The sequence below is a fragment of the Sturnus vulgaris genome, unplaced genomic scaffold (assembly GCF_052056855.1).
Source record: "Sturnus vulgaris isolate bStuVul1 unplaced genomic scaffold, bStuVul1.hap1 Scaffold_157, whole genome shotgun sequence".
NCBI lineage: Eukaryota > Metazoa > Chordata > Aves > Passeriformes > Sturnidae > Sturnus > Sturnus vulgaris.
Window position 1 is genome coordinate 1987649 of NW_028276074.1, and position 71600 is coordinate 2059248.

The 71600-nt window shown below is 48.7% G+C and overlaps 2 protein-coding genes across 2 annotated transcripts; both read right to left on the bottom strand.

Moving 5' to 3' along the window:
* Positions 1–18307: 18307 nt before the first annotated feature.
* Positions 18308–19005, bottom strand: LOC148218826 (olfactory receptor 14J1-like). Its single transcript, XM_088157781.1, has one exon. It carries the CDS (start codon positions 19003–19005, stop codon positions 18388–18390), a length of 618 nt encoding a protein of 205 aa, XP_088013907.1. The 3' UTR covers positions 18308–18387.
* A 16894-nt stretch (positions 19006–35899) lies between these two features.
* Positions 35900–36518, bottom strand: LOC148218827 (olfactory receptor 14J1-like). Its single transcript, XM_088157782.1, has one exon. It carries the CDS (start codon positions 36516–36518, stop codon positions 35901–35903), a length of 618 nt encoding a protein of 205 aa, XP_088013908.1. The 3' UTR covers position 35900.
* Between the last annotated feature and the right edge of the window lie 35082 nt (positions 36519–71600).

The window sequence follows — 71600 nt, forward strand, 5'->3', positions numbered from 1 at the left end:
CTAAAATCTACGTCACTATGTGTATGGGACATGCTCTACTAATGGGTTAGGGGGCCTCTCATCCTTTTGAGGGTCTTATTTCTGATGAAGGCTCATCATCTTCATCAATGACCGAGGTGTGACCTGCAGGTAGCACAGGTGCCCTGTGTGACTGAGCAGATGTTTTCCATAATAAGACTCTGATTAAACCCCATGCTTGGAATAATCTCATTTTGGTCCATTCCAAGGTCGAGTCTTTCTATTTCTAGATGCTGCTTATCAGACCTACGTCCTTCTACTATTCCCTTCCAACATCTGGAGATTTGTTGCACTCATTTCCTTTTATTTTTCTTTGTAATAATTATTTTCTATTGACATGAGTACAATTTTGCTAATATAGTTACAATTTAGTTAGCACGAATCTCATTTATCACATACATACACATCTGTGAGACTTTCCTGTCCAATCGTTATCCATCCCAAACCTGGCACATCCCAAGTCCAGCAATTTGCATGCACAGAAAGCCAAAACTCGGCAATTCCCCGGTTCCAGCACCAGCCCTGCTCAGATCTGGTGATTTGTGGGTGCCAGCACTGCAGATCCAGCAGATTGTTGACGCTGGCAGTGCCCAGGTCTGGCGTTTGCCAGCATCGGTGCCGCCCAGAGCCGTCAGTTTCCTGCTGCTGGGGCACTCGGGGGTTGTGGCTGAGCAGGAAAGGTGAGCCTGTGCCGGGAGCTTTTCTTGGCTGGAGCAAAGGCTGGGCACGCAGAGACCTTCCTGGCACTGTGCCCTGGGCCAGCAGGGATTGTGCTGCTGGAGCCCACCCTCAATTTCTTCTGTCAGGCAGCTTTAGGACATGGAGGAGCCGGAGCAGAGCCTCAGCTTTCTGGATTCATCCAGAAGAATCCTGTGTGTGAAGCAGCCTGGGAACAGGGTTTCCATGCCAGGGTGGGCAATTCAGAGCCCTTTTCTCCCCCATGGGCTGAGGGTGTGGCACTTGCCATTGGCAAGGGCCCTGCAGGTGCCAAAGGGGCCGTTTTCAATCTGCTGAGAACAGTCGGAACTGAGAGCCTGTCCTAAACCTGCTTTTCCTGCAAATGTACTCAAGGAATTCTCTTTTTTTGCAGTCTCAGCCCCTGTGTGTGTGCAGGTGTACTGAGTGAAGGATGGAACGGGGTCTACTGGGGGGAATGTTCTCCTTCTCTAGTGGTTTTTAGTTTTGGGTTTTGTTGTTGTTGTTCTTGTTGGATTTGTTTGTTTTCTTGGATGGGTTTGATTATTGCGGTTTATAATTTTAAATTTTGTTTTATTTTTTTAATCATCTCCTCCTGGCAGCTGTGGGCAGAGCTCTGTAGCTGTGTGTGACACTTGTGTGTGGCACAGGGAAGGTGTCCAGGGGGGCCTTGCCCGAGCTGTGTGCAGAGGAATCCCCATCAGGCCAGGCTGGGGGTGCTCCGTGGCCGGTGCCTTGCGTTGACTGGAAGCTGCCATGGAGCGTCTCCAGGGATGGAAGGTTGGGGCTGCCAGGGCTGTGGTGTCACAGACAGGGGAACGCTGGGGCTGCCACAGCTGCCGTGTCCCAGAGAGGGGAATGTTGGGGTGCCCTGCTCCTGGCCCGGCCCCAACAGCTCTGCCAGCTCCTCTCAAGGACACAAAGGCTGAGGCAAAGGGTGAGAATTGCGGGAGGGGCTGAGCTGGGAGGGACCCGGTGGGATCATGGAGTCCAGGGCCCGGCCCTGCACAGACAGCCCAACAAGGGGAGGCTGTGCATTCCTGGGAGAGGTGTGCAAAGGCTCCTGGAGCTGTGCCAGCCTTGCAGCTGGGAGCATTTTCTGGGGATCCTGGTCAGTGATGGAGGATCATTCGGTAGGGGGAAGGAAGGAAGGGTGGAAGGGTGGAAGGAAGGAAGGAAGGAAGGAAGGAAGGAAGGAAGGAAGGAAGGAAGGAAGGAAGGAAGGAAGGAAGGAAGGAAGGAAGGAAGGAAGGAAGGAAGGAAGGAAGGAAGGAAGGAAGGAAGGAAGGAAGGGTGGAAGGAAGGGTGGAAGGAAGGAAGGAAGGAAGGAAGGAAGGAAGGAAGGAAGGAAGGAAGGAAGGAAGGAAGGAAGGAAGGAAGGAAGGAAGGAAGGAAGGAAGGAAGGAAGGAAGGAAGGAAGGAAGGGTTATGAATGTTGTTCTGTTTATCCAATTTATCAAACAACAAGATTAAATTTAGCTGCAAATTTTTGCTAGTAATGTTTATAAATTTATACAATCAAAGTATTTGAGATGAATACAATCAAAGTGTAGAATACATATATTTCAGGATATGTAAAATTTAAGAGTAAGTAATTTAGTAAAATTGAGGTTTGTATAAAGCATAAGCAAAACTGACCAGGGGTACAGGGAGGGGCTCCCCCTTCCTCTCGTACCAAAGCATCAAGGCTAACAATCCCACTTATATACTGTAGGCTACAGAAGTTTCTAGAAAACTCCTCCTAGTTTCTATTCCTAAAAATCTACGTTACTGTGTTGTTTGGTACATGCTCTACTAATGCTTAGGGGTCTTTCTTCCTTTTGAGGGTTTTATTTCTGATGAAGGCTCATCATCTTCATCAGTGTCTGCTGTGTAACCTTGCAGGTAGCACAAGCGCCCTAAGCTTGGGTTATATAACTAAGCATAAATTCCCACAATAAAATTAAGTTCCATGCATGGAATCATCCCAATTTGACCCATTTCAAGGTTGATACCTTTATTTCTAGATGCTGCTTATCAGACCTATGTCCTTCTACTATTCCCTTCCAACATCCTTCTTCGACTCCCAACATCTGGAAGATGTCCTTTGCCCTGTCTCACCCATCTCCCCCCTCACTCTGTAACAATTGTCTTCTATTGATCTAAACACAATTTTGATAATATAGTTACAATTTAATTAGCACAAATCACATTTATCACAATTCCCCCATTTCTCTTTTTGATCATATTGATTCATGCTCTAAAACATTATTGCTTGGTATTCTCTAGGTTCCTTCATACTAGCCTCCAATTTTTCTAATATTTCTCATGCTGCATTCAGCTTTTCACACTCCTTCTCAAATTTTATTAACATTTCTCGCGCCAGGGTATTCTCTTTGCATTCAGTCACCATTTTCTCAATCTCTCTCTCTCTAGGGTGAGTGGATTGTGCTTTCAGTACCATCAAGAAATTCAGTTTCTTTTTTGCTGTTGATTCTGGATCCATGGGCATGGCTCTAAGTTTCATTCCTGGAATTGCTGAGTGGATTACTCTAATTAGACAGGGTATCATGCAAGGCAGAAACAATAGTCCTAAACCAGAACATAATAGCGTGAGTCCCAATTTTTTCCACCACACACCCCCAAAGCGTTTATCCCACCAATCAGCTTTCAGGATAGAATTCTGTTTTTGAACTGGTACATGTGCCACTCTTTTCATTTCATCAGCAAGTTTTGTGATGGCTTCCCCGTGATCATCTATTTGCACACAGCACTCAGATTCATTAAACCTCCCACAAACTCCTCCTTCTTCTGCCAGCAGATAATCTAGGGCAATTCTCTTTTGATGTACAAATGCTCACATTTGTGAATGCTGCTTGGCCAACAACTTCAAAGCATCTGCCCTATGGTTTGAGATGACTTCCACTACTGCCTGGACCCTTATCAACCAATTTAATAGGTAAATTGGAGTTCTATATCCCCAAGACCCATCCTGAGCCCAAGCAGCAGGTTCATAATGTGCTATAATACTTTCTGCAGGCCATTCTTCATCTTTCCATTTTTGATTTCCTCCTGCCATTGGAAAGTCGAGGTCTAATTCTCCTTTCTTTCTAAGGTTTCATAAAGTGTTGTTCCTAGTATATTGCCCTTAGACCTTGGTCTGACAAAGAAGGAGGGTCGTAGAACTCCTAAGGTACAAGTTCCTTCCCACTTTCAGGGTAGTTCACTGTATGCTCGTTGTCCACAAATCCAATTTATTCCATCAGGGGCTTTCTGTCCTTTTTCTGTGTTTTCTGGTTGTTCCCAATAAGATTTTAAGTCTTTTATAGATTGGTAGGGATTAGCTCCAGGACTGCTATGCCAGCACAAATCACTTTTGTTATTCCACTCACAATCCATTTCTTTCATTGTTCCCCAATATCCAGTAGGACTCTTGGGTTGCCAGGTCTTTGTGTTATTGTCTGAATTTGCTACTAAAGTAGATAGGCAAGGAGTATATCCCACCACTTCAGTGTATTTTCTCCCTTCCCGAGTTATACAAACTGTTCCAATGACTTGATGACTCAGAACCCAACCCTCAGTCTGCTTTAATGTCTTAGAAATTTGAGTATGATTCCATTTTAAAAATTGTTCTGGACCTAAACCCTCACCTCTCCATGGCCATCTTTCAGCCATTCTAAGTCCTCCACAAACAAAACATTTAGATAATCCCAATTCTGTGGCAATTTCTTGCATCAGATCTACTAACAGATTTTTATTTGAAGTTGGCAAATCCCAGTCGCTATAGTGCTGTTTGAATTTTTTATACAGCTCATCCAGCTCCTCTAACTCTTTCCCTCTGATCTTTTTCTTATCCTTCATTGGTTTTTTTTTTTTTTGCTTTCCAATTAATTTTCTCTTTGGCTCTTTTCCTTTTTCATCCTTTTCAAAACAAAAGAAATTTTCACATCTGGGACAAAGTTGATCATAATTAGTATAAGGAGCTCGCCCACTGAATCCCAAATTCCTTCTCACCCAATACAGTTTTGGACTTTTCACACAAATTTCTAAGAAACTGCTACAATCGTAACAGGCAGCACTAACATGTGGCTGTGCCACAAATACTGATTCCATCTTATCCTTGACCCACATGGAATGATTGCACTTGTCACAGGGATCAGGAATGTTTTTTTCTTTACTGCTGGCTCTTGTACTGCTTGTTGTGTTAGAATTTGTTTCTGCATGGCTTATCCTCTTCTGCTCCATGTAGTCTTATGGCTTTGGCCAGTTGCCAGGAGTATTATTGTAAGCACAATGAAAAGAATCCTCAGGAATTTTAACTTTCTACCTGTCTCAAGTGAGGCTTAGTTCTTATATTTAACAGGGCTAAGAGAAGGCATCTAGTCCATGGTAATTTAGTTTCTATCATTAATTTAGTTAGTTGTTGTTTAATAGTTTGGTTCATCCTTTCAACTCATCCCAAGCTTTTGGGATGCCATGGGGTATGATATTCCCAGGTAATTCCTAGTGCTTGGCTTAAATTGTTAATTATTCTCGAGGTAAAATGAGTGCCCAGATCTGAATCAATAACTTGAACTAATCCAAATCTTGGAATAATATGCTCCAATAAAATTTTAGCTACTGTTTGAGCTGTGGCTCAAATGGCAGGAAATGCTTCTACCCACTGAGTCAACTGATCTACTATAACCAGCAGATATTTCCACCTGCCTATTTTAGGTAATTCAGTGAAATCAACTTGGATCTTTTTGAATGGCCGATAGGCTGTCCGAGGGCCTCCAGAGGGAGGACTCCTCAACACCTTTTTGTTCATCTTCTGACATGTGACACATCCTTGAGTAATTTGTTTCCCAATTTCAAATATTCCTATACACCCATAAAATATAAAAAGTAGTGACAAAGTGCCCTTGTGCCCCAGTGAGTTCTTCAGTGTAAGTTGTCCAGGATCTGTCGGGCTATAGGTTTTGGGACTACTTTTCCACCATCAGGTAGAATCCATTCTCCTGCATTCAGGGTTGCCCCTAGCTTCTTTATAGCTTCTACCTCTGTTAAAGAAAAGTATGGTGTTTCAGTTTGTGTTTCTATGTCTTTAAAAGTCATAATTACACTGTTGTTTTCCCTTAGGGCAGCTCTTTTTGCTTCATCATCAGCCAAATTGTTTCCTCTTGTTTTAATTTCTCTCCCTCTCTGGTGTCCTTTTACGTGTACAACTGCTATCTTTTTTGGACCTTTTAAAGCCTCAAGTATTTCACTGACTAATCTTTGGTGTATTAATCCTTTTCCTTGGGTGTTTATAAACCCCCTTTCTTTCCAGATCTTTCCAAAGGTATGCACAATCCCATAAGCATACTTCGAGTCTGTGAATATAGTTCCCTCTAAATCTTTTAGTAGCAAAAATGTACCGAGTAATGCACAAAGTCCACAGGCTTGTGCTGACCAGGATGAGCTAAGAGGACCAGATTCTTTCACTTCTAATTTTTCTCCACTAATTATGCATACCCAGATTTTCTTTTCCCATTTACCACTCGAGATGATCCATCAATAAATAATTTTTCTCCTGTTCACAGTTCCTCTTCCCTTAAATCTGGACGTATTTTTGTTTGTAATTCTATGACTTCTATTCAATCATGTATTATTTTTTCCCCTGGGTCCCTGTACAGAAACTGGGCTGGGCTTTGTACATTTGTCACTCTTAATTCTAATTCTGGAGAGGTTATGAAGATAGCCTCATACTTTAATATTCAACTATCTGTTAACCATTTTTCAGCCTTTTGAGCAAGAATTCCCCTTATGTTATGGGGAGTGTATACTTCCAGTGGTGCCCCAAAAGTTATTTTTCAGGCCTCTTCTACTAACAATGCTGTTGCTACCAGAGCTTGTAAACATGTTGGCCAGCCCTTGGAACTGGTTCAAGCAATTTGGAATAATATCCCACTGGCTTTCTGTTTCCTGCCCAATCCTGAGTCAATACTCCATAAGCTGTTTGATCAGTTGTATTAACAAATAATTGAAATGGCCTGTCTAAATCAGGAAGGCTTAAAACAGGAGCTTGCAGAAGGGCTTCTTTACCTTGCTCAAAATTTTCTTGATCCTTTTCAGTCCATTTCAAGTGATTTGTAGTTAATTTTTCATATAGGAATTTTACTTTCCCACTAAATCCCTCTATCCACTGCCTACAATAACCCAGAAGACCCCAAAACTGTCTTATTTCTCTTTTAGACTTCAGGGGTCCCATATTCAATATTCCTGAAACCCTTTCAGGGGGTCTTGTTTTTTCCTTCCCTTACTGATCCAGTGACCTAAATAACCTACCTCTGACTCCACGAATTGTAACTTTGACCTGGATATCTTTAACCCATTTTATCCCAGAAAATTTAAAAGCTTTATAGTACCCTTCCTAGATTCTTCTTCAGTTTCTCCTGCTAATAACAAATCATCTACATACTGTGACAACTTAATCCCTCTAGGTAACTCAAAGGACTTTAAGAAATCTTGTAATGCTCCCCAAAAAGGTTTGGTGACTCAGTGAAACCTTGGGGTATTACTGTCCACCTAAGCTGTTCTCTTCTGCCTGTGTCTGGGCCCTCCCACTCAAAGGCAAAATAGTCCCGGCTACTCTCATCCAGAGGGCAAGTCCAAAAAGCATCTTTTAAATCCACTGCACTATACCAAGTATAATGAGGGGCCAATTGGCTTAGTAAAGTCCATGGATTGGCCACCACTGGAAAACGAGTAATGGTGCTTTGATTGACTGCCCTGAGATCCTGAACTGGTCGGTAACTGCCATCAGGCTTCTTTACCAGCACAATGGGGCTGTTATGTGCTGACATGCCAGGAATACAGAGCCCAGCCAGAAATCCCCCCTGAGCCAGCAGCTCTGCAGTGGTGGCCACCAGGCTGGCTTGCCCAGGGAGGCTTCTGGCCATGGCCTGCAGGGAGCTGCTGCTGCCAAGGTGCCTTTGGTGCCTCAGGCTCTGCCTGGCACAGCTCCCACCACGGCTCTCTGCTCTTGTGCCCGAGCCCTTCCCTGTGCTGGGGCTGGCCTGGGGCTTTTCCTGCAGCGGGACCTGGGCTGGCCATGGCACAGGAAAGGCAATTCCTGCTGGAGCAGGAGGCTCTGCCTGGAATGGGCTCAAACAACTCCAGCAAAGCCCTGTTTGCAAAGCCCCAGGGGGAAATGAAGAGGGAGAATCACACTGCTTTCGGGGTGAATAATGCTGAAACCAGCCTGACTCCTCCATCCCAAAGTTCAACATCCTGAGAGGGAGCTGGAGCTGTGGCAGAGCTGGTAAAATCCCCAGAGAAAGGAACAACCAAGTGACACCACTGAGAACTTGTGCAGAGCTGCTGAGCTGGCACAGCCTGGGCACATCTGACTGACAGGGCAGCACTTCAGACTGGAAAAGTCCCATCCCAAATTTTAGTGGCAGCATCTCCTGACATTTCCCTTCTTGGGTGGGTGCGGAGATTCCTCCCTGCAGTGGAGACACCCCTCAGGGTCACTGCTTGAGGCTGAGCTAAAGGACCCTGAGCCCAGGGTCGTTGGTCTGGGGGAGTGACACCCATCTCTACTTAGTTCTGCTTTGATACAATTGCTACAAGTGCTACAATTCCTAGAGGACATTAAAATAGATGTTACAGCTCCTGTACTGTGGAGTAAATAATTCTGATTAAGATCTTTATGTCTAATCATGATCATAATCAATCATATTTCTATGTATATAAATACTTCTGGTTTTCCATTCTTAATGTTGAGGGACAAAGTTGTACAAAGGTTCAATTCCACCTGTATAATCCTTTACACATAAATCCTTGACAAAGTCTGGGGCTGGGATTGGATCCAGGCACTCCCAGGCTCCTCTCACAGAAGGAGTTTAGAAAGCCTGGGGGTCCTGCTTTGGGGGAGCTTGGGGGTGTAATTGGGGTGTTGGGGGTCCTTTCTGCACCCAACAGGAGCTTCTCTAATGAAGTTTGTGTGAAGCTCCCACTGTGCCCATGACAGGAGCCCCTGTGAGTGTCTGTGACATCCCGGCTCTTTGGCAGCCTGGGCACTCCTGGGGTGTCACCCTGGAACCCCTGTGAGTGTCTGTGCCCTCACTGTTCTTTAGGAGCACAGGGATGTCCCCACTGGGCTCCTGACACTGCCTGTGACAAATTGGCTCCTTGGCAGGGCAGAGACACCTCTGTTGTCACTGTGGAGCCCTGTGACTGTCACCTCATGAGCCTTAGGAAGATTAAGGAGCCCTGGGATGTCCCCATGGAGCCCCTGTGACTGAGTGTGACCAAACAGATCTTCAGGAGCCCAGAGACCCCTCAGATGTCCCCATGGAGCCCCTGTGCCTGCACGTGAGCTCACAGCTCTTGAGCAGCCTGGAAACCCCTGGAATCTGTTCATTCCTGCTCTGCTGAGGATGGATCCTCAGCAACTTGGAGGTTCTCTAATGACTTTTAGTTCTCCAGAGACTTGTTCAGCTCTTCAGTTCAGGAATTCAGTGACAAAGGCTCCTTAATATTTCAAAACACCCTAACAAAGCAAGCCCCTGGGAATAATTTCATTTTAAGTCTTTAATTCTTCTGTGGTTAATAATACAGATTTCAGAAATGTATTCAAAGAGAATATACCATGTTTTGTTTAATTCAGGGTCTATTTTTGTCACATTTAGTTTTGTTTTCCTTTTTATAGATTAATATCAGTAATCTCCAGTTGATATTGATCCTGAGAACCTCCTAATGCAGTCTGAATAGATATGAAAATCAAGACCCTTTATGGCTGACAATCAATCAGACTTTGTCCCTACCCTCACCCCATCAATTCCCTCATCCAACCCCTGGCACTCAGAGCAGCCTTGTGCAAATCTGAGCTTCCTCCCCTCCAGGCTGTGCCTGCAGCTTTCAGCTCCTTGACACCAACTCCCACCTGCTTTCCTTGGAGAAGGAGCTGCCTGAGACACAGAGGGATGTTCATTTCTTGTCAGCAAACAAAACCAAAGGCAGGCACAGCTCCATAAAAAACATAATTCCAGCCCAAGGAGTTCTGGGGAGTGGAGCCACATCCAGGGGTGTCCCCAGGGCTCAGGATTGGGGCCAGGGCAGTGAAATCTCTTTCTTGCTGATGTGGACGAGGCCATGGAGGGCACCCTGAGTCAGTGTCCAGGTGATGCCAAGCTGGGTGGGAGTGTGGCTGTGCTGCAGGGCAGGAAGCTCTGCAGAGGGATCTGGACAGGCTGGAGCCATGGGCCCAGGACAATTGGATGAGGTTCACCAAGGCCAAGGGCTGGCTCCTGCCCTGGGCTCATAACCACCCCAAATCCCTGGCCATGGCCTTTCCTGATCCCCACAGCCTCATCTGGTTTCTGTGCTTTGGGGGTCAGGAACTGGTAGGACTTGAGAGGCTGGGAAAGGTTTCTCTTCATTGCTAACATAAAAATGGAAACATCATAAAATTTAATAAACATTGAAACTTTTCCATCAACAATGAGAGACATCCCAGCAGCATCTGACAGGTCCATCATCCATAGGGGATTTCTCTACAAAGTTAATTTTAGGCACAGATGATGCTGTGATAGATATAAAAACAATCAAGGTGTTGTATCAGGATGCTCTGCTTGGAGTGGGGTTAAAAAAGCTTGAAAAAAATCTTCTACATGCAAAAGTTTCAAGGTTGATGGAACAAGGGAATTCATGCTGTGTTTTGTGCTGTGGAAATACTGAAACCAGCCTGACTCATTTAAACTCCTGTCCTTGCTGGCATGAGGAGCCCCTCAGCCTTCCCTGCTCCAGGCTGGACAAGCCCAGCTCCCTCAGCCTCTCCTCACAGCCAAAGGGCTCCAGCCCCACCTTGGAGGCCCTTCCCTCACCCTGCTCCAGCTGCCAGACATCTTTCCTGCCCTGGGCAACCCAAACCAGGCCCCAGTGACCTGGATAATCCACGTCCTTGATGTCCTGGTCACACAGCCCTGGCCCCTTGTCCCCGTGTCAGGCTCTGGGGTTGATTTGTGGAACATCCTTGGGGGAGGCTGTGGCTCCAGGTGGAGCAGGGGGATCCCGGGGGACAGGGGACCCTGCTGGGCATGAACAGCATTGGACTTGTCTGGGGAAACTGTGAGGGGGGGCTGGGGCAGAGTGACCAACCCAGTGACCTCACACAGCCCTGCTGGGATGTCACACAGCCCCTCCTGTGATGTCACAGCCTGCCCTGTGATGTCACACCTCTGTCCTGTGATGTCACAGTCAGCTCTGTGATGTCAGACCTCTGTCCTGTGATGTCACAGCCTGCTCTGTGATGTCACAGAGACAGCCTATGATGTTGTAGCTGCTCAATGACCTCACATACCTCACTCTGTGATGTCACAGCCCACTCTGTGACCTCATGTTACCAGATGATAAACTGCCTACCCCAGCTGAGCTAACACAATTCCCATTCTCCAAAACCACTGGCCTCTGGAACCTGCACAATGCCCGTTGTGTAAGAAGGGGAACTGGAAGTTCCCCAGCCTCAGTGTCCTGCCAGCTCAGCCAGGCTGAACTGGAACATTGGGGTCCACGACCACCAGGGACCACCAGAGAGACCCCCAGGACAGAAGAACCCATAGGTAAAGGGGAGGGGAAATATGTTAATGATTTTGGGGAAATGATTATCATATGTGTGTTTAGTCCAGGACAGTCAATGAATAAGTTTGCAGAGTACAGAATATAAAAGAAATTTCCAGAACTCAGCATGCACGGCTTTGGGAGGAGCTGTCCCCCTGTGTATCCAGCCACATAAAGAATGCTGCTTTTCAATGCTATATTGGTGTTTGGGAGTTTTTTTATTTTACTGAATTTTTGGTAACGCTCCCACCGCCCAGGAAAGCTCTGTCTCCTGCTGTTCACAAACAGAGAAGGGTTGGTGGGAGATGTGGTGGTCAGAGGCTGTTTGGGGAACAGTGACCATGAAATTATTGAGTTTTTAAATATTCTGTGAAAGAAGGAGGGGCATCAACAAAATTTCTACACTGCCCTTACAGAGAGCAGAATTCAGCCTATTCAGGATACAGATTTGGGGATAACTGACTGTTTTAAGGGAAACAGTCCTTAAAAACAAAGCTTTACAAGAAGGATGGAGACACTTCAAGAAAGAAATCATGAATGAGCAGGAAGAGCCTGTCCCAGTGTGCCAGAAGTGAGCTAGAGAGGAAAATGACTGGCCAGGCTGGATATGGAGCATTTTCCAGGCACTAAGGGAGAAAAGAGAGTGCATCACCTTTGGACAGAGGTGCAGGCAACTGAGGAAGTGTTTAAGGATGTTGTTAGGTCATGCAGAAAGAAAATGAGAGAAGTGAAAACTGAATTAGGACATAACCTGGCCACTTCTGTGAAAAATAATAGAAAATATTTCTATAAAGAAGTTATTAGCAAACCGGCGGACAAGGAGAATCTCAGCTCTTTATTGGATGCTGTGGGGAATAGAGAAACTGAAGATGAGAAAACGGCTGAGCTACTTAACTCATTCATTGCCTGAGTTTTTAACAATAGGACAAATTGTCCTCAGGACAAGAGCTGGTAGATGGGGACAGGGAGCAGAACAGACCCCTGTAATCCTGGAGGAAGCAGCTGGGGACATGCTGAGCCACTCAGATGCTCACAGGTGTCTCTGGGAACAGATGGGATCCATTCTAGGGGGATGAGGGAGCTGCTGGATGAGCTCCCCAAGCTGCTCTCCATCATTTCTCATCAGTGCTGGCTCAGCAGGGAGGTGCCAGAGGACTGGAGGTGCCAATGTGAGCCCATGCCCAAGAAGGGCTGGAAGGAGGATGTGGGGAAGTGCAGGCCTGTCAGCCTGACCTGGGTGCCTGGTGAGGTGATGGAATAGATCACCTTGAGTGCCATCACAGGGCACCTACAGGATGGCTGAGGGATCAGAGGCAGCCAGCGTGGATTTCAATATGTGCATTGATGATCTGGATGAGGGCATTGAGTGCAGCATCAGCAAATGTGCAGATGGCACCAAGCTGGGTGTGAGTGTGGATGTGCTGGAGGGTAGGAGGGCTCTGCAGAGGGACCTGGACAGGCTGGATCCAGGGCCCAAATTCAACAAGGTGAGGCTTAACAAGACCAAGTGCCAGATCCTTTGCTTTGGCCAGAACAACCCCTGCAGTGCTACAGGCTGGGGACAGAGTGGCTGGTCTGTGGGGACACTGATGGACAGCAGGCTGGACATGAGCCAGCAGTGTGCCTAGGTGGCCAAGAAGGCCAATGGCAGCTGGCCTGGATCAGGAATGGTGTGGCCAGCAGGAGCAGGGCAGTGATTCTTCCCCTGTGCTCAGCACTGGTTGGGCAGCACCTCGAGTGCTGTGTCCAGTTCTGGACCCCCAATTTAGGAAGGACATGGAGGAGCTGGAGCGTGTCCAGAGAAGGGCGACGAGCCTGGTGAGGGGTGTGGAACACAAGTCCTGTGAGGAGTGGCTGAGGGAGCTGAGGATGTTTATCCTGGAGAAGAGGAGGCACAGGGGAGACCTCATCACTCTACAACTCCCTGAATGGTGGTTGTAGTCAGGTTGGGGTTGGTCTCCTTCTCAAGGCAGCAACTGGCAGAATGAGAGGACACAGTCTTAAACTGCATCAGGGGAAATGTAGGTTGGATATTAGGAAAAAGCTTTTTACAGAAAGGGTGATAAAGTAGTGGAATGATCTACCTGGGGAGTTGGTGGAGACACCATCCCTGGATGTGTTTAAAAAAGCCTGGATATGGCACTCAGTGCCATGGTCTAGTTGAGGTGTTAAGGCATGAGATGGACTAGATGATCTTGAAGGTCTCTTCAGACCTAGGGATTCTGTGATTCTGTGAATCCTCTTTCAGCTGAATTCTCCGTCCTTGTCCTTTCCCTGGATCTCTGTTGCAAATGGAAGCTGCTGGTGCCATTCTCACCTTCAATCCCTCTTTTGAATGCAGACAGATGTTCCCAGGTGTGTTAAGCTGGTGTTGCTCAGCATTTATGCAAAGCTCTTGTATCCTAATGGAACCAAAGAGACCCTTGTGACACTGTGGAACCTCATGGTACCAAAAATCCATTGTGACATTGGGGCAGGAAGGTACCAAGGAGACCATTGAGATCCTGTGGATCCAAGGAGATTGTGATGACACTGTGGAAACTGATTGAACCATGGGCATTGTGACACAGCAGGGCCTCATGGAACCAAGGAGTGAATTGTGACTCTACCAAACCTCATGGAACCAAGGGGCCTTTGTGACACTGAAGAACTTCACAGAACCAAGAGTCTGTTGTGACACAGGGTGCTCATGAAATCATGGCGAGCATTTTGAAACATCAAGACCTGCTAGAACCAAAGGGTCTTGTGGAGCCAAGGGGACCACAGTGACACCGTGGGGCTCCATGGAACCAAGGGGCCATGGTGACACTGTGGAGTCTCAGTGACAAAAGTTTTATTGTGACACTGCAGGACTGTATGGAATCATGGAGATCATTGTGACACTACACGGTGTCATGGAAACAAGGGGCCATTGTGACACTGTGGGGCCTCGTGGGACAAAGGGGCAGTTGTGGTACCATAGACATTTGGGCAACTGTGTCACCATGGAACTGAGGAGACCATTGTGACACTACAGGACCCCACGGAGCTCAGGATTCATGTAACAGTGCAGGACACATGGAACCGAGGGGACCTTGTGACACTGTGGGGCCTCATGGAATTATAGAGACCTTTGTGACACTGCAGGGCTTCATGGAATGAAGGGGCTGTTGTGACACTGTGTGCCCTCATGGAACCAAGGACAGAATTGGGACAGTAAGGAACATAATGGAGTTGCTGCAAATGATACAAATTTAAATTTTTTAATGTAACTTCAGTCAGGATTTTGTTCGCATTTGCCCAGGAGGAGAGGAATTGAAGATTCTCTTCAAAAGACTCGGTTCACCAAGGTTGGGTGAGGCCTGATGAGTTTAACATCTACAGATTGGGAGTAGCCAGAAGATACAGAGGAGGTAAATGAACATTAATGAACATCACCCCCAGTGTGGTTGGAGACACCTGGTCTGGGAAAAGATTGGTAAGAGAATCAAATGAGGGCCTAATTCACTCCAAGGGCAAAGGGATCAATAAGCAACAGGAGACTGAATACTAAGAATTGTGTAATTTAAGATCAATGAATATGAATTTCTTTGGGTTTTGTCTGTATAAATATGTGAAAACCCTTGTAAAGAACCATGTATGACGGAGTGATTTTCACTGCCCAAGCCAGGCATGTGTGGATGGAATGATTTCTATTGCACATGCTGGGCACAAAAACATCCTGGCCAGAAGAAAGTAATGCCTAAATTCCGTAACACTGAGAAGATGTTGTTGGGGAGTTCCTGTTTTTCATGCAGTTTCAGTGTCAGTCCCACTGAGGTCCATCACCAACACAGGCTCCTCCTGGACTCTTGGAGGAGAAAATTGGAAGCCCTGATTGCACAAAGCTCTCAGAGACTCCAAGGCAAAAGCAAAACCCAAAGTCCTCTGAAAAACCTGCAGTCCCTGGGAGCATGAAGGAGCCTCCAGGGCCATTCCTGACCAAGGCTCCCCAGGGACTGGTCCCAGCAGATCCCTGAGGCCACTGGGATGTGGGGGGATGCTGAGGGCAGGACAAGGGGTGACAGTGGCCAGCCTTGCTGGGGCTGTGCCAGGAGGCCCCAGTGGCTCAGGACAAGGTGTCTCCTCATAGCCCTTGGTGGCACAGACCCTGCTGTGCCCCAGGGCACCAAGACTTGGCTTCTCCTGGGCACTGCCAGCCCTGCCAGGGCCCTTGGCCATGTCCAGCACAGCTTGTCCTGCACTGTCCCACAGCTGCTGCTGTGTCCCTGCAGGCTGCACACTCCCATCTGGCTGCCCCTGCCTCTGCCCTGCCATTGCCAGCCCTGCCCTGATCTCTGCCCACCCTCACCCTCTGTGCCTTGGGACACACACACATGCCCTGAGCTCATCCTCCTTCTCCTGGCTGCTTCCCCTGCCACAGCACTGCCCTGGGAGGGTTCATTCCTCACTGGAGCTGCTGTGTTTGTACTGGTGCATTTTATAGTTCTGCTGCTGCCTCTCTGCCAATTCTGCCTTCAAAGATCTCTCCAAGGAAAAGATTCATTGAATGATGGAATAACAGAGGTGGGAAGAGCCCCCTGAGCCCCCTTGGTCTGGGTGTGGCTGGGATGGAGTTCCCTTTGCCCAGAGCAGCCCCTGTCCTGCTGTGCTTGGCTCTCGTGGCTGGAGTGGGTTTGGTCCCAGCCCGAGGCTTTGGCTGCTCCTGAGCAGGGCTGGCCCCACATGAAGCATCTCTGCAATCCCCCAGCCAATGTCCTGGGGGTAAGTGTTCCTGGGGACATGGGATGGGATGGGATGGGATGGGATGGGATGGGATGGGATGGGATGGGATGGGATGGGATGGGATGGGACAGCTGGGCTGGATTGACCCAAGGGATCTTCCATTCCATGGGATGTCCTGATCAGCAGGGAAATGAGGGGGACAAGAGGGTGTCTGGATTTTCTGTATTAATACATTTGTCTTCCAAAGCAACCACTATATGTGCTGAATTCTTGTGTTGAATTCTTGTATCCCCTTGATCTTCCTTGCTTCTGCATTTGACCTTTGTTTTTTAGTCCTCCTAACATTAATCTATTTTTAAGGTGACCCACAATTTTTTCACCATATTTTCTCCTCTTTTCTGAGTAAGGAGGGACAGTGACAGAGACACTTGGCTGTCACTTGATCCCCAGAGGGGTTTAATCACAGTCACCTTGCCCAACTCTGCTCTTAGGGGCACACCCAGCAATGTCAGGGCTCTGTCAGGTGCCCAGCCCTGAGCTGGGCTCATGCCCTGCTCACAGCCCCACGGGTGTCCAGGGACACGAGTCCTTCCCTGGCACACACACACACAGAGTTCATTGCAGCACGGGCAGGGGCTCCCTGGACTCTGCTGCCACTGCCAGAGCCTGGCAGGGACCTCAGCCCTGTGGGTGTCCCCCTGCCCCTGACCGAGGTGCCCCACGGTCAGAGGGATGGACACAGGGAGCTCTGGGCACAGGAGCTCATCCCAGCCCTGCATCCAGGAGTTCCCAGGGGATGTTACTCTCTGGAAACTCCAGGAACAGCTGCAGCTGTTTGTGTCACTGGGTTTATGTCCCCTCACACACACACAGGATGTTCAGGGCTGTGGAATGTCCCTGCACTGCAAACACAGACTCCTGACCCGGTCACTTGATGTCTCTCCAGGGAGGGAAGAACAACCTCTGTGCCCTGGGGTGAGAGGCCACTGCTGGGAGCGGCACTGGCTTTGCCAGGGCACTGCTGGGACAGCGCCACCCTGAACACTGCCACACTTGTGCTGGTCACTGCTGTTCTCCTCTCCAGGGCGCTGTGTTGGGAACATCCTTGAGAGCAAACTGGGAAGGAGATTGAAGCTTTCAGGCCCTGCACTGGGGAGATGCCCCTGCATGATTGTCCTAGGGTGATGTTATGGTGTTTGTATCTCCAATCGTGTGTTCTGATTAAGTTTGGTATTATGTCCTGTGCTTCCAGGACTGACTCTGAAAGTGAAGCTTTGTTTTGTCTTGTTATCAGCCAGCTCACCTCCCCCATGGTCTATGTTTAGGAGAGGTTTTAGCTCGGCTTGCTTGCTTGCCTGCTTGCTTGCCTGCTTGCTTGCCTGCTTGCTCACTTCTGCCTCTTTTTCTTTCCTTCGCTTTGCCCTGGCTTTTGCTTATTAGTTAGTTCAGCTAGGCAGTCCAACTTTTTCCCTGGACTGTTTTTTTTCCACCCCGTCCCCTCCCTCTCCTGGATACCATCTGAACCTGTTCTGGACGGGGACCTGGGAAACACCAAGAAACTCCGGGACTCTACATTCTGTCACCTGCAGTAGTCATTCCCCAGCGCCAGAGACTGATAAGTGGGCGACCACTCGCCGAAGAGACTCTCTGAGTTTGTCATCCCTTCAGAATGGTCAATGAGTTATTTTGTCAGCTGGTGTTGGTTTTTTCCTGTGCTGGGGAGTGTTTTGCTTGTTAAATAAACAGGTTTTTTTCCCACTCTTCTCTGAGGAAATTCTTCCTGAACCCAGTGGTGGGGGGGAGGAGTCGTGGGGTTTGCTGTCTGGGGGCTCCTTCTGGAGGTTTTACCCCAAACTTGCCCTAAACCAGGACAATGATGGAAATGCTGTTGCAGAGCTCAGCTCTGTCCCAGCAGTGCCCATGGCCTGTCCCTGCCTGCAGTCCCTGGACAGTCATACAACAGGACAGGGACTGAGCTGAGAGAGCCCTGAGGCCTTAAACCAGCCCAGGGGCTCTGAAGGGGAGTGTGGAAGTGAAGGAAGGGGAGGTTATGGAGCAGAAGCCCTGGGGCTGCCTGGCAGTGAGGAGCACTGGGGTTTACTTTTCTCTCCAGCTCTGCCCAGAGGCACCGACCCTGCAGCTCCAGAGAAGTCAGGAGGAAAAATGTCAGGAGAGCACAGCAATACAGAGTTCTTTATTTTGTGTAAAAACATATGTAGTACAACTCCTGGGTTATACAGTCTATGGCTCACACTAGAAATGCAAATACCAAATTAAAAATGGCACAAAGTTTTTCCTGTGAACAAATTCTCAAAAATAGAATACCTGTGCCAGCACAAAAAACACAAGACACAGTGTGGGCATTAATGAGTAACATCTTAAGAGCTATACAGGAGAATGAATTTATTGATTCTGAAAAGCATTCATGATTATTTTCCTCAGGCCATCCTTGAGCTCCTGGTTCCTCAGGCTGTAGATGAGGGGATTCAGGGCTGGAGGCACCACTGAGTACAGAACTGACACCGCCAGATCCAGGGATGGGGAGGAGATGGAGGGGGGCTTCATGTGAGCAAATGTTCCCGTGCTGATAAGCAGGGAGACCACAGCCAGGTGAGGGAGGCAGGTGGAAAAGGCTTTGTGCCGTCCCTGCTCAGAGGGGATCCTCAGCACAGCCCTGAAGATCTGCACATAGGAGAAAACCATGAACACAAAACAGCCAAGTCCTAAACAGGCACTAAGAGCAAGAAGCCCAAGTTCCCTAAGGTTTGAGTATGAACAGGAGAGCTTGAGGATCTGTGGGATTTCACAGAAGAACTGGCCCAGGGCATTGCCATGGCACAGGGGCAGGGAAAATGTATTGGCTGTGTGCAGCAGAGCATTAAGAAAGGCACTGGCCCAGGCAGCTGCTGCCATGTGGGCACAAGCTCTGCTGCCCAGGAGGGTCCCGTAGTGCAGGGGTTTGCAGATGGACACGTAGCGGTCGTAGCACATGATGGTCAGGAGGAAATACTCTGCTGACATGAAGTACACAAAGAAAAAGAGCTGAGCAGCACATCCTGAGTAGGAGATGGTCCTGGTGTCCCAGAGGGAATTGTGCATGGCTTTGGGGACAGTGGTGCAGATGGAGCCCAGGTCAGTGAGGGCCAGGTTGAGCAGGAAGAAGAACATGGGGGTGTGCAGGTGGTGGCCGCAGGCTACGGCGCTGATGATGAGGCCGTTGGCCAGGAGGGCAGCCAGGGAGATGGCCAGGAAGAGGCAGAAGTGTAGGAGCTGCAGCTGCCGCGTGTCTGCCAATGGCAGCAGGAGGAAGTGGCTGATGGAGCTGCTGTTGGACATTTGCTGTGTCTTGGCATGGGGATCTGTAAGAAAAGTAATCATGGAATAGTTCAATTTGGAGAGGATTTAAAATCTCCCAGCCCAGCTTGGTGTCACTTTCCCCCCACTGCCTGCCCAGGGCTCTGCTGCCTGGAGCTGTCCCTGCCAGCAGCTGCTTCCCTGTGCCCAGGGCTGCTGCCAGTGCTGCCAGAGCCCAGCCCAGCCCTGGTGGATCAGCTCAGATGCTTCCTGTATGGGGCCCTGTGCTGTTTTATTTCTTTGCCTGGTTTACTGAGATCTAAGAGAATTTTAAAAAATTTTTCTCAACCTAAACTGAGAGATGAATATCAATGGGCAATCTCCCAGCAATGCAACCCAGTACAGCAGATTAAAAAAGCAGGACGTTCACTTTTATGCAGCCCCTGCCTCACTGTGCTCCCTGTTTAATCTCCTTGGAAATGTTCAGCAGATATATGTTACGCTAGGATCCAGTCCTGAACAATGCAGCATCCTCACCACACAAGGAGAACATTTCCAAGCCTTACCAGCTGTCTTCTTCCACCCAGAACTTGTCCCCCAGTGCTGGGAGCAGCTCCCAGGGCTGCCTGAGAGGTGTCCCTGGCAGGCAGCAGAGTCCCTGCCCCAGCACAGCACCCTGGGCTGCAGGAACCTGCTCTGCACCACAGCCCTGGGCACCCCTGGCTGCTCTACACAAGAGATCATCAGAGAATGTACTCACACAGTCTGCAGGCATTGGGATGTTGCAGCTTTAGGAGATCACTGCAGGAGCTGCAGCTGCATTGTTCTGCAGCCAGAGGCTTCCTGTGTCAAGGGCTGGGAGTGATTCTGCCCCAGGCACTTCTGAGCATCTTCCCAGCCCTGACTGATTGAAGCTCTCTGTGCCTCTGTGCTGTGCCCGGGGTGGCTTCAGGCAGTGCCCCAGCCCTACTGGGCTGGGAGAGGAGCTGCTCATGAAGAGAAATGTGTTTTTGAAGCTCTTCTTGGTTACCAGGATCGCCTTCTGTTCCAGGAGCCCAGCCCAGCTCATCAGCACAGACACAGCACAAGGACTTTAATGACCCTCTTGGGGTTTGTGCTGGGGCCCTGAACATCAGTCCCTGAGAGGGAGATGAAGAAACCTCTCAAGAACTCCAAGTCAAAATCAAACTCCAAAGTTTCCTGAAGTTTTAATGGGTCCCTCTGAGGGACACAACTGAGAAAGTGTCCCCAGGTTCCAATTAAAGCAGGAAATTGGAGGCAGAGATGACAAGTGGGGACAAAGAGAAGCCAAGTCTTGGTGCCCTGGGGCACAGCAGGGTCTATGCCACCAAGGGTTGTGAGGAGACACCTTGTCCTGAGCCACTGGGGCCTCCTGGCACAGCCCCAGCAAGTCTGGCCACTGTCACCCCTTGTCCTGCCCTCAGCATCCCCCCACATCCCAGTGGCCTCAGGGATGTGCTGGGACCAGTCCCTGGGGAGCCTTGGTAAGGAATGGCCCTGGGGGGCTCCTTCATGCTCCCAGGGACTGCAGGTTTTTCAGAGGACTTTGGATTTTGCTTTTTCCTTGGAGTCTCTGAGAGCTTTCTGCAATCATGGCCTCCAATTATCTGCTTTAATTAGTCCCTTGAGAACCTTTGTCAGTAACAACACTCAGTGGGGCTCATTAATGCTTCAAGGTACTTGAGATTTTTCAAGGTACTTTCCTTTTTCCTTTCTTCTCTGACTCTCTGAGTGGTTTTTGGGCAATCATGGCCTCCCGTTCTCTCCTCCAAGGAGTCCATGAGGAGCCTGTGTTGGGGATGGACCCATTAATACCTCAAGACACTTTGGGCTTCTCTTTTGACTTTGATTCTTGGAAGGGTTTGTGCAATCTCCTCTCAGGCCCTGAGGTTCGAAGGCTCAGCCTCAAATGCACCACAGGGCTCAGTGGGATCAAGCAAGTCCTGACAAACCATGGCTCTGCCTTGATTTCCTTCTGATCTGGTGCAGCTCAGGAGAAGATTTTCAACTCCAATCCTGGAGAATTATGTCAAAGAGCATCTTAGAAATATCTGTTCCTATTTCAATGGATGCATTTTATTTCAGTTCTCTTTAGAGCAGAGGTGATTACAGCATTCTGTGGTTGATATTGATCCAAGGTCTCTCCTCAGGAGGTCTGGCCTGCTCAGAGAAGCTGTGCCTTGAGGTCTGACCCAGCATGGACAACCTTGCTCCACATTCCCCAACCCCATCCTGTCTGTCCTCACTCACCTGGGACCTGCTTTGTCCCAGTTTGGAGAACTGGCTGCACTCAAGCAGAAATGAGGCTTTCCCCTTTTTTGTTTTTCTAGGCTTTTTTTTTTTTTTTTTTTGAACAATCTAAAACTCCCAGATTTCCTCATTGCAAACAGACACCTTCCATTAGTGTGTGCTAGCCCAAGGTCCCACCACGGAGGTTTTCCTTCCCCAAGGCAGAGCTATGTAAGGAAAAATGTCAGGGGGACACAGCAATACAGAGTTCTTTATTTTGTGTAAACACTTGTGGACTCCTTGGTTCTACAAGGGCTTGCTGGGTCACCATGCACTCTTGGTTCCATGAGGTTCTGTGCTGTGGCAGTGGAGATTTGGGTCCATGGGACCCCACAGTGTCATAATGCTCTTTTGGGTTCCATGAGGTCTTGCTCTGTCACATGGACTTTTGGTTCCTTGGGTTTCCATATTCTTAACAATGGGCTCTGTAGTTCCAGAGTGTCATGATGGACCCTTGGTTCCATGAGGTTCTTCAGTGTCAAAATGGAATTCTTGGTTCCACGGGGCCCCACAGTGTCACCATGGTCTCCTTGGTTCCACAAGGCCAGGCAGTGTCACAATGGCTCACAGGTTCCATGGGGTGCCACAATGTCACAGTCCATGAGTTCCATGGACTTGGTTCCATGAGTTTCCCCAGTGTCCCAATGGTTCCTTGGCTTCACCTGGCCCCGTGTGTCACAATGGACTCTTGGTTCCATGGGGCCCCGCAGTGTCACAGGGGTTTCCTTGGTTCTGTGAGGTTCTGTGGTGTCACAATGGATGTTTGGTTCCATGTGCCCCACAGTGTCACAGGGGTCTCCTTTTTCCTGTGGCACCCAGCAGCAAACCCCACTGGCAGGGCCAAATGCCTGGGAAGAAGGAGAAGGGGACATTTGGAGTGATGGTTTTTGTCTTCCCAGGGCACAGTGACGTGGGCTGGGGCCCTGCTGTCCTGGAGATGGCTGAACACCGGCCTGCCCATGGAAGGGCTGAGAGACAACAACCTCTGTGCATGGAACTGCAACAGCAGAGAGCTCAGGCTGAAGGCTGGGTTTAACAGACTGTCACCAGCACATCAATGTGAGAGGAAAGATGTGTGCTCATGTCTTTACAAATCATTTGGTGGTTGAAGGGATGGGTGTTCAGGTGTTTGAAATGGGTTGTAACATTTCTACTGACTTTGGGCAGCAGGTTTGTTACCGGGCCCAGCCAGCTTGGCTCCTGACACAGACCAGGGTTTGTACTGGTTTTTACCTATTTTCCTGGTTTGTAGTGGTCCATACTGGTGTTTTCTGGTCGATACTGGTTTGTACTAGTTACTAGCAGTTTGCATTAGACTTTTGCATTACTTTTTTATACTGGTTTTTACCACTTATACTGTCCCATACTGTCCCATACTGGTCCATACTGGTCTATACTGGTTTATACAGATTTCAGGGTGCCATCGAAGCTATCGTTTATGGGCCAGTGTCTGGGGGTGAACCCCAAATCCTACGGGGTGTGGCACCACCAGGGCTGGGTGCTGGGCAACGCTGCAGCGCCCCCTGCTGGCCAGGGAGGACCTGGCACTGTGCGAGCACCTCCTGGTGGCCGACCCCTGAACTGTGAGTGGCTTGTACTGGTTTGTACTGGTTTGTGCTGGGATAGGTTCCAGGGCGTACTGGGATGGGGCTGGGGTTACTGGATTGTACTGGGTTATACTGGGAGAGAGTGTGTGAGTGTCTGGGAGGATCTAGCACTGTGTGTACTGGTTGTACTGGGTTATACTGCTTTGTACTGGGATGAGGTGCTGAGGGTGTTACTGGTTTGTACTGGGTTATACTGGGAAAGAGAACAGGGGTGTGTGAATGCCCCCTGCTAGCTTGGAGGACCTATTGGCCAACTTCGAGTTATACTGGTTTATACTGGTTTATATTGGGATGGGGTGCTGGGGGTCACTGGGTTATACTGGGATGTGGTCCTGGGAGTGACGGGATTGTAGTGGTTTATATTGTGTTATATGGAGATATTCTGGATTTTACTGGGTTAAACTGGGGTTTTCTGGGGTTTACTGGGTTATACTGGGAGGGGGCTTAGGCATGCTTGGCACTCCACTGGGAGCAACTTCTGGGGATGCTGGCCTTACTGATTTATACTGGGATGGGGCCTGGGACCTACTGGGAGTGACTTCAGGTTGTGCTGGCCTTACTGGCTACTACTGGGTGCTGCCGCCATGGGCTCAAGGGGCTCAGGCGTTGCTCGCAGTGCTTACTGGTTTATACTGGTGCCATCCCAGTATAAACCTGGGAGCCCCAGGACCACACTGGGAATGGGTTTGGGTGCATGAGGCCATACTGGTTTATACTGGGAGCTGCTGCCACAGGCCTCAGGAGCTTGGGAGTGGCTCAAAGTGCTTAATGGTTTATACTGGTGCCTTTCCAGTCCACAGCTGGGAACACTGGTAGGCACTTGTGGCCGGGCAGGACCTCAAGGCCGAGCTGGCCTTCACCAGGGCCTTGCTGAGCCACAGCTTCTCCAACTTCTCAGCCTGGCAACACTGCCTGTGGCTGCTGATGTCCACCAGGAACTACGGCAAGGCCACTGCCCCCTGGAAGGCTGAGGGAAGGTGAGGGATTTCCTTAAAAAACTCCCCCAATTTTGCGAGATTCCCAAAATTTTCCAGACCCTCCCTCACCTAAAGTGGGAACTGGTTGGTTCTGTTGCATTGAATGGGTAGATCTGGTGTTCCTAAATCCCCATTCACTTTAAGGGGTAGACCTCAACTCCTGGATACCTGGGTGCCCCCGTCGAGATATTGGGATTTCCCCCAGCGTCCCCTTAGAGATTTTGAGGTGCCCCCTTTGCCCACCCCAGAGCTGGAGCTGCTGCAGAATACCATCTTCACCAACCCCATGCAACAAAGCACCTGGCTGTACCTGTCCTGCATCCTCTCCCGAGGTAACTCAGGGCTCCCTCCCACCCTTGATGTCCTCACCTGGAATTTTGGGGTACCCCCCGAATGTTGGAGTCCCCTGTGACAACCCCACAGCTGTCAAAGGCCATCTGTGTCCATGTGGACCAGGAGGACTGTGGCCACCATCTTCTCCTGGCCTGTCAGGGTGAGGGAGGGAACTTGGGCTCCCAAAAATAACCTGGATATCCCCCAAAAATTATCTGAGTACACCTGGAAACTGCCCAAAATCAACTGGATTCCCCCCAGCAATCACCTGAGTACACCTGGCTATCTCCAAAAATCACCTGGGTACCCCCAAAAATCACCTGGATACACCTGAGTACCCCTTACACACCTGGATCACCAAAAACCCCTGGGGCCCCACAAAACGAGTGTCTCAAACATCCTCATTGCTTTGACTGGGTAGACCTGGCTCCCCTAAACTGCATTGCCTTTAAAGGCTAGACCCACTGTCCCTAAATTCTCATTCATTTCAATGGGTTAGACCTGGAGTCCTGTTCATCTCCATTTATCTCTACAAATCCCTCCCAGTGGTCCCACTTTTGCTTCAGTGCTCCCAGTCACCCCAGTGTCCCTCCTTAGCCCTTCCCAGTGCTCCCAGTTTAAACAGTAACTCTTCCCAATCAAGCCCTATCAATGAGTAGACCTGGTGTCCCTAAATCCCTATTGACTTCACAGGGTTAGATCTGGTGTCCTTCAATCCCCTTTGACTTCAGTGGGCAGAGCTGATGTCCCAAAATTTTTGGCACCAAAAATCCCAATTTTCAGCTTGGAATTCCCAGATTTTGGGATGAAAATCGACATTTTTGGGCTTACCTGGAGGCACAGCTCCAGCATAGACAGCAGGTGAAGGATCAGGGATTTGGGATTGGCCTCCAGGAATTCATCCAGAACATCCAGAACATTGGCACTGTAGTCCTGGAGTGGAAATTCCCAGAATTCAGCCCAAGATTTCCTCCAAATTTTATCAAATTTCTTTATTTTCGGGCCAAATTTCCACAAAACCCCATTGATTTTAATGGATAGACCAGGTGACCCGAAAACCGTATTGACTTTAATGGGATAGACGTGGTGTCCATAAGTCCCTATTGATTTCATTAGTCATGTCTGATGTCAAAAAAATGTGCATTGGGAGATTGATATTACAAGAGATGAGGCAACTGAGAGACGTTGTAAAAGATGGTTTATGGCCTCATGGTGTCAGTCTCATAGAAGGGTGAGACATTAAAGGTGTTACATCCAACACCAAACTATCAGAAGCCTCCTCATTCTTAGTTACAATGCTTGATGTTCGTTTTTTAGCCAATCAAATACTTCTGTGAAGTTTGCCAGCATCCTTTTACACCAATCATTAATTGCTTTCCTTCTCATGGCTTTGCAGGAATGTGTCATTTTTACAACCAATCATAAAACACTTCACAAACTTACATTGATGCATCTTAAAATTGTAGTTAATTATATAACAGGTTCTACTGCTAAACTTTAAAATTTTTGCTATGTAACTTATACTACTTTTCTTATATAATACATATTTCTGTTTGCTTAAAACATATTTCTACTTCAAGTACAAACTTACATTCTTGTTTTATATCTATTTTACTTTTAATGCTCGGATTGTCCAAGATTTCTACAAGGTCTCAGGTCAAACGATGGATCCATCTCAATCTCTGAGCCTGTATGCACAAGGCCCTGAGAGCTCTCTGTGCCTGCATTTCCCACACCACCTGTCATCTCTGCCTCCAATTTCCTGCTCACACTGGAACCTGGGGACACTTTCTCGGTCGTGGCCCTCAGTGAGATCCATGAACAGCATCAGAAACTTTGGAGTTTGATTCTGTCCAAATTCTTCAGAGGTTTCCTAGAAAACAACGGTTCTGCCTTGATTTCCCTCTGGTCTGGTGCCATTCATTCAGAAGTTTTTCAACTCCAGTTATGGAGAAATATGACAAAGAGCTTCTTAGAAATATCCATTCCAATTTTCAAGGGTGTATTTTATTACTGTTGTCTTTAGAGCAGAGGTGATTTCAGCATTCTGTGATTGATATTTGTGAGAAATGGATTTGTAAAGGATTCTCAAAGCCTGACTGAAAGCTCACACAGTCTTGTACATCTGGATGCAAACTCTGAGATAAGGTGTGCTGACTCAGAATGGCCCTGGAATTGCTGAGAGAGAGACTGAACTAGAAAGAAGTTTCAAACAATAGCCTTGCAAAAAGATCAGATATTTTTGAGAATTAGAACTGTGAAAGATGCATTGTGGCAAGACTACGTGGAGGAAAATACAAGGTGATTGTTGTTAGAAGTATAAGCATGATTGTGTAGCAAAAGCTAATAGGCTGAAAACCATTTATAAAATATTGTAAGAAGGAAATAACTTGGCTTTTGAGAGAATGGCATTAAGTTTTCCATCTCTTATGTTTCACCTTTCAAGGAGTCTGATAATGGAATAAAGTCTTTTTAAAACCTCTCTTAGTTGCCCCGTCTCTGTAGAGCTGGGGTTTTTGAACAATTCTGAGTTCCTGGACATCAGTCCCTGAGAGGGAGCTGAAGGAAAACTTCTCAAGAAAACAAAATTAAATTGAAACTCCAAAATTTCTTGAAGTTTTAATGGTGCCCACTGAGGGATATGACTCAGAAAGTGTCCCGAGGTTCCAGTAAAGCGAGAACACTGGTGGCACTGATGACAGGTGGGGACAAACAAGGGAAAGGTGTCTCTGATGCTGAGCAAACCTGGATGTGTTTCAGGAATGCAAAGGGCCAAGGGCTGAGCCCAGCCCCTGCCAAGGCAGATCCTGTCCCTCCCTCATTGCTCAGGGCTCTTCCCGGGCCACTGGGCTCTGGCCATGTGCAATGCCAAGGGCAGCACCATGGGGCGGCCCCTGCCAGGCTGCTGAGCAGGGACAAGGAGGCAATGAGGCCCCAGCACAGCAAGGCTCACTTGTCCCCTGCTGGCCTCAGGCCCAGGGCCAGCCTGCATGGCCCAAGTGCTGCAGGAGTTGGCTGTGTCAGGGCCTTTCAGCTGCTGCCCATCCCTGTGGCCTCTGCAGCCCAGGCTGTCCTACGGTGTCCATGCTCTGCGCCTCTGTCCCTGCAGGCTGTCGTCATCCCCCGGCTGCCCCACCTCGCTGGCCCCTTCCTTTGCTGACAGCTCTGCCTCCTGCCTGCCTCTGCCTGGACACACAAAGCATTGGGCCTGACACCAAAAGGGTTCGTTCAATTTTTACTGTGCCTGTGAACTTTGAGCAGAGAAACATGGCATGCAGGAGCTGCTTTCCCAGCAGATACTGTCAGAAGAGAAGAGAAACACATCTGTCTCAAAGGTGCAGTGACAGAAAAAACAAAGACTGATTCAGGAACTTGGGGTGGGTTTTATAGTTATGGTAAATTGAAATACACGTGTAGTGACTAAATATAAGCAACACACTTGTAGAATCACGTGTCCACATAAGTTTAGGAGTTATCCCACATTGGACCTGAAGCCTGAAATAAAGGATGTCTTCTTTAACACGAAATCAGTGTTAAGGAGTCTTATTCTGATATTTTGGAGATTTGGTGACAGAGGGTCCTCACAGAACCAAGGAGTCAGCTGTGACACTATGGAACCTGAAGGTGCACTGTGGAACCTCCTGCAACCATGGGTGCATTGTGACACTGCAGGGCCTCACAGAACCAAGGTGACCATGTTATAGCACAGAACCTCGTGGAACAAAGGGTCCATGGTGACACTGCAGAACTGTTGCTGAGAGTATGAAAGCTCATGGAACCAGAAGTTCATTGTGACCAAGGGGCCATTGGGACACTGCAGATCCAAGGAGACCATTGTGACACTGAGAAATCTCATGGAACCAAGGGTCCATTGTTACACTGTGGGGCCTCATTGGACCAAAGGTCCATTGTGACATTGCAGGGCCTCATGGAACAATGGAGACTATTATAAAACAGAATCACAGAGGTAATGAGGTTGGAAAAGATCATGAAGTCCAACCTATCACTTAACTTCACCTCATCAACTAAACCATGACTCTGAATGCCACGTCCAGTCTTTGTTTAATGCCACCAGGGATGGTGACTCCACTACTTCACTGTGCAGTAGATTCCAGTGCCCAATCATTCTCTCAGTGAAGAATTTTTTCCTGATGTCAAACCTATACTACCCCTGGCTCATCTTCAGACTGTGCCCTCTCATTCTGTCAGGTGTCGCCTGGGAGAAGTGACCAACCCCCAGCTGACTACAGCCTCTCTTCAGGTGGTTGTAGAGAGTCTCACTGGAGACCATTGTAGCCATTGGGGCCATTGCAGCACGGCAGGGCCTCATGGAATCAAGGGGACCACAGTGACAGCGTGGGGCTCCATGGGACAAAGGGGCCATTCTGACACTGTAGAACCAAGGAGATCATTGTTACACTACAGGGCCTCATGGAACCAAGGGCAAAAGAGTGACACTGTGAGATTCAAGGGATCAAGGGGGCATTCAGACACTGCAGAACCAAGGAGACCATTGTGACACTATGGGGCATCATGGAGCTGAGAGTCCTTTGTGACAGAGCAGGGCCTCATGAAACCATGGAGGTCATTTTTACAATTTGAGGTTTTGTGAAATAAAAGGGCCATTGTGGCATTTCAGGGCCTTATGAAATCAAGGGGCCATTGTGACACTGTGGGGCTCCATGGAACCAAGGGGCCATTGTGACACTGCAGGGCCTCATGGAATCATGGAGTCCATTGTGACACTACAAGACCTCACTGAAGCAAGGAATCGTTGTGACACTATGGAGTCCTGGCAGGCCAAGGGGCAATTGTCACAATGTGTGGCACCATTGAACCAAGGAGTCCATTGTGACACTACAGGGCCCCATGGAACTGAGGATTCATGGAACAGTGCTGGACCCCATGGAACCAAAGGTCCATTGTGACACTGTGGGGCTTCATGGAATCCTGGAGGCCATGATGACACTTTGAGGACTTCTTGAATCAAGGGGCTCTGCAGGAGCTTGTGGAACCAAGGAGACCCTTCTGCCACTGTGAGTCCCCATGGAACCAAGGGTCCATTGGGATACTGCAGTGTGGGAAATTCAGGCATGGAGAGCTCTCAGGGCCTTGGGCATACAGGCTCAGAGATAGAGATGGGTACAGGGTTTGACCTGAGACCTTGGAGAAGGCTTAGAGAATTAGAGCATAAAAGTGAAACAGACAAAAAACAAGAATATAAGTTTGTAGTTTAAGTAGAAATATGTTTCAAGAAAACAGAAATATGGATTATGTAAGCAAAGCACTATGTTAAGTAAGATAGTAAAAGATTTTGAAGTTTAGCAAAAATGACTTATTGTAAAGTTAATTAGATGTTAAGATTTATCAATGTAGGTTTGTGCAGTGTTATATGATATACTGAAAAATGATGAATTGCACCAAAGCCATGGGAAGAAAAGCAATTAATGATTGGTGTAAAAAGACACCAGCAAAGTTCATAGAAGTTTTGATTGGCTAAAAAACTAATATAAGGCATTTGTAACTAACAATGAGAAAGCTTCTGATATTATGGCAGTGGATGTAACACCTTTAATGTCTCACCCTTCTATGAGACTGATGAAATAAAGCAATAAACCATCTTTGACAATGTCTCTCAGTTGTTCCATCTCTTGTAATATTCATCTCCCAATAGAGATCTTATGGACATCAGGTCTACCCTTTGAAATCAATGGCAATGTAGGAATAGCAAGTCGACTTATTTTAAAAAATCAAAGGGGATTTAGGAACATCAGGTCTACCTTTTGAAATCAATAGGGATTTAGGGAAACCAGGTTAAGGCATTAAAGTCAATGGGGATTTTGCAGAAATTTGGTGCTAAAATGGGGAAATTTGGGGGAAATACTGGGCTGAATTCCGGGAACTTCCAATTTCAGGATCATGGTGCTGACACTCTGGAAGTCCTGGCGTAATTCCTGGGAGCTAATCACAAATTCTTGATCCCACACCTTCAGCCTGTTCTGGAGCTGTGCCTCCACTTAAGCCCAAATCTTTGTTTTCAGCCCCAAATCTGGAATTCCGAGTCCAAAGTTGGGATTTTGGGTAGCAAAAATTTTCAGACATTGGGTTTACCCATTGAAGTCAATGGGGATTCAGGGACACCAGGTCCACCCAGTCAATGCAATGAAGATTTTTGGGACACCAGTTTTAGGAGTCCTTAGGGGTTTTGGATGATTTAGGTGTTCAAGGGATACCCAGGTGTATCCAGGTGATTTTTGGGGCAATCCAGCTCATTTTCAGGAGTACTCAAGTCCACTGAGGTGATTTTTTGGGATACCCAGGTGTACCAAATTGATTTTTGGGGAGATCCAGGTGATTTGGGGGAGTACACAGGTGTACACAGATAATTCTGGGGGATCTCCAGGTTATTTTGGGGCACCCAAGTGTCCCGACACACCTGGATGGGCCAGGAGAAGATGATGGCCACCGTACTCCCAGTCGATGTGGACACAGATGAGTCTTGGCAACCGAGGGGCTGTTGGGGGGCACCCCAACATTCAGGGAGTACCCCAAAACTCCAGGTGAGGGCCTCAAGGGTGGGAGGGAGCCCTGAGTTACCTCAGGAGAGGATGCAGTGCAGGTACACCCAGGTGCTTTGATCCGTGGAGTTGCTGAAGACAGTGTTCTGCACCAGCTCTAGCTCTGGGAGGGGGCAAAGGGGGCACCCCAAAATCTGTAGGGGGCAGTAGGGAACACCCCAATATCTGAATACTCAAGTGTACTAGAGTTCAGGTGTACCCATTAAAGTCAAAGGGGATTTAGAGACACCAGTTCTACTCATTCAACTCAACAGGACACATCACCTCCCACTTTAGGTGAGGGAGGGGCTGGAAAATTTTGGGGATCCTGTGAAATTGTTGGAATTTTTCTGGGGAATTGCTCACATTCCTAGAGCCTTTCGTGGGGCAGTGCCCCAGCCTCGCCCGTTCTGGAGTCCCTGGCAGCTGCAGGCAGTGGTGCCAGGCTGAGAAGTTGGAGAAGTCACAGCTCAGCAGTGCCCCAGCAAAGGATAGCTTGGCCTCAGGGTCCTGCCTGCCCGCCAGCACCCACTGGTGTTCCTAGGCACAGACTGAGAGGGCACCAGTAGAAACCACTAAGCACTGGGAGCCACTCCTGAGCCCCGGAGACCTGTAGCAGCAGCTCCCAGTATAAACCAGTAAGGGTTGATGCACCCAAACCTGCTCCCAGTGTGGTCTAGAGGCTCCCAGTGCGATCTAGTGAGATGGGGAACATAAATGGTTTTGAAAATTCAGCACCTTAGAAGTCTATGATGTGTTTAAGCAGGTAGAGGAGAAATTGAACACATGGCAGAAACGGTATGTAACAAATCATATAAAAATTATTTGCCAGGAAAAAGCTTTAAGATAACATATATTGCAAAAACTCAGCAAAACAAGACCTGGATATTGTACAAACCCAACAAAGCAGAAACCTGTGGCTCCAGAATCCCGCCAGGACCAGACAGGTGGTTTTGAGTGGGACAAGCTGACCTGAGGGAGAGCCAAACCTCCACTGCACCTGCCCAAAAGCAGAGGTCAAACAGCGATTACTGAGGAAGACATCCGGCCTTCATCCCAAAAACCACCAAACACAACCACCCAGAGGGGTGGCAGCTAATTATAATACAAAGGGAGAGAAGGTGGAGATGGGTGGGCAGGGAGGTGTGGGCTTGTGGGATCAATGTGTATTTATACCTGGAACCTGTCTTGACCAGGTACACGTGGTTTGGAGGAAATATCCCCCCAGGTGTCCCAGCTGGCAATGAAACACTCTCTACAATTTTGGTGTCAAGTCCTGATTCCTGAAATCAGGAAAGGTCCAGCAGCTGTGTTGGCTCTGCAGAACAAAAATGGCCCCTGGTTCCATGGGACCCCAGTGTTACAACTGACGCCTTGCTTCCATGTCACCCCCTCAGTGTCAAAATGGCCCCTTTCCTCCAACAGAACACAAAGGTTTTGTATAAATATTGAGCAAATCCTGCTTAACACACCTGGGAACATCTGTCTGCATTCAAAAGTGAGACTGAAGGTGAGAATGGCACCAGCAGCTTCCATCTACACCAAAGACCCAGGGAAAGGACAGGGACAGAGAATTCAGCTGAAAGACTCAGAATTCTGCTTACAGGGATCATTGCTGGTCACACTGTCCCTCGTAGGAAGGTGACATCATTCCAGACAGCCTGGACTGAGCATGTGGTTCCTCAGTGGGGTTTGTTGTTGAGGAAACCTGCTCAGGCTTTTCCATTCTTTCCTCACAAACAGGAAAATTTCTCCTGGGCCTGTGTGCAGGCAGAGCCCTGAGGAGAGCAGGTGGGACATGGTGCAATGGGCTGGGACAGCCAGCTGCAGAGCTCAGGGGACAAGGTTCTGCTGCAGGGCACAGGGATGTCAGTCCCAGCTGGGCAATGTCAGACATGGTGAGGCTGGGGATGAGGAGCAGGTTGTCCAAACAGGGTCAGCCAAAAAGGGACTCATTCTTCCCTGTGCCCAGACCTCTTAAGGAAACATCCAGCATCAACATCACCTGGGGAATGTTTCTATCCTCTCTTTTCTGAAATTAAAAATTAAAAAAATACTCACTTTATTAAAGAAAAAAAAGTAACAAGGTGCACTTTGAAATCCTTCCACCTTAACAAAACTCCAAATTGACTCCAAGCAGCTCCACAACCCCTGATAACTTGAAGACAACTGGAAGAAGACAAAGAGCTCCTGAGGACTTTGTGTATTTTTATGATCCCCACAATGGATTGGGGCTGAGTCCAGGACCCCCAGGCACTGAGAGAAGGTTGAAGAAGCTGCTCAAGGAGGCAGAAGCAAAACTCCAAGTCCCTTGGAGCATCACTGGCCCCACTGAGGGCAGGGAGTGCCAAAGGCTCCCCAGGGACTGGTGAGAGCAGATCCTTGAGGGCAGGATTGCAGGAGCCCGAGGCTGTGAGCAGGGAACTGCAATGCTGAGCAAGGCCTGGGCTGGCTGGAGGAAGCAGAAAGGCCAAGGCCTGAGCCCAGGCCTGGCCCAGCAGGGCCCTGTCCCTCACGGGTGGCTCGGGGCTGTTGCTGGGGCAGTGGGATGGCAGGGGCAGCAAGGACAAATGTCATCAAGCTGCAAGCCCTGCCAGCCTCCTGAGGGAGGGCCGAGGCAGAAGCAAAGTGCAGCCCCTGCCAGGAAAGTTCCTTCTGTGGGGCTGCAGAGGCCCTGCCCGAGCCCAGGGCACAAAGGCCTGGGTGCCTCTGGCCCTGCCAGCCCTGCCCAGCCCTTGGCCATCTCTCCTGCAGGCTGTGCCCCCTGTGCGTGCTGCTCCTGTGCCCTGGCCAGCTGCACACGCCCATCTCGCTGTCCCCCCCAGCATTTCTCAGCCCAGCATTGCTGTGCCCTCCCTGGGCTCCCTGCACCCAGCGCTGCCGGCTCCTGGCACACAGAGCCATGGCCTGGCCCAGCCTCACGCTGGGACACCTCGGGCACCAACATTCTGCCCTGGGAGGGACTTTTCTGGTTCCTCACCTCCAGGCTGAACCTTCCAGGCTGCACTTTGGGGAGGTTTCCTTCTCTTCCCAATCCACAGGAAAGTTCTGTCTCCTGGTGTTCACAAAGAGAGAAGGGCTGGTGGGAGATGTGTTGTTGAGAGGCTGTTTGGGCTACAGTGACCATGAAATTATGGAGATTTTAAATATTCTCTGGAAGAAGGAGGGGCATCTACAAAACTTCTACATTGGACTTTGAGAGAATAGAATTTGGCCTATTCAGGATGAAGTTTTGGAGAGTACCAAATCAGTTACTGATTTTTTTTAAGGGAAACAGCCTTTAAAAAGCAAGGTTTCCCGGGAAAGATGGAGAAAATTCAAGAAAGAAGTCTTGTAGGAGCTGTCTGTCCCTCTGTGCCAAAAAGTCAGATAGAAAGGAAAATGACTGGCCTAGTAGGGCATGGTGCTTTTTCAGGAACTCAGGGTTTAAAGCAGGTGAATCACCTTTGGACAGAGGGGGACAGGCAACTCAAGAAGTATTTCAGGATGTCGCTAAGTCATGCAGAAAGAAAACTAGAGAAAGCTCAATTAGGACTTAACCTGGCTGCTTCTGTGAAGGATAACAAAAATGATTTTAGAAATACATTAATGGCAAAAGAAGGGAAAAGGAGAACCTCTATTGTTTATTAGGGGGGATATGGTTACAAAGATGAGGAAAAGGCTGAGACACTTAACCCATTCATTGCCTCAGTTTTAAACAATAGGACAAGTTGTCCTCAGGACAAGTGTTCTCCTGAGCTGGGAGATGGGGACAGGGAGCAGAACAGACCCCTGTAATCCAGGAGGAAGCAGCTGGGGACCTGCTGAGCCACTCAGATGCTCACAGGTGTCTCTGGGACCAGATGGGATCCATCCTAGGGGGATGAGGGAGCTGCTGGATGAGCTCCCCAAGCTGCTCTCCATCATTTCTCATCAGTGCTGGCTCAGCAGGGAGGTGCCAGAGGACTGGAGGTGCCAGTGTGAGCCCATGCCCAAGAAGGGCTGGAAGGAGGATGTGGGGAAGTGCAGGCCTGTCAGCCTGACCTGGGTGCCTGGTGAGGTGATGGAACAGATCACCTTGAGTGCCATCACAGGGCACCTACAGGATGGCTGAGGGATCAGAGGCAGCCAGCGTGGATTTCAAAATCTGCATTGACGATCTGGATGAGGGCATTGAGTGCAGCATCAGCAAATGTGCAGATGGCACCAAGCTGGGTGTGAGTGTGGATGTGCTGGAGGGTAGGAGGGCTCAGCAGAGGGACTGGACAGGCTGGGTCCAGGGCCCAAATCCAAGAAGGTGAGGTTTATAAAGACCAAGTGCTGTGTCCTGCACTTTGGCCACAACAACCCCTGCAGTGTTAGAGGCTGGGGACAGAGTGACTGGACAGCAGCCAGGCAGAAAGGGACCTGGGGACACTAATGGACAGCAGGCTGGACATGAGCCAGCAGTGTGCCCAGGTGGCCAAGAAGGCCAATGGTTTGTGGCCTGGATCAGGAATGGTGTGACCTTCAGGAGCAGAGCTGCTGTGCCAGCACTGGCCTGCCACCAGCTCTGCACACTGACATTGTAGATGCAGCTCCAGAGAAGGGGAAAAAGAAAAGGGTCATCTCCAATGAAAAGTTTGCTGAGAGATCTTTTGTTCATTAAAGACCCCGAGAACACAAATCCCCATTAAAACAGTCTAGGACCACAGCAGAGGTGGAGAGAACCAAAATGAGATATAGCACATTTGGACAACAGCACATCGCTGTGGACAATATTAAAAAACAGAGAAAAAAAGAATAAGCCACAACCAAACCAAAAAGAACAATCAAAAATTATATTTATTACAAGAGATTTCAAGAAATTTGCCTGTAATTTAACGTTTCTGAAATCTTCCAGTCATCAGTCTCCACACTGCAGCCTTGAGCTCCTGGTTCCTCAGGCTGTAGATGAGGGGATTCAGGGTTGGAGGCACCACCGAGTACAGAACTGACACCACCCGATCCAGGGACGGGGAGGAGATGGAGGGAGGCTTCAGGTTGGCAAATGAGGCAGTGCAGAGAAACAGAGACACCACGGCCAGGTGAGGGAGGCAGGTGGAAAAGGCTTTGTGCCGTCCCTGCTCAGAGGGGATCCTCAGCACAGCCCTGAAGATCTGCACATAGGAGAAAACAATGAACACAAAACAGCCAAAAGCTAAACAGACACTAACAGCAATGATCCCAATTTCCCTGAGATAGGATTTGGAGCAGGAGAGCTTGAGGATGTGTGGGATTTCACAGAAGAATCCCCCCAGGGCATTGCCATGGCACAGGGGCAGGGAAAATGTATTGGCCGTGTGCATGAGAGCATTGAGAAAGCCACTGGCCCAGGCAGCTGCTGCCATGTGGGCACAAGCTCTGCTGCCCAGGAGGGTCCCGTAGTGCAGGGGTTTGCAGATGGACACGTAGCGGTCGTAGCACATGATGGTCAGGAGGAAATACTCTGCTGACATGAAGTACACAAAGAAAAAGAGCTGAGCAGCACATCCAGCATGGGAGATGTTGCTGGTGTTCCAGAGGGAATTGTGCATGGCTTTGGGGACAGTGGTGCAGATGGAGCCCATGTCAGTGAGGGCCAGGTTGAGCAGGAAGAAGAACATGGGGGTGTGCAGGTGGTGGCCGCAGACTACGGTGCTGATGATGAGGCCGTTGGCCAGGAGGGCAGCCAGGGAGATGGCCAGGAAGAGGCAGAAGTGCAGGAGCTGCAGCTGCCACGTGTCTGCCAATGGCAGCAGGAGGAAGTGGCTGATGGAGCTGCTGTTGGACATTTGCTGTGTCTTGGCATGGGAATCTGTAAAATAAATAATCATGGAATAGTTCAGTTTGGAGAGGACTTGAAATATCCCAGCCCAGCTTGGTGGCACTTTTCCCCCACTGCGTGCCCAGGGCTCTCCTGCCTGGAGCTGTCCCTGCCAGCAGCTGCTTCCCTGTGCCCAGGGCTGGGCCCTGCCAGTGCTGCCAGAGCCCAGCCCAGCCCTGGGGGCTCAGCTCTGCCCTGCAGACCCCTCCCAGCACAGGGCACTGCCCAGGGTCAGCTCTGCTTCTGCAGGCTCTGATGGCAATGTCAGAGCAAGCCTGAGGAGGCTGGAAAAATGACACTGATGCTGCCTGTGAGGAACCCTGTGCTGATTTCTTTCACTGCCTGCTTTATTAAGATCTGAGATTAAAAAAAATATTTTTCCCAATCTTAACTGAGAGATTAATATCTATATGCAATTTCCACACCTACGTGACGCAGAGCAGTAGATTATAAAATCATGATTTTCCTTTTTATGCAGCCCCTGCCTCTCTGTGCTCCCTGTGTAATCTACCTAGAAATATTCTGGAGTTAACTGTTATGCTGGGAGCAGCAGTCCTGAACAATGCAGCATCCTCACCACACAATGAGAACACTTCCAAGCCTCACCAGCTGTCTCCTTCCACGCAGACCTTATCCCCCAGTGCTGGGAGCAGCTCCCAGGGCTGGCTGAGAGCTGTCCCTGGCAGGCAGCAGAGTCCCTGCCCCAGCACAGCACCCTGGGCTGCAGGACCCTGCTCTGCACCACAGCCCTGGGCACCCCTGGCTGCTCTATACAAGAGATCATCAGAGAATGTACTCACACAGTCTGCAGGCATTGGGATGTTGCAGCTTTAGGAGATCACTGCAGGAGCTGCAGCTGCATTGTCCTGCAGCCAGAGGCTTCCTGTGTCAAGGGCTGGGAGTGATTCTGCCCCAGTCACTTCTGAGCATCTTCCCAGCCCGGACTGATTGAAGCTCTCTGTGCCTCTGTGCTGTGCCCGGGGTGGATGCAGGCAGTGCCCCAGCCCTGCTGTGCTGGGAGAAGAGCTGCTCATGAAGAGAAATGTGTTTTTGAAGCTCTTCTTGGTTACCAGCATCGCATTCTCTGCAGGGAGCCCAACCCAGCTCAGTAGAAGAGACACAGCACAAGGACTTTAATGACCCTCTCAGGGACTGGGGGTGAGTCTCTGAGCATCAGTCCCTGAGAGGGAGCTGAAGAAAACACTCGAGAACTCCAAGTCACAATCAAACTCCAAAGTTTACTAAAGTTTTAATGGGTCCCACTGAGGGACACGACTGAGAAAGTGTCCCCCGGTTCCAGTTAGAGCAGGAAATTGAAGGCAGAGATGACAAGTGGGGACAAAGAGAAGCCAAGTCCTGGTGCCCTGGGGCACAGCAGGGTCTGTGCCACCAAGGGCTCTGAGGAGACACCTTGTCCTGAGCCACTGGGGCCTCCTGGCACAGCCCCAGCAAGGCTGGCCACTGTCACCCCTTGTCCTGCCCTCAGCATCCCCCCACATCCCAGTGGCCTCAGGGATCTGCTGGGATGAGTCCCTGGGGAGCCTTGGTCAGGAATGGCCCTGGGGGGCTCCTTCATGCTCCCAGGAACTGCAGGTTTTTCAGAGGACTTTGGGTTTTGCTGTTGCCTTGGAGTTTCTGAGAGCTTTGTGCAATCATGGCCTCCAATTATTTTCTTTAATTAGTCCCTTGAGAGGCTCTGTCAGTAACAACACTCATCGGGGCTAATTAATGCTTCAAGGTACTTCAGTTTTTTAAGGTACTTGGAGGTTCCCTTTTGACACCAACTCTTCTAGTAGTTTATGCAATCATGGCCCCAATTATCTACTTTAATTAGTCCCTTGAGAGCTTTATATTGACACTCAGTGGGTCTCATTAATGCATTGAGATACTCAACGTTTTAAAGGTAGTTTGGATTTTCCTTTCCTCTCTGACTCTCTGAGAGGGTTTTGGGCAATCCTGGCATCCAGTTCTTTCCTCCAAGCAGTCCATGAGGAGCCTGTGTTGGGGATGGACCTCAGTGAGACCCATTAATGATTTGAGACACTTTGAGTTTTTCTTCTTCCTTGGACTCCTGGAAAGGTTTGGGCAATCTCCTCTCAGGCCCTGAAGTTCAAGGGCTCAGCACCAAATGCACCACGGGGCTCACTGGGATCAAACAAGTCCTGACAAACCATGGCTCTGCCTTGATTTCCCTCTCGTCTGGTGCCATTCATTAGGAAGATTTTCAAATCCAGTTATGGAGAAATATTTCCAAGTGATTCTAAGAAATACACATTCCTATTTTGAAGAGTGTATTTCATTGTTATTCTCTTTAGAGCAGAGGTGATTCCAGCATTCTGTGATTGATATTGATGCAGGGTCTCTCCTCAGGTCTGGCCTGCTCACAGAAGCTGTGCCTTGAGGTTTGACTCAGTGTGGACAACCTTGCTGCACATTCCCCAACTCCATCCTGTCTGTCCTCACTCACCTGGGACCTGCTTTACTTGGAGAACTGGCTGCACACAGGCCAAAAGGAGTGTTCCCCACCTTTTTTTTTTTCTGTTTTGAAGCAATCTACAACTCCTTAATGTCCCCATTGAAAACAGACACCTTCTATTAGTGTGTGCTAAAGCCAAGGTGCCACCAAACAGCTTCCCCTTCCCCAAGGCAGAACCCTGCAAGACATGTTTGAGTCCTTTGGACTCCTTGGTTCCCTGAGGCCTTGCAGTGTCACAAAGGCCCCTTGGTTCTGCACTGTCACAATGGAGATTTGGGTCCATGGGGCCCCACAGTGTCACAATGCTCTTTTTGGTTCCATGAGACTATGTTCTATCACAATGGACTTTTGGCTCCTCGAGGTTCCATACTCTCAACAATGGTCTCTGTAGTTCCAGAGTGTCACAATGGACTCTTGGTTCCAGGTGGCCCCACAGTGTCACCGTGGTCTCCTTGGTTCCACAAGGCCGTGCAGTGTCACAATGGCTCACAGGTTCCATGAGGCCCCACAATGTCACAGTGGCCCCTTGGTCCCATGAGTTTCCCCAGTGTCACAATGGTTCCTTGGCTCCACGTGGCCCAGGTGTCTCACAATGGACTCTTGGTTCCGTGGGGCCCCGCAGTGTCACAGGGGTTTCCTTGGTTCTGTCGGGTCACAATGGACACTGCAGCGCCCCCTGCTGGCCGGGAGGACCTGGCCCTGTGAGAGCACCTCCTGGTGGCTGACCCCTGCAACTGTGAGTGGTTTGTACTGGTTTGTGCTGGGATGGGGTCCAGGGGGTGCTGGGATGGGGCTGGGGTTACTGGGCAGTGCTGGGTTATACTGGGAGTGAGTGTGTGAGTGTCCAGGAGGACCTAACACTGGGTGTACTGGTTGTACTGGGTTATAATTGTTTGTATTGGGATGGGGTGCTGTGGTGTTACTGGTTTGTACTGGGTTATACTGGGAAAGGGAGCAGGGGTGTCTGAGTGCTTCCTGCTGACTGGGAGGACCTGGTGGCGATTGTGAATTATACTGGGTTATACTGGTTTATATTAGGATGGGGTGCTGGAAGTCACTGGATTGTAGTGGTTTATATTGGGTTATACTGTGATATTCTGGGTTTAACTGGGTTGAACTGGGGTGTACTGGGTTATACTGGGAGGGAGCTTGGGGATGCTTGGCACTCCACTGGGAGCAAATTCTGGGGATGCTGGCCTTAATGATTTATACTGAGATGGGGCTTGGGACCTACTGGGAGTGACTTCAGGTTGTGCTGGCCTTACTGGTTTCTACTGGGAGCTGTCACCAAGGGCTCAGGGCCTCAGGGGTGACTCCCAGTGCTTACTGGTTTGTACTGGTGCCATCCCAGTATAAACCTTGGAGCCCCAGGACCCCACTAGGAATCCCTAGACTACCCTGGGAATGGGTTTGGGCGCATGAGACCTTACTGGTTTATACTGGGATCTGATGCCACAGGCCTCAGGAGCTCGGGGGTAGCTCACAGTGCTTACTGGTTTATACTGGTGCCTTCCCAGTCCACACCTGGGAACACTGGTAGGCATTTGTGGCCGGGTAGGACCTCAAGGCAAAGCTGGCCTTCACCAGGGCCTTGCTGAGCTGCAGCTTCTCCAACTTCTCAGCCTGGCAACACTGCCTGGGGCTGCTGATGCCCACCAGGAACTATGGCAAGGGCACTGCCTCCTGGAAGGCTGAAGGAAGGTGAGGGATTCCCCAAAAAATCTCCCCCCAATTTTGCGGGATCCCCAAAATTTTCCAGGTCCTCCCTCACCTAAAGTGGGAGCTGGTGGGTTCTGTTGGGTTGAATGGGTAGAACTGGTGTTCCTAAATCCCCTTTGACTTTAATGGGTAGACCGGAATTCCTGTATACCTGGGTGTCCTCACTGAGATATTGGGGTTTTCCCCACTGCCCCCCTGAGATTTTGGAGTGCTTCCTTTGCCCACACAGAGCTGGAGCTGCTGCAGAATACCATCTTCACCAACCCCATGCATCAAAGCACCTGGCTGTATCTGCACTGCATCCTCTCCTGAGGTAACTCAGGGCTCCCTCCCACCCCTGATGTCCTCACCTGGAGTTTTGGGGTCACCCCCTGAATGTTGGGGTGTCCCCCGACAGCCCCACAGCTGCCAAGGGTCACCTGTGTCCACATCGACTGGGAGGACAGTGGCCATCATCTTCTCCTGGCCTGTCAGGGTGAGTCAGGGCACTAGGGTGCCCCAAAATTAACCTGGATATACCTGAAAATTATCTGGGTACACCTGGATACTGCCCAAAATCACCTGGATCCCCCTCAACAATCGCCTGGATATACCTGGGTACCCGTTGCACACCTGGATCACCAAAAACCCCTGGGCCCCCCAAAACTAGTGTCTCAAACATCCTCATTGCTTTGATTGGGTAGACCTGATGCCTCTAAACCTCATTGCTTTTAAAGGATAAATCTGTTGTCCCCAAATTCCTATTGATTTCAGTGGGTTAGACCTGGAGTCCTGTTTATCTCCATTTATCTCTACAAATCCCTCCCAGTGGTCCCACTTTTGCTTCAGTGCTCCCAGTCACCCCAGTGTCTCCCGTTAGCCCTTCCCAGTGCTCCCAGTTTAAACAGTAACTCTTCCCAGTCAAGTCCTATCAATGGGTAGACCTGCTGTCCCTAAATCCCTATTGACTTCACAAGGGTAGACCTGGTGTCCTTCAATCCCCTTTGACTTCAGTGGGCAGAGCTGATATCCCAGTATTTTTGGTGCTAAACCCACAAATTTAGGGCTCAAAATTCTCAGATTTCAGCTGAAAATGGAAATTTTTGGGCTTACCTGGAGGCACAGCTCTAGCATGGACAGCAGGTGTGCGATCAGGGATTTGGGATTGGCCTCCAGGAAATCATCCAGGACATCCAGAGCATTGGCACTGCGATCCTGGAGTGGAAATTCCCAGAATTCAGCCTAAGATTTTCCCAAAATTTACCCAAATTTCCCCATTTAAGGATCAAATTTCAGAAAAATCTCCACTGACATTAATAGATAAACCAGGTGTCCCTAAATCCCTATTGACTTTAATGGGATACACCTGGTGTCCATAAGTCCCTATTGATTTCATTAGTCATGTCTGATGTCAAAAAAAAGTGCATTGGGAGATTGATATTACAAGAGATGGGGCAACTGAGAGATGTTGTAAAAGATGGTTTATGGTCTCATGGTGTCAGTCTCATAGAAGGGTGAGACATTAAAGGTGTTACATCCAACACCATAATATCAGAAGCTGCCTCATTCTTAGTTACAATGCTTTATGTTCGTTTTTTAGCCAATCAAATACTTCTGTGAAGTTTGCCAGCATCCTTTTACACCGATCATTAATTGCTTTCCTTCTCATGGCTTTGCCACAATGCATCATTTTTAAACCAATCCTATAACACTTCACAAACCTACACTGATAAACCTTAAACTTCTAATCAACTTTATAACAGGTTTTATTGCTTAGCTTAACAATCTTTTACTATCTTACTTAACATACTGCTTTGCTTACATAATGCATATTTCTGTTTGCTTAAAAGAGATTTCTTCTAAAACAAAAACTTATATTCTTGTTTTATATCAATTTTCCTTTTAATGTTCTGATTCCCCAAGCCTTCTCCAAGGTCTTAGGTCAAACCTTGTTTCCATCGCAATCTCTGAGACTGTTTGCACAAGGCCCTGAGAGCTCTCTGTGCCTGCATTTCCCACACCACCTGTCATCTCTGCCTCCAATTTCCTGCTCTCACTGGAACCTGGGGACACTTTCTCAGTCGTGTCCCTCAGTGAGACCCGTGAGCAGTATCAGACACTTTGGAGTTCGATTCTGTCCAAATTCTTCAGAGGTTTCCTAGAAAACAACGGTTCTGCCTCGATTTCCTTCTGGTCTGGTGCGATTCATTTGGAAGTTTTTCAACTCCAGTTATGGAGAAATATGACAAAGACCTTCTTAGAAATATCCATTCCCATTTTCAAGGGTGTATGTTATTACTGTTGTCTTTAGAGTAGAAGTGATCGCAGCATTCTGTGATTGATATTTGTGAGAAATGGATTTGTAAAGGATTCTCAAAGCCTGACTGAAAGCTCACACACTCTTGTACATCTGGATGCAAACTCTGAGATAAGGTGTGCTGACTTAGAATGGCCCTGGAATAGAGAAGACATTGCTGAGAGAGAGACTGAACTAGAAACAAGTTTCAAACAATGGCCTTGCTAAAATATCAGATATTTTTGAGAATTAGAACTGTGAAAGATGCATTTTGGCAAGACTATGTGGAGTAAAATACAAGGTGATTGTTGTTAGAATTATTAGCACCATTGTGTGGCAAAAGCTAATAGGCTGAAAAACATTTATAAAATATTGAAACCAGGAAATAACTTGGCTTTGGATAGAATGGCATGGAGTTTTACATCTCTTAGGTTGTACCTTTCAAGGAGTCTAATAATGGAATAAAATATTTTTAAAACCCATCTTAATTACCCCATTTCAGTAGAGCTGGGATTTTCCAACAGTTCTGAGTCCCTGGACATCAGTTCCTGAGAGAAAGCTGAAGGAAAATTTCTCAAGAACTCAAAGTCATGTTCAAGCTCCAAAGTTTCTTTAACTTTAATGGTTCCCACTGAGGGATATGACTCAGAAAGTGTCCCCAGGTTCCAGTGAGAGCAGAACACTGGTGGCAGTGATGACAGGTGGGGACAAACAAGGGAAAGGTGTCTGTGATGCTGAGCACACCTGGATGTGTTTCAGGAATGCAAAGGGCCAAGGGCTGAGCCCCAGCCCCTGGCAAGGCAGATCCTGTCCCTCCCTCATTGCTCAGGGCTCTTCCCGGGCCACTGGGCTCTGGCCATGTGCAATGCCAAGGGCAGCACCATGGGGCAGCCCCTGCCAGGCTGCTGAGCAGGGACAAGGAGGCAATGAGGCCCCAGCACAGCAAGGCTCACTTGTCCCCTGCTGGCCTCAGGCCCAGGGCCAGCCTGCATGGCCCAAGTGCTGCAGGAGTTGGCTGTGTCAGGGCCTTTCAGCTGCTGCCCATCCCTGTGGCCTCTGCAGCCCAGGCTGTCCTATGGTGTCCATGCCCTGCGCCTCTGTCCCTGCAGGCTGTCGTCATCCCCCGGCTGCCCCACCTCGCTGGCCCCTTCCTTTGCTGACAGCTCTGCCTCCTGCCTGCCTCTGCCTGCCAACACAGAGCCTTGGGCTCGATTCCAAAAGGGTTCATTCAATTTTTACTGTGCCTGTGAACTTTCAGAAGAGAAACATGGCATGCAGGAGCTGCTTACCCAGCAGAGACTGTCAGAAGAGTAGAGAAACACATCTGGCTCAAGGGTGCAGTGACAGAAAAAAACAAGGACACAACCTGGTAACTTGGGGTGGGTTTTATAGAAATGGTAACTTGCAATACGCATGTAGTGACTAAATATAAGCAACACACTTGTAGAATCACGTATCCACATAAGTTTAGGAGTTATCCCACATTGGACCTGAAGCCTGACAAAAAGGATGTCCTCTTGAACAGGAAATTAGTGTTAAGGAGTCTTATTCTGATATTTTGGAGATTTGGTGACAGAGGGTCCTCACAGAACCAAGGAGTCAGCTGTGACACTGTGGAACCTGAAGGTGCACTGTGGAACCTCCTGCAACCATGGGTGCATTGTGACACTGCAGGGCCTCACAGAACCAAGGTGACCATGTTATAGCACAGAACCTCGTGGAACAAAGGGCCCATGGTGACACTGCAGAACTGCTGCTGAGAGTATGAAAGCTCATGGAACCAGAAGTTCATTGTGACCAAGGGGCCATTGGAACACTGCAGATCCAAGGAGACCATTGTGACACTGAGGAACCTCATGGAAACAAGGGTCTATTGTGACACTGCAGGGCCTCATGGAACAATGGAGACAATTATGAAACAGAATCACAGAGGTAATGAGGTTGGAAAAGACCTTTGAGATCATGAAGTCCACCCTATCACCTAATATCACTTCATCAACTAAACTATGGCTCTGAGTGCCATGTCCAGTCTTTTTTTAAATGCCTCCAGGGGCGGTGACTCCACCACCTCCCTGGGAAGAAGATTCCAGTGCCCAATCACTCTTTCAGTGAAGAATTTTTTCCTGATGTCAAACCTATACTACCCCTGGCTCATCTGCAGACTGTGTCCTCTCATTCTGTCAGGTGCTGCCTGGGAGAAGAGACCGACCCCCACCTGACTACAGCCTCTGTTCAGGTGGTTGTAGAGAGTCTCACTGGAGACCATTGTAGCCATTGGGGCCATTGCAGCACGGCAGGGCCTCATGGAATCAAGGGGACCACAGTGACAGCGTGGGGCTCCATGGGACAAAGGGGCCATTCTGACACTGTGGAACCAAGGAGATCATTGTTACACAACTAGGCCTCATGGAACCAAGGAGGCCATGAGGACACTTTGAGGCCTCGTGGAACCAAAGGACCATTGTGGCACTGCAGGGCCTCATGGAAACAAGGGCACAAGAGTGACCCTGTGAGCTCCAAGGGACCGAGGGGGCATTCTGACACTGCAGAACCAAGGAGACGATTGTGACACTATGGAGTCCTGGCAGGCCAAGGGGCAATTGTCACAATGTGTGGCAACATGGAACCAAGGAAGCCATTATGACACTACAGGGCCCCATGGAACTAAGGATTCATGGAACAGTGCTGGACCCCATGGAAACAAAGGTGCATTGTGACACTGTGGGGCCTCATGGAATCCTGGAGGCCATTATGACACTTTGAGGCCTCGTTGAATCAAGGGGTTCTGCAGGACCTTGTGCAACCAAGGAGACCCTTCTGCCACTGTGAGTCCCCATGGAACCAAGGGTCCATTGGGATACTGCAGTGTGGGAAATGCAGGCACGGAGAGCTCTCAGGGCCTTGGGCATACAGGCTCAGAGATAGAGATGGGTACAGGGTTTGACCAAAGACCTTGGAGAAGGCTTAGAGAATTAGAGCATTAAAGTGAAACAGACACAAAACAAGAATATAAGTTTGTAGTTTAAGTAAAAATATGTTTCAAGAAAACAGAAATATGGATTATGTAAGCAAAGCAGTATGTTAAGTAATATACTAAAAGATTTTAAAGTTCAGTAAAAATAACTTGTTATCATTAGATGTTAAGATGTATCAATCTAGGTTTCTGCAGTGTTATAAGATATACTGAAATATGATGCATTGCACCAAAGCCATGGGAAGCAAAGCAATTAATGATTGGTGTAAAAAGACACCAGCAAAGTTCATAGAAATTTTTGATTGGCTAAAAGACTAACATAAGGCATTTGTAACTAAAAATGAGGAAGCTTCTGATATTATGGCAGTGGATGTAACACCTTTAATGTCTCACCCTTCTATGAGACTGATGAAATAAAGCCATAAACCATCTTTGACAATGTCTCTCAGTTGTTCCATCTCTTGTAATATCAATCTCCCAATAGAGATCTTATGGACATCAGGTCTACCCTTTGAAATCAATGGCAATGTAGGAATAGCAAGTCTACCTATTTTAAAAAATCAAAGGGGATTTAGGAACATCACGTCTACCTTTTGAAATCGATAGGGATTTAGGGAAACCAGGTCTGCCCATTAAAGTCAATGGGGATTTTGCAGAAATGTGGTGCTAAAATGGGGAAAATTGGGGAAATCTGGGGAAAATATTGGGCTGAATTCCGGGATTTCCATTTCAGGATCATGGTGCTGACACTCTGGAAGTCCTGCCAAAATTCCTGAGAGCTAATCACAAATTCTTGATCCCACACCTTTAGCCTGTGCTGGAGCTGTGCCTCCACTTAAGCCCAAAATCTTTGTTTTCAGCCCCAAATCTGGGAATTCCAAGCCCAAAGTTGGGATTTTTGGCACTAAAAATTTTCAGACATTGGGTCTACCCATTGAAGTCAAAGGGGATTGAGGGATACCAGGTCTACCCATTAATAGGGCTTGATTGGGAAGGGTTAGTGGTTGGTTCAACTGGGAGCACTGGGAAGGGCTGAGGGGGGACACTGGGGTTACTGGGAGCACTGGGGCATAAGTGGGACCACTGGGAGGGATTTAGAGAGATAAATGGGTATAAACAGGACTCAACATGTACCCTTTAATGTCGATAGGGATTCAGGGACACCAGGTCCACCCAGTCAAAGAAATGAAGATTTTTGGGACACCAGTTTTGGGTGCCCTCAGGGGTTTTGGGTGATCTAGGTGTTCAAGGGGTACCCAGGTGTATCCAGGTGATTATTAGGGTAATCCAGGTGATTTTCAGGGGTACTGAAGTGCACTAAGATGATTTTTGGGGATACCCAGGTGATTTTTGGGGAGTTGCAAATGATTTGGGGGAGTACATAGGTGTACCCAGATAATTTTGGGGGCTCTCCAGGTTATTTTGGGGCACCCAAGTGTCCTGACTCACCTTGATGGGCCACTGTCCTCCCAGTCAATGTGGACACAGATGACCCTTGGCAGCCGAGGGGCTGTTGGGGGGCACCCCAACATTCAGGGGGTACCCCAAAACTCCAGGTGAGGGCCTCAAGGGTGGGAGGGAGCCCTGAGTTACCTCAGGAGAGGATGCAGTCCAGGTACACCCAGGTGCCTTGGTCCGTGGGGTTGGTGAAGACAGTGTTCTGCACCAGCTCTAGCTCTGGGAGGGGGCAAAGGGGGCACCCTAAAATCTCTAGGGAGCAGTGAGGGACACCCCAATATCTGAATACTCAAGTGTACCAGAGTTCAGGTGTACCCATTAAAGTCAAAGGGGATTTAGAGACACCAGTTCTACTCATTCAACTCAACAGAACGTATCACTTCCCACTTTAGGCGAGGGATGGGCTGGAAAATTTTGGGGATCCTGTGAAATTGTGGGAATTTTACTGGGGAATTGCTTGCATTTCTTCAACCTTTTGTGGGGCAGTGCCCCAGCCTCGCCCTTTCTGGAGTCCCTGGCAGCTGCAGGCAGTGGTGCCAGGCTGAGAAGTTGGAGAAGTCACAGCTCAGCAGTGCCCCAGCAAAGGATAGCTTGGCCTCAGGGTCCTGCCTGCCCGCCAGCACCCACTGGTGTTCCTAGGCATAGACTGAGAGGGCACCAGTATAAACCAGTAAGCACTGGGAGCCACCCCTGAGCTTCTGAGGCCTGTGCCAGCAGCTCCCAGTATAAACCAGTAAGGCCTCATGCACCCAAACCCATCCTCAGTGTAGTCTAAGGGCTCCCAGGTTTATAGTGGGAGGGCACCAGTATAAGCCAGTAAGCACTGGGAGCCACTCCTGAGCCCCTGAGGCCTGTGGCAGCAGCTCCCAGTATAAACCAGTAAGGGTTGATGCGCCCAAACCTGCTCCCAGTGTGGTCTAGAGGCTCCCAGGGTGATCTAGTGAGATGGGGAACATAAATGGTTTTGAAAATTCAGAACCTTAGAAGTCTATGATATACTTAAGCAGGTAGAGGGGAAATTGAACACATGGCAGAAATGGTATGTAACAAACCATATAGGAACTTATTTCCCAGGAAAAAGCTTTAAGATAACATATATTGCAAAACCCCATAAAAGCAAGACCTAGCTATGGTACAAACCCAAAAAAACCAGAAACCTGTGCCTCCAGAAACCAGCCAGGACCAGACGGGGGGTTTTGAGTGGGACAAGCTGACCTGAGGGAGAGCCAAACCTCCACTGCACCTGCCCAAAAGCAGAGGTCAAACAGCGATTACTGAGGAAGACATACAGCCTTCATCACAAAAACCACGAAACAAAACCACCAGGAGGGGTGGCAGCTGATTATAATACAAAGGGAGAGAAGGTGGAGATGGGTGGGCAGGGAGGTGTGGGCTTGTGGGATCAATGTGTATTTATACCTGGAACCTGTCTTGACCAGGTACACGTGGTTTGGAGGAAATATCCCCCCATGTGTCCCCCATGTGCTGCCAATGAAACACTCTCTACAATTGCAGTGTCAAGTGCTGATTCTCGAAATCAGTTGTTGAGCCAGCCAGAAGGTCTTCGTCTGTCTGCTGGAGCACAGGGGACGTTGACATCCCAGTGCACCCCAGACTTTTTCTGGAGCTGACCTCTGCTCCCCGGTCACTGTCTGCAGGGATGAGCAACCAACCTCCTATATGGCCTAGAGGAACGTTTGACCAAAATGTTTTGGGGGAGGCCCAAGGTAAGGTGAGCCTGTAAGACACTAGGGATGCCTGCACATGGCTAACAGTGTGTCAGAGACATCGGACACACAGAGCTGACAGGTTTGGGGAAGGTATTTGGAAGCTGGCAAAGGGGTTTCTGTTGAACACTTAGGGTGGCCACTAGCAAGTTTGGGGGTAACTTGAACAGGACCTACAGTGTTATCAATATTATTAACAGCATGACTCACTGCTATAACCCGAACTGCCATAAATTGTGCTTGTTGTTTGTTGTAGGGTGGTGGAAGGAAGTATTTGATAGGGTGGTTGGTGTTTTGTGTTTGCATCACTCTCATTTTGGTGGTGGAGATTTTGGATTTTGGGGAATGTCTGCTCTGTTTTCTGTAGTGGACCTGTGCATTATCTGGTGTAACACTGCCCTCTTGTGTTATTAACTGTCATTGCAACAAGTTAAGATTTCTTTTCTGAAGCATGATATTCTATTGTTTCTGATGTAATGCTGCCCTCTTCTGTCTGTAACTGTTAATGACAGGTTAGTGAATTTTTTTTGAAACTGTCAGAGTGAAAAAGGTGGTGGAAGCTGGGAGTGAGTGCAGAGGGCTCGACCAAGCAAGGAGGAAGCCCTTTCTAGGTGGCTCCAGACTGAGCCCCAGGATTTCTTGAGGGATCAAGGGAAACTTGTACGGTTGGTACGGGAGGACGGGGGAGTAGAGCAGGTACACTTGGGAGGAATATTCTCAGATTCCATAGATAGTTACCTGGGTTTTGATTGGGAGCAACCTCTAATCGAAAGGGAACCTAGAAGGGTTAGACCAATTCGTTGCTTTGCGTGTGGACCAGCAATTTGGACACCAAGGTGGCATCCAGCCTGGGACCTCCCACAGTGTCATTGGTGCAAAAGGAAGTGGCACTGCAGATCTAGGAGGTGGACGCCTACATGCCCCAGGGGTACCCCGGACCCATGGCATCATATTCAGGAATTAATACAGGTTGAGTGTGAGATTGTGAATTTGATCTGTGCAAAGAGTCTTTCCGTTCCCAAGGATTGGCACGTTTTCGATGACCAATGGGCGGAAGGGAAAGAATATTGCCAGCAGAGGTTTGGGAGAGGAGATAAGAGAAATAAGGAGAGAAATCATGAGGACCCAGCAAAATAAAGAGGTGCCTAGGAAGAGCCCTTTAGGATGTATACTAACCCACTGGAAGGAAGTTGTGGGGACAGGAGAAACGGAGAGCAAAAGGGTTTTCATCCAATACTCTAATCAATGGTGGCCTTTCTAGAAATCAGAAGATGGGGCAAAGTGGCCATTAAATGGAACATGGGACTGTAACACCATGTTGAAGTTAATGTTGTTTTTAAGGTGGGAAGGAAAATGAGATGAGGCACCATATGCAGATGTTTTTCACCTTACAGAACCACCCAGAATGACAAAGGGATTGTGGTATTAACCCTCCACAAGACCCACTGATCCTAGCAATAGAAAGAGAACTCAGAAGGGTCTCACATATATTAAAATGATGCTGCTCAGCCTGTAGTCTTGGTCAGAAGTGCACTAAAAATGACAAGGTATATAAGGAAGAAGACTCTGATCTGGATGATCTCCCCTCCTCCATCACTAGAGTTGGGTGGGAGCCCAGGGAGGGCACCAGATCAAACTCCAACACCCCTGGGAAGTCCAGCATCCTCCCATACAAGGGCAAAGCTAGGGAACAACCAGCACCTTTGCAGGCACCTCTTAGAGAAGAAGTGGGAGCAGATGGAACAATGATGCTACTAAAGGTTCCCTTCAATACCAATGATTTGGAAATTTGGAAAAGGAATGTAAAGGATTACAGAAAGGACCCTCTAAGTAGAGCTGAACACTTTTGGTTAATAGTGAAATCACATAACCCGGTTTGGAATGCTATACATATATTAACTGCTCAGCTTTATATGCTATTAAACAAGGTCCCTTTGAGTCACCACCTGAGTTCTCAGACAGGCTGAGACACAATGCGTCATAGCACACCTTTGGACCCAGATCAGATATCGGGATACAGCAGTTAGTGTCATTATTTTTAGGTCAATCCACCTGTGATATAAGATGGAAACGTCAGAAATTCAGACCCACTGAAGGAAGAAACTTAGAAATATTATTGGATGAAGCCTGGAGGGTGTTTAGTAACCGAGAAGAAGGGAATAAGGGGAAACAAGGAAGGATGATGGAAGTAGTTAAAAAAGAAGATGAATATTTTAAAAAGGGGCTTCCCCCTCCACGCCTAGGAAGAAAAGAATGTGCTCTATGTGAGCAATTAGGGCACTGAAAAAATGAATGCCCAGAACGCTGAGGAAAGGGAAACAAAGGGGCACGGGTAGTGGCAAATGTAAATGAAGACTGACAGGAACCAGGGGGATCTTCCCTGGCTGATCCCTTGGTTATAATGAAGCCAGGGGAAAGAAAAGATCAAAAGCAAATAAAATTTTTAATTGATACAAGGGCAATGTGTTCGATTTTAAACACAGCTTTAACTCAGGTGGGAGAAGATTATATTATGTTTAAGGGAGCCACTGGCCAAGCTGAAAAGGCTTATTTTGGTGGACCACTAAAATATAAATTGGGAAAACCAGTAGGCTTGCATAAATTCTTATACATGCCTAATTCACCACATGCACTCCTTGGAAGAAATTTGTTTGAATAATTGAATGCAACAATCAGATTTGAAAAAGGGGAGATTACTCTGGAGGTGGATAGTCAAGAATATATTCAAATAATGAGGTTCCCATAGAAGGAAAAATCAGTGAAGATATCATCAACCAGGTGTACCCTGGTGTGTGGGCCACTGAGAAGCCAGGAAGAGCTAAGAATGCATCACCAGTAGAGGTAAAGCTTAAAGAGGGACAATGACCAGTAAGGATAAAACAATAATCCCTTAAAAAGAGAGGGTAGGGAAGGAATCCAGCTGGTAAGAGAAAAATTATTGCACTGGGGTCTGTTAAGGGAATGTGAATCTGATTTGAACACTCCCATATTACCAGTTCACAAACCTGATGGAACGTACAGAGTAGTCCAGGATTTAAGAGCAGTCAATAGAATAGCAGAGGATTTATGGCCTGTAGTAGCAAACCCACACACTTTGTTAACAGTATTGACACCTTAACTAACCTGGTTTACTGGTTTAGATTTGAAAGATGCTTTCTTTTGCCTCCCTCTCTATGAAGCCAGCCAAAAGATATTTGCCTTGGAATGGAAAAGTGGACAAAGGACCCAGCTCACTTGGACTGTACTGCCTCAAGGATTCAAGAATTTCCCCACCATATTTGGCAACCAACTCGCCAAGGATCTCGAGGCTTGGGAAACCCCACCCGGGAAGGGGAGACTGCTCCAATACAGAGATGACATCCTGATCACCACTGAGACAGAAGACACTTGCATGCCTTGGACAGTGAGTCTCTGAAACTCTTTGGGGCTCCAAGGGCACCGAGTGTCTAAGAAGGAAGCCCAGGTAATGCAGCAGGAAGTCACTCACTTGGGGTATGAAATTAATGTGGGGCAAAGAATTGTGGGGCAAGCCTGAAAAGAGGCTCTATGCCAAATACCAAAACCACAGACTGTGAAAGAATTGAGAACTTTCCTCAGAATGACTGAGCAGTGTCGCCTTTGGATCTATAATTACGAGTTGCTTGTTCAACCCCTGCATGCACTGATCAACTCTGAACAGAAGCATCTGCAATGGGACAAACAGGCCACATAAGTCTTGGAACAACTGAAAAAGGCCCTGATGTCAGCTCCAGCTCTGGGACTCCCTGAACTGGGGAAGCCTTTCTTTTAGTTTTCTCATGAGAAACAGGGAATAGCCCTGGGAGTATTGGCACAAGTTTTCGATTTAGATATCCCAGAGCAGTCACCTACATCTTCAAGCAATTGGATGTGACCACAAAAGGATAGCCAGGATGCCTGAATGTGGTAGCAGCAGTAGTGATAAATATCCAGGATGCTTGAAAATTCACTTTGGGTCAAAAAAATGACTGTGTTGGTGTCCCATACAGTGTCTGCAGTATTAGAAATGAAGGGCAGGTAGAGATTTTCTCCACAGAGGTTCCTGAAATACCAATCCATACTGGTAGACCAGGATGATGTGGAGATTGTGATCACTAACATTGTCAATCCAGCTTCTTTCCTCAGTGGAAACACAGGAGAACCAGTACACCATGACTGCTTGGAAACCATTGAAGCAACATCCTCAAGCTGCCTGGATTTGAAGGATGTTCCTGTGGAAGATGCAGAGGACTGGTTCATGGACAGAAGCAGCAATGTCCTGAATGGCAAAAGGCATGCAGGATATGGCATCTCCATCAGCCATGAGGTAACAGAGTCAGAACCATTGCCTGTCAATACCTCTGCACAAAATGTGAAAATCGCCTTGACCCGAGCCTTGGAATTGACCCAGTGTGAGAATGTGAACATAGACATGGATCCAAAGAACACTTTTGGGGCTGTGCATGCTTATGGAGCAATGTGAAAGGAAAGGGGGCTACTGAACTCTCAAAAGAAAAACACTGAACATGCAGAAGAAATTCTGGAATTGCTGGAGGCAGCACAACTCCCAAAGAAAATAGCAATTATGCACATCAGAGCACATCAAAAGGCATACTTGGAATCAGAAAAAGGAAATGAGCTGGCAGACAGGGAGGCAAAAGAAGCAGCAAAAAGAGAGGCACAATTGGAAGGAGCTCTAATCCCAGACAGGAAAATTTCCCTTGAGGGTAAACCAAATTATGCCAAAGAGGATCTGAAGCTAATTACAAATTTGGATGAGACATACAGTAAAGAGGGGTGGGCCCCTACCCCAGAAGGAAGGGTAATCATACCTGGCCATCTAATATGGTTTGTAATAAGGGAGGAGCATAGGAAAAGACACTGGGGACCAGAGACTGTGTATGAACACTTAAATCACAACATCATGGCTAGAAATTGATACACTACAGTGAAGCAGGTAACTCAACAATGTGATCTCTGCCTCCAGACTAATCCTAAAAACAAAGCCAGAAATGGGTGAAATTGAGAAGGGAAATGTACCAGACCAATTATGGCAAAGAGACTTCACAGAACTCCCAAGAAAATGGGGGTTTTGTTATTTACTGGTATTAACTGATACCTTTTCAGGATGGCCTAAGGCTTTCCCAGCTAGAACTGCTAAGGCCAGAAAAGTGGTCAAGGAATTAGTAAAAGAGATAGAATCACGATTTGGGGTTCCAGCTGCCATTTCTTCAGATAGAGGGCTCCATTTTATTGCAAAGGTGGTACATCAGGTTAGTAATACTTTAGGTATAGATTGGCAATGACATACCCCATATCATCCCCAGTCAAGTGGACAAGTGCAGAAGATGAATCATTTAATCAAACAGCAAATTGTTAAATTAGGACAGGAGGTCAATCTGCCTTGGCCTCAATCCCTTCCTTTAGCCCTTTTACACATCCCAACTAAACCAAGGGCAAAGGAAAGGCTGAGTCCTTTTGAGATCCTGTATGGGCGACCTTCTGCAATACAGAAGGGATCATCAGCACAAATAGGGGAAGAAACTATCACAGAATACATGGTGGCCCTGGGGAAACAAGTCAGGAATATCAGGAAACATGTATAAAGAAGCTGGTGTAGGGGATTGGATGGACCAGTACATAATGTACAACCTGGAGATTGTGTGTATGTGAAGTCTCTCACAGAAAAGACTTTGGAACCACAGTAGGAAGGACCATACCAGGTGCTCCTCACCTCCTTCACTGCCATCAAGATCAGAGAACAAGCAGCATAGAGACATCACACTGGAATTAAAAAGGCTTCACAGTCACCATGGAGAATCAGGCAGGTGCAAGCTGGAAAGCTGTGGCTCTGATGATCATAGCCATGGCTATGGCAGACATGTGTGCAAGACCTCCTATATACAATGGGACTGGCATTTATGTGTGTCAGGGGAAAGCTTCTGACTTTGACTCTCCTAAGTCTCTGGGGCAGGTGTTACAAATATCAAACGCAACTCTCTGGACAGGGAAAGATGTCTGCGGATGCAAATTTGCATTTGTTCAGGACGGATTCCATCAGGGACTTCTAAAACCCATTCAAATTGGTACTGAATGTTGTGACACATGCTTCACTAACTGTCCTGAATTCAGGCTTAAAATAGAGGGATGTGAAACCAAGGCTTTTAGAATTAAACCATGAGGAAACTGTGCTACATCTATCTGAACACAGAACCTCGGCACAAGAGGTTAAAGGGAAGTGGCAGATTATTAACACAGAGCTATGTGCCACAAGAAAACAACTGAGGTTTGTATGTGAAGGAAATGTCAACCATGACCGAGATATCTGCCTGGATACACAACAAAGCATCTGTCTCTTCAGAATCCATTCAGTCAACCAGACAACCTTGCTGGTATATATAGATCAGGGTTGTGTATGCCTCAGAACAGCATGCCCCACCATAAGAGTGGACGAGCTCATTATAAAGGAAACACAACCTGATTTGTGCATTTGTAACTTGGTCAAAATTGAGGGGTGCAATTTCTCCTATTGGGCACCTGTTGTATCACATCAGTATATAAAGGCAAACATGACAACTGTGCAGGATGTATTGTCTGTGCCCAGAAGAATCAATCTCACTCTAGTTATAGAGCAAGTAAAATACAGATCTTCAGGAAATTCTGAAAGAAATGAGAAGTATGGGAAAGAAGATCTTGATCACAATACACCATGAGACAGACTATAAGGAGACCATAGAAGGTTGGAGGGAGACACATCTCACCACTGGTGGGATGTATTTTTTGGGTGGTCTCCTACTGCAGCAGGGTTTCTACACTGATTGTGTCATCTGATAGTAGTTTTGTTAGTTCTGATCAGTTTAAGTTTTGTTCTTGGTTATGATTTTCTGGAATTTGAAACAGTCACAAAGAATGGCTACAATCCCTATCCTGTTATCAAATCAATTTTGTAAAGAGAGTCATCGAGAGTATGATAGGTATCTTAGAAAGCAAAAGAATTTGCATCATTTAGAAGAAAAGGGGGGAAATGAGATGGGGAACATCTATGGTTTTGAAAATTCAGAATTTTAAAAGCATATAATATGCTTAAGCCAGTGGATGAGACTTAGAACACATAGCAGAAACGGTATGTAATGAACCACATAGGAACATAGTTACCAGGAAAAAAACCATTAAGATATATTGCAAAAACTCAGCAAAGCAAGACCTGGCTATTGTACAAACCCAACAAAGCAGAAACCTGTGGCTCCAGAAACCAGCCAGGACCAGCCAGGTGGTTTTGAGTGGGACAAGCTGACCTGAGGGAGAGCCAAACCTCCACTGCACCTGCCCAGAAGCAGAGCTCAAACAGCGATTACTGAGAAAGACATATGGCCTTCATCCCAAAAACCACCAAACACAACCACCAGGAAGGATGACAGCTAATCATAATACAAAGGGAGAGAAGGTGGAGATGGGTGGGCAGGGAGGTGTGGGCTTGTGGGATCAATGTGTATTTATACCTGGAACCTGTCTTGACCAGGTACACGTGGTTTGGAGGAAATATCCCCCCAGGTGTCCCAGCTGGCAATGAAACACTCTCTACAATTTCAGGGTCAAGTCCTGATTCTCAAAATCAGGAAAGGCCCTGCAGCTGTGTTGGTTCTGCAGAGCAAAAATGGCCCCTGGTTCCATGGGACCCCAGTGTCACAACTGACTCCTTGCTTCCATGGCACCCCCTCAGTGTCAAAATGGCCCCTTTGCTCCAACAGAACACAAAAGTTTTGTATAAATATTGAGCCAATCCTGCTTAACACACCTGGGAACATCTGTCTGCATTCAAAAGTGAGACTGAAGGTGAGAATGGCACCAGCAGCTTCCATCTACAACAAAGACCCAGGGAAAGGACAGGGACAGAGAATTCAGCTGAAAGACTCAGAATTCTGCTTACAGAGATCATTGCTGGTCACACTGTCCCTCATAGGAAGGTGACATCATTCCAGAAAGCCTGGACTGAGCATGTGGTTCCTCAGTGGGGTTTGTTGTTCAGGAAACCTGCTCAGGTTATTCCATTCTTTCCTCACAAAGAGGAAAATTTCTCCTGGGCCTGTGTGCAGGCAGAGCCCTGAGGAGAGCAGGTGGGACATGGTGCAATGGGCTGGGACAGCCAGCTGCAGAGCTCAGGGGACAAGGTTCTGCTGCAGGGCACAGGGATGTCAGTCCCAGGTGGGCAATGTCAGACATGAGGAGGCTGGGGGTGAGGAGCAGGTTGTCCAAACAGGGTCAGCCTGCAAGGGGCTCATTCTTCTGCATGCCCAGACCTCCTAAAGAAATACTCAGCATCAAGATCACTTGGGAAATGCTTCTATCAGCTCTTCTCTGAACTGTAATTTAAAACAAAATACTCACTTGATTAAAGAAAAAAAGTGATGATGCTCACTTTGAAATCTCCCTCCTTAACTGAACTCCAAAGTGACTCCAAGGAGCTGCACAAGCACTGAAGTAAGACAAAGAGCTCTTGAAGACTTCCTCTATTTTAATCAGCCTCACAGTGGATTTGGGGCTGAGTCCAGGACCCTCAGGCACTGAGAGAAGGTTGAAGAAGCTGCTCAAGGAGGCAGAAGCAAAACTCCAAGTCCCTTGGAGCATCAGTGGCCCCACTGAGGGCAGGGAGTGCCAAAGGCTCCCCAGGGACTGGTGAGAGCAGATCCTTGAGGGCAGGATTGCAGGAGCCCGAGGCTGTGAGCAGGGAACTGCAATGCTGAGCAAGGCCTGGGCTGGGTGGAGGAAGCAGAAAGGCCAAGGCCTGAGCCCAGGCCTGTCCCAGCAGGGCCTGTCCCTCACGGGTGGCTCGGGGCTGTTGCTGGGGCAGTGGGATGGCAGGGGCAGCAAGGACAAATGTCATCAAGCTGTGTGACACTCCAGATGCTCATGGAACCAAGGGCCAGTGTGACACAGCAGGGCCTGATGGAAACAAGAGGCCATGGTGAGCCTGCAGGGCTGGAACACCCCAGAACACTGAAATGCTGGGGGTAACCAAAGGTTCCTTTACTCGGCTTTGATGCACAGGAGAAACCCAAGACAGATATTCTCAACATGGCCAGATGCACAGAAGATTCTTGATAGGAAGGGACCCACAAGGATCATTAAGTCCAGCTCTTGAGTAAATGGCCCACACAGGGATTGAACCCACAACCTCAGTGATACCAGCACCATGCGCCAACCAACTGAGCTAAGAGGTCCAAATGACACAAAATTCAAAATAAGTGTCTTATCATATCATTAACATCACTCACGCCATTTAACCTAGAAACCTTTAACCATTAAGATGCTAAGCTATCCAAAAATGTTCCAGGTAAACAGGATTAGAAGGAGAAGATATAGAGAAGAACAGCAGGAGAGAAGGTCGATAGAAAGAGAATCTGAGCTGGGATAAGATCACCCCTATTGTGTGATTGACAGCTCAGCCAATCAGAGCTGGGTTAACACTGCCCCTGCTGTGTGATTGATTGACAGCTCAGCCAATCAGAGCTGGGTTAACACTGCCCCTGCTGTGTGATTGATTGACAGCTGTGCCAGTCAGGGGCTGGGGGCGGGGGTCTGTCCCACCACAATCCCAGGCCTGACCCGGCCCTGGCCCCACACGGGCATTCCGAGCACCCCGAGGTGTCTGGGACATCGATCTCATCCAGCATCTGACAGCCACCATGGTGACACTGCGGAACCTCATGGAACCATGGGTCAGTTGTGACACTGTGCGTCCAAGGACACCATGGTGACACTGTGGTTCCTCATGGAACCAAGGAGACCATTGTGACACCCAAGGGCCCCAAGGAACCAAGGGTTTATGGTGACCTTGTGGAGCCTGAAGTGTAACAGAGGAGCCATTGTGACGCAGCGAGTGCACATGAAGCCAAGGGGCCATTGTGACACTTCAAGGCTTTGTGGAACCAAGACCTCACAGTGACATTGCAAGGTGTCATGGCAGCATGGGGCCATTGTGACCCTTCAGAAGCAAAGAGAACATTGTCACACTGCAGGGCTCCATGGAACCAAGGGAACATTGAACAGGTCTGGCTCGCTGGGCCTCCAGGGGGCCACCTGACAAGTCCAGCTGATCTTGGTATGTCCAGGGTCACTTCTCATCTGCCCCTGAAGCACTGGGGCTCAGTGCTTTCCTTCCTATGGGAAAGAACTCCTCCAGGTGTCCAGTGCCACAATTGGTATTCGTCCTCCAAATTTCCATATATGCAAAGATTATTCCCAGACGAAATCAGCCAGGAGAGACAGATCTGGCTGGCCGTGGCTTCCTGAGGGCTGGCACTCATGTGCCTTTGAAAAACTGGGGCTCTGTTGTGAGGTCCAGCAGTGTCACAGTGGTCTCCGTGGTTCCACAAGGCCCCAAAGAGTAACACTGACCCCTTGGTACCATGGGGCCCGGAAGTGTCACCTTGGCCCCATTGTTCCATCGGGTTCCACAGTGTCACAATGGATTGCATGTTTCCACAAGGCCAAAAAGTGTCACAACTGTATTCTTGATTTCATGAGGCCCCAGAGAGTCACAGGTGCCCTCGAATTCCATAAAGCTCCAGAAGTCCACAATGGACTCTTGTTTGAACGGGGTCACAATGGAGCCCTGGTGACACAAGATCCTACAGTATCACCATGGATTCTTGGTTCCATGACACCCTGCAGTGTCAGTGTCACAGTGGTGTCTAAGTACATGAAGCCCTGCAGTATCACAGTGGGCCCTTAGCTCCAGGGAGCACCTAGGTGTCAAAATTGTTCCCTTAGTTTCAACAGTCTCTGCAGTGTAACAATGGCCCCTTAGTTTAACAAAGCCCACTGTGTCACTGTGGCCTCCGTGGTTCCACAATGACCCAGAGTCATCAATGGACCTTGGTTCCATTTAGTCCCACAGTGTCACAATGGGACCTTGCTTCTTCAGAATCCTGCAGTGTCACAATCATCAGAGAATCACAGACTCACCCAGGCTGGAAAAGACCTTTGAGAGCATCAAGCCCAACCTGTGACCCAACACCACCTTGTCACCCAGACCATGGCACTCAGTGCCACATCCAGTCTTTCCTTAAATACTTCCAGGGATGGTGACTCACCCTCCTCCATGGGCAGCCCATTCAAATGCTCAATCACCCTTTTTGTGAAGAATATTTCCTAATGTCCAGCCTAAACCTCCCTTGGAACAGCTTAGGGCTGTATTCTCTTGTCCTGTCACTGCTCCCTGGGAAGAAGGGCCCAGCCGCCCCCTGGCTGTACCCTGTGGAGAAGCAGTTGGGGATATAAGAATAAAAAAATTGTCAAATGGTTTGAGTGAGAAGAGACCAAAAAGAGGCTCTGGTCCAACTCCCTGTTCATTACCCAGGGACACCTTCACTCATTCGGGTAATACAAAGCTCCTGACCTTGGACACTTCCAGGAATGGGGTTTCTATTCAGGGGGCAACAACCTGTGCCAATGTCCTGCCACCCTCATCATAAATATTTAATCGGTATGGAAAATCTAAATCTCCCCTCATTAAGTTTAAAGATATTCTCTATTATTCTGGCAATAAAACTTTAAGGAAAAAGGTTACTCAATCATGCCTGGACTTAAATCACAAAATCGTCAAGGCTGAAGAATTTGGGAGGGCGCAGAGATCTCCCAGGACATGGTTTAGAGGCCCCAAGAAAAGGATCACTCTATGGGAGCTAGGAAGTCTTTGGCTCACTTGAATGGAGACTGAGGAGAGAACAAGAATAGACTGTGAGGATTACAAATGTGGATTCAAATATATAGGATCTCTTTTTCAGAGTGGAAATTTGCCTGATATAGAAATAATGACACCAAGTGTAGGTGGAGAGATTCAGAATGGACCCAAGGAGAAAGGAATTTCCGTCCCAGGGCAGGGCTGAGATGCAACACATCCCCCAGAAGGAGTCTGGAGCAGCCCAAGGCTTTGTGTGTCCAAGCAGAGGCAGGCAGGAGGCAGAGCTGTCAGCAAAGGAAGGGGCCAGCGAGGTGGGGCAGCCGGGGGATGACGACAGCCTGCAGGGACAGAGGCGCAGGGCATGGACACCGTAGGACAGCCTGGGCTGCAGAGGCCACAGGGATGGGCAGCAGCTGAAAGGCCCTGACACAGCCAACTCCTGCAGCACTTGGGCCATGCAGGCTGGCCCTGGGCCTGAGGCCAGCAGGGGACAAGTGAGCCTTGCTGTGCTGGGGCCTCATTGCCTCCTTGTCCCTGCTCAGCAGCCTGGCAGGGGCCGCCCCATGGTGCTGCCCTTGGCATTGCACATGGCCAGAGCCCAGTGGCCCGGGAAGAGCCCTGAGCAATGAGGGAGGGACAGGATCTGCCTTGCCAGGGGCTGGGGCTCAGCCCTTGGCCCTTGGCATTCCTGAAACACATTCAGGTGTGCTCAGCATCAGAGACACCTTTCCCTTCTTTGTCCACACCTGTCATCAGTGCCTCCAGTGTTTTCCTTTTACTGGAATCTGGGGACACTTTCTGAGTCCTATCCCTCAGTGGGACCCATTACAACTTCTATAAACTTTGGAATTTCAATTTAATTTTGAGTTCTTGAGAAGTTTTGCTTCAGCTCCCTCTCAGGGAGTGATGTCCAGGGACTCAGCACTGTTGGGAAATCCCAGCTTTACAGAAAAGGGGCAACAGAGAGGCGCATTTTTTTAAAGATTTTATTCCATTATCAGTCTCATTGAATGGTGAAAAATAAGAGATGCAAAACTCAATGCCATTCCATCAGAAGTCAAGTTATTTCCTGGTTACAATATTTTATAAATGGTTTTCAGCCTATTAGCATTTGCCACACAATACTGCTAATAATTCTAACACCAATCACCTTGTATTTTATTCCACATAGTCTTGCCAAAATTCATCTTTCACAGTTCTAATTCTCAAAAATATCTGGTCTTTTTGCAAGGCCATTTTTTGAAACTTGTTTCTAGTTCAATCTCTCTCTACAATGTCTTCTCTATTCCAGGGCCATTCTGAGTCAGCACACCTTATCTCAGAGTTTGCATCCAGATGTACAAGACTGTGTGAGCTTTCAGTCAGGCTTTGAGAAACCTTTACAACTCCATTTCTCACAAATATCAATCACAGAATGCTGCAATCACCTCTGCTCTAAACAGAACAGTAATAAAATGCAGTCTTGAAAATTGGAATGGATATTTCTTAGAAGCTCTTTGTCTTATTTCTCCATAACTGGAGTTGAAAAACTTCTGAATTAACTGGACTCGACCAGAGGGAAATCTAGGCAGGACCATTGTTTGGTAAGAAATATCACAAAAAGTAACTTATAATTAAAATCCAAAGTGTCTGATGCTGTTCATGGGTCCCACTGAGGGACACGACTGAGAAAGTGTCCCCAGGTTCCAGTGTGAGCAGGAAATTGGAGGCAGAGATGACAGGTGGTGTGGGAAATGCAGGCACAGAGAGCTCTCAGGGCCTTGTGCATACAGGCTCAGAGATTGAGATGGATCCAAGGCTTGACCTAAGACCTTGGAGAAGTCTTGGACAATCAGAACATTAAAAGTAAAATTTATCTAAAACAAGAATATAAGTTTTAGTATAACTAGATCTATGTTTTAAGCAAATAGAAATATGCATTACGTAAGCAAAGCAGTATGTTAAGTAAGATAGTAAAAGATTGTAAAGTTTAGCCATAGAACCTGTTATAAAGTTAATTAGAAGTTTAAGATGTATCAATGTTGGTTGGTGCAGTGTTCTAGGATTGGTTTAAAAATGACACATTACTGCAAAGCCATGCGAAGGAAAGCAATTAATGATTGGTGTAAAAGGATGCTGGCAAACTTCACAGAAGTATTTGATTGGCTAAAAAATGAACATAAAGCATTGTAACTAAGAATGAGGCAGGTTCTGATATTATGGTGTTGGATGTAACAACTTTAATGTCTCACCCTTCTATGAGACTGACACCATGAGGCCATAAACCATCTTTTACAACATCTCTCAGTTGCCCCATCTCTTGCAATATCAATCTCCTGAAACACATTTTTTGACATCAGACATGACTAATGAAATCAATAGGGGCTTATGGACACCAGGTGTATCCCATTAAAGTCAATATGGATTTCAGGACAGCAGGTTTATCCATTGCAGTCAATGGGGATTTTGGTGAAATTTGGTCCTAAAATGGGGAAATTTAGGTAAATTTGGGGAAAATCTTAGGTTGAATTCTGGGAATTTCCACTCCAGGATTGCAGTGCCAATGCTCTGGACGTCCTGGATGAATTCCTGGAGGCCAATACCGAATTCCTGATCCTTCATCTGCTGTCTATGCTGGAGCTGAGACATCAGCTCTGCCCACTGAAGTCAAAGGGGATTGAAGGACACCAGGTCTACCCCAGTGAAGTCACTAGGGGTTTTAGGGACACCAGATCTACCCATTTAGAGGGCTTGATTGGGAAGAGTTACTGTTTAAACTGGGAGCACTGGGAAGGGCTGAGGGGGGACACTGGGGTTACTAAGACCACTGAAAAAAGTCGGACCACTGGGAGGGATTCATAGAGATAAATGGAGATAAACAGGCCTCCAGAGTTAACCCATTGAATCAGTAAGATTTTAGGGACAGCAGGTCTACCCTTTAAAGGCAATAAGGTTTAGGGCCACCAGGTCTACCCAGTCAAAGCAATGAGGATGCTTGAGACACTGGTTTTGGGGGGCCCAGGGGTTTTTGGTAATCCAGGTGTGCAAGGGGTACCCAGGTGTATCCAGGTGATTTCTGGGGGTACCCAGGTGATTTTTGGGGCACCCAAGTGGCCTGACTCACTCTGACAGGCCAGGAGAAAATGATGGCCACCGTCCTCTCAGTCAACGTGGACACAGATGACCCTTGGCAGCCGAGGGGCTGTAGGGGAGCACCCCAACATTCAGGGGGTACCCAAAACTCCAGGTGAGGACATCAGGGGTGAGAGGGAGCCCTGAGTTACCTCAGGAGAGGATGCAGTGCAGGTACAGTCAGGTGCTTTGGTGCATGGGGTTGGTGAAGACAGTGTTCTGCAACAGCTGCTGCTCTGGGGTGGGCAAAGGGGGCACCCCAAAATCTCAGGGGAGCAGTGGGGGAACCCCAGTATCTCAGTGGGGGCACCCAGGTATCCAGGAGTTCAGGTCTACCCATTGAAGTCACTGGGCATTTAGGAACACCAGTTCTACCCATTCAACACAACAGAACACACCAGCTCCCATTTTAGGTGAGGGAGGGGCTGGAAAATTTTGGAGATCCTGCAAAATTGGGGGGAGATTTTTTGGGGAATCCCTCACCTTCCTTCAGCCTTCCAGGGGGCAGTGCCCTTGCCATAGTTCCTGGTGGCCAGCAGCAGCCACAGGCAGTGTTGCCAGGCCGAGGAGTTGGAGAAACTGTGGCTCAGCAAGGCCCTGGTGAAGGCCAGCTCGGCATTGAGGTCCTGCCTGGCCACAAGTGCCTACCAGTGTTCCCAGGTGTGGACTGGGAAGGCACCAGTATAAACCAGTAAGCACTTGGAGCCACTCCTGAGCTCCTGAGACCTGTAGCAGCAGCTCCCAGTATAAATCAGTAAGGCCTCATGCACCCAAACCCATTCCCAGTGTGGTCCTGGGGCTCCCAGGTTTATACTGGGAGGGCACCAGTATAACCCAGTAAGCACTGGGAGCCTCTCCTGAGCTCCTGAGGCCTGTGGCAGCAGCTCCCAGTATAAATCAGTAAGGCCTCATGCACCCAAACCCATTCCCAGTGTGGTCCTGGGGCTCCCAGGTTTATACTGGGAGGGCACCAGTATAACCCAGTAAGCACTGGGAGCCACCCCTGAGCCCCTGAGCCCATTGCAGCAGCTCCCAGTGGAAACCAGTAAGCACAACCTGAAGTCACTCCCAGTAGGTCCCAAGTTCCATCCCAGTATAAATCAGCAAAGCCAGCATCCCCAGAATTTGCTCCCAGTGGAGTGCCAAGCATCCCCAAGACCCCTCCCAGTATAATCCAGTACACCCCAGTTTAACCTGTAAAATCAAGAATATCCCTGTATAACCCGGTACAAACCACTACAATCCAGTCACCCCCAGCACCCCATCCCAGTACAAAACAGTATAACCCAGTATAACGCACAGTTGGCCAGTAGGTCCTCCCAGCCAGCAGGGGGCACTCATACAGCCCTGCTCCCTTTCCCAGTGGAACCCAGTACAAACCAGTAACACCCCAGCACCCCATCCCAGCACAAACCAGTACAAACCAGCACAAGCCACTCACAGTTGCAGGGGTCGGCCACCAGGAGGTGCTCGCACAGTGCCAGGTCCTCCCGGCCAGCAGGGGGCGCTGCAGTGTCCATTGTGACCCGACAGAACCAAGGAAACCCCTGTGACACTGCGGGGCCCCACGGAACCAAGAGTCCATTGTGAGACACCTGGGCCACGTGGAGCCAAGGAACCATTGTGACACTGGGGAAACTCATGGGACCAAGGGTCCACTGTGACATTGTGGAGCCTCATGGAACCTGTGAGCCATTGTGACACTGCACGGCCTTGTGGAACCAAGGAGACCATGGTGACACTGTGGGGCCACCTGGAACCAAGAGTCCATTGTGACACTCTGGAACTACAGAGACCATTGCTGAGAGAATGAACCTCGAGGAGCCAAAAGTCCACTGTGATAGAACATGGCCTCATGGAACCAAAAAGAGCATTGTGACACTGTGAGACACCATGGACCCAAATCTCCATTGTGACAGTGCAGAACCAAGGGGCCTTTGTGACACTGCAAGGCCTCAGGGAACCAAGGAGTCCAAAGGACTCAAACATTTCTTGCAGGGTTCTGCCTTGGGGAAGCTGCTTGGTGGCACCTTGGCTTTAGCACACACTAATAGAAGGTGTCTGTTTTCAATGGGGACATTAAGGAGTTGTAGATTGCTTCAAAACAAAAAAAAAAAAAAAGGGGGGGGGGGAACACTCCTTTTGGCCTGTGTGCAGCCAGTTCTCCAAGTAAAGCAGGTCCCAGGTGAGTGAGGACAGACAGGATGGAGTTGGGGAATGTGCAGCAAGTTTGTCCACACTGGGTCAGACCTCAAGGCACAGCTTCTGTGAGCAGGCCAGACCTGAGGAGAGACCCTGCATCAATATCAATCACAGAATGCTGGAATCACCTCTGCTCTAAAGAGAATAGCAATGAAATACACTCTTCAAAATAGGAATGTGTATTTCTTAGAATCTCTTGGAAATATTTCTCCATAACTGGATTTGAAAATCTTCCTAATGAATGGCACCAGACGAGAGGGAAATCAAGGCAGAGCCATGGTTTGTCAGGACTTGCTTGATCCCAATGAGCCCCGTGGTGCATTTGGTGCTGAGCCCTTGAACCTCAGGGCCTGAGAAGAGATTGCACAAACCTTTCCAGGAGTCCAAGGCAGAAGAAAACACCCAAAGTGTCTCAAAGCATTAATGGGTCCCACTGAAGTCTGCCCCCAACACAGGCTCCTCATGGACTCGTTGGAGGAGAGAACTGGACAGCAGGATTGCCCAAAAACCTCTCAGAGAGTCAGAGAGGAAAGGAAAATCCGAACTACCTTTAAAACCTTGAGTATCTCAAAATATTAATGAGACCCACTGAATGTCAATAAAAAGCTCTCAAGGGACTAATTAAAGTAGATAATTGGGCCATGATTGCATAAACTACTAAAAGAGTTGGTGTCAAAAGGGAACCTCCAAGTACCTTAAAAAAACTGAAGTATCTTGAAGCATTAATCAGCCCAACTGAGTGTTGTTACTGACAGAGCCTCTCAAGGGACTAATTAAAGCGGATAATTGGAGGCCATGATTGCACAAAGCTCTCACAGAATCCAAGGCAAAAGCAAAACCCAAAGTCCTTGGAAAAACCTGCAGTCCCTGGGAGCATGAAGGAGCCCCCAGGGCCATTCCTGACCAAGGCTCCCCAGGGACTCGTCCCAGCACATCCCTGAGGCCACTGGGATGTGGGGGGATGCTGAGGGCAGGACAAGGGGTGCCAGTGGCCAGCCTTGCTGGGGCTGTGCCAGGAGGCCCCAGTGGCTCAGGACAAGGTGTCTCCTCCCAGCCCTTGGTGGCACAGACCCTGCTGTGCCCCAGGGCACCACAACTTGGCTTCTCTTTGTCCCCACCTGTCATCGCTGCCTCCAATTTCCTGCTCTAACTGGAACCTGGGGACACTTTCTCTGTTGTGTCCCTCAGAGGGACCCATTAAAACTTTAGGAAACTTTGGAGTTTGATTGTGACTTGGAGTTCTTGAGAGGTTTCTTCAGCTCCCACTCAGGGACTGATGCTCAGATACTCAGCCCCAATCCCCAAGAGGGTCATTAAAATCCTTGTGCTGTGTCTGTGCTGATGAGCTGGGCTGGGCTCCCTGCTCAGAAGGCGATCCTGGTAACTAAGAAGAGCTTCAAAAACACATTTCTCTTGAGGAGCAGTTCCCGTGCACACCTCAGCAGGGCTGGGGCACTGCCTGCAGCCACCCCGGGCACAGCACAGAGGCACAGAGAGCTTCAATCAGTCAGGGCTGGGAAGATGCTGAGAAGTGACTGGGGCAGAATCACTCCCAGCCCTTGACACAGGAAGCCTCTGGCTGCAGGACAATGCAGCTGCAGCTCCTGCAGTGATCTCCTAAAGCTGGAACATCCCAATGCCTGCAGACTGTGTGAGTACATTCTCTGATGATCTCTTGTGTAGAGCAGCCAGGGGTGCCCAGGGCTGTGGTGCAGAGCAGGATCCTGCAGCCCAGGGTACTGTGCTGGGGCAGGGACTCTGCTGCCTGCCAGGGACAGCTCTCAGCCAGCCCTGGGAGCTGCTCCCAGCACTGGGGGACAAGGTCTGGGTGGAAGCAGACAGCTGGTGAGGCTTGGAAGGGTTCTCCTTGTGTGATGAGGATAGTGCAGGGCTGCTCTCAGCATGACATTTGACTGCAGAACATTTCCAAGGAGATTAAACAGGGAGCACAGTGAGGCAGTGGCTGCATAAAAGGGAAAGTCCTGCTTTATTAATCTACTGCACTGTGCTGCATTGCTGGCAGATTGCACATTGATATTCATCTCTCAGTTCAGGTTGAGAAAAAAATTTTAAAATTCTCTTAGATCTCAATAAACCAGGCAAAGAAAAAAATCAGCACAGGGCCCCATACAGGCAGCATCAATGTCGCTTTTCCAGCCTCTTCAGGGTTGTTGTGATGTTGCCATCTGAGCCTGCAGAGGCAGAGCTGACCGTGGGCAGTGCCCTGTGCTGGGAGGGGAGTGCAGGGCAGAGCTGAGCTGGCAACACTGACAGGGCCCAGCCCTGGGCACAGGGAAGCAGCTGCTGGCAGGGACAGCTCCAGGCAGCAGAGCCCTGGGCAGGCAGTGGGGGGAAAGTGCCACCAAGCTGGGTTGGCATATTTCAAGTCCTCTCCAAACTGAACTATTCCATGACTACTTTTGTTGCAGATCCCCATGCCAAGACACAGCAAATGTCCAACAGCAGCTCCATCAGCCACTTCCTCCTGCTGCCATTGGCAGACACGCGGCAGCTGCAGCTCCTGCACTTCTGCCTCTTCCTGGCCATCTCCCTGGCTGCCCTCCTGGCCAACGGCCTCATCATCAGCGCCGTAGCCTGCGGCCACCACCTGCACACCCCCATGTTCTTCTTCCTGCTCAACCTGGCCCTCAGCGACCTGGGCTCCATCTGCACCACTGTCCCCAAAGCCATGCACAATTCCCTCTGGGACACCAGACACATCTCCTACTCAGGATGTGCTGCTCAGGTGTTTATGCTTATCTTTTTCCTTACATCAGAGTTTTCCCTGCTGACCATCATGTGCTACGACCGCTACGTGTCCATCTGCAAACCCCTGCACTACGGGACCCTCCTGGGCAGCAGAGCTTGTGCCCACATGGCAGCAGCTGCCTGGGCCAGTGCCTTTCTCAATGCTCTGCTGCACACAGCCAATACATTTTCCCTGCCCCTGTGCCATGGAAATGCCCTGGACCAATTCTTCTGTGAAATGCCCCAGATCCTCAAGCTCTCCTGCTCCAACTCAAACCTCAGGGAACTTCTGCTTCTGGCTGTTGGTGCCTATTTAACTTCTGGATGTTTTATGTTCATGGTTTTCTCCTATGTGCAGATCTTCAGGGCTGTGCTGAGGATCCCCTCTGAGCAGGGACGGCACAAAGCCTTTTCCACCTGCCTCCCTCACCTGGCCGTGGTCTCCGTGTTCTTCTGCACTGTCATGTTTGCCTACCTGAAGCCCCCCTTCATCTCCTCCCCATCTCTGGATCTGGCCCTGTCAATTCTGTACTCAGTGGTGCCTCCACCCTGAACCCTCTGATCTATAGCCTGAGGAACCAGGAGCTCAAGGATTGCCTGAGGAAAACGATCCTGAATGCTCTTCAGAAGCAATAAACTCTCATTCTCCTGTATAGCTATTATGATAATAATCATTAATGCCCACTCTGTGTTTTTTATGCTTGCACACGTATAATATTTTTTCGAATTTGTTCACAGGAAAATCTTTGTCTGTACCATTTTTAATTCAGTACTTGCGTTTCTAGTGTGAACTACATTCTGTATAAACCAAGAGTTCTACTTTGCATTTCTAGTATGAACTACAGACTGAATAAACCAAGAGTTCTACTACCTATGTGCTTATACAAAATAAAGAACTCTGTATTGCCCTGTTCTCCTGACATTTTTCCTCCTGACTTCTCTGGGGCTGCACGGTTGGTGCCTCTGGGCAGAGCTGGAGTGAAAAGGGAACCTCAGTGTTCCTCACTGTCAGGCAGCCCCAGGGCGTCCGCTCCATAACCTCCCCTTCCTTCACCTCCACAGTGGCCTTCAGAGCCCCTGTGTTGGTTTAAGGACTCAGGGCTCTCTCAGCTCAGTCCCTGTCCTGCTGTGTGACTGTCCAGGGACTGCAGGGAGGGACAGGCCACGGGCACTGCTGGGACAGAGCTGGGCTCTGCAACAGCATTTCCATCATGCAAGGGCATGTCCCCAGTGCAGGGCCTGAAAGCTTCAATCTCCTTCCCAGTTTGCTTTCAAGGATGTTCCCAACACAGTGCCCTGGAGAGGAGAACAGCAGTGACCAGCAGAAGTGTGGCAGTGTTCAGGGTGGGGCTGTCCCAGCAGTGCCCTTGCAAAGCCAGCGCCACTCCCAGCAGTGGCCTCTCACCCCAGGGCACAGAGGTTGTTCTTCCCTCCCTGGAGGGACATCAAGTGACAGGGTCAGGAGTCTGTGTTTGCGGTGCAGGGACATTCCACAGCCCTGAACATCCTGTGTGTGTGAGGGGACATAAACCCAGTGACACAAACAGCTGCAGCTGTTCCTGGAGTTTCCAGAGAGTAACATCACCTGGGAACCCCTGGATGCAGGGCTGGGATGAGCTCCTGTGCCCAGAGCTCCCTGTGTCCATCCCTCTGACCGTGGGGCACCTCGGTCAGGGGCAGGGGCAGGGGGACACCCACAGGGCTGAGGTCCCTGCCAGGCTCTGGCAGTGGCAGCAGAGTCCAGGGAGCCCCTGCCCGTGCTGCAATGAACTGTGTGTGTGTGTGTGCCAGGGAAGGACTCGTGTCCCTGGACACCCCTGGGGCTGTGAGCAGGGCATGAGCCCAGCTCAGGGCTGGGCACCTGACAGAGCCCTGACATTGCTGGGTGTGCCCCTAAGAGCAGAGTTGGGCAAGGTGACTGTGATTAAACCCCTCTGGGGATCAAGTGACAGCCAAGTGTCTCTGTCACTGTCCCTCCTTACTCAGAAAACAGGAAAAAATATGGTGAAAAAATTGTGGGTCAGCATAAAAATAGATTAATGTTAGGAGGACTAAAAAACAAAGGTCAAATGCAGAAGCAAGGAAGATCAAGGGGATATAAAAATTCAACACAAGAATTCAGCACATATAGTGGTTGCTTTGGAAGACAAATGCATTAATACAGAAAATCCAGACACCCTCTTGTCCACCTCATTTCCCTGCTGATCAGGACATCCCATGGAATGGAAGATCCCTTGGGTCAATCCAGCCCAGCTGTCTCATCCCATCCCATCCCATCCCATCCCATCCCATCCCATCCCATCCCATCCCATCCCATCCCATCCCATCCCATCCCATCCCATCCTTATGTCCTCAGGAAAACTTG

Excerpts from the sequence above, each read along its gene's own strand:
- LOC148218826 (XM_088157781.1), bottom strand. The coding sequence starts at position 19,005 with ATGTCAGCAGAGTATTTCCTCCTGACCATCATGTGCTACGACCGCTAC.
- LOC148218827 (XM_088157782.1), bottom strand. The coding sequence starts at position 36,518 with ATGTCAGCAGAGTATTTCCTCCTGACCATCATGTGCTACGACCGCTAC.